Source organism: Mya arenaria, chromosome 6 (genome assembly GCF_026914265.1).
Source record: "Mya arenaria isolate MELC-2E11 chromosome 6, ASM2691426v1".
Classification (NCBI taxonomy): Eukaryota; Metazoa; Mollusca; class Bivalvia; order Myida; family Myidae; genus Mya; species Mya arenaria.
The window spans coordinates 10,374,374-10,427,185 of record NC_069127.1 but is presented as its reverse complement, the minus strand read 5'-3'; the positions used below and the strand labels follow the sequence as shown (position 1 = coordinate 10,427,185).

The window sequence follows — 52,812 nt, the reverse complement described above, 5'->3', positions numbered from 1 at the left end:
AGAGTAACATTTTGATAAACTGGTTTACTTCCAATCAAATGAAGGCTAACCATGACAAATTTAAGACAATTTCAGTTGGCTCAAGGTCTATTAAAGAAATAAAACAATTCAGTTTACTTAATCACATCATTGTTTGTGAAGAGCAAGTGAAACTTTTAGGTGTTGAGGTAGATAGTTTATTAAATTTTGATGCCCAGATTTCTTAAATGTGCAAAAAAGCTGATAAGCAATTGAATATTTTTCAAAGACTAAGCAAATTTTTGACAACCAATACTAAGCTTATTATCTTTAAATCTTTTATCAGATCCAATTTCAACTACTGTCCTGTCGTTTGGCATTTTTGTAGCAAGACCAACACAGAAAAATTGGAAAAGATTCAATACAGAGCTTTAAAAAATGTTTTTAATGATTACACCTCAACTTACGAAAATCTTCTTCATAGAGTTCAATTGCCAACATAACATTTGAGCAGGGTAAGATACATTGCTGTTGAAACTTACAAATGTCTATATGGTATCTCACCAGAATATGTTCAAAACCTTGTAGCTTTTAAGACATGGAATTTTAATCTGAGATACGAAAACTCTGTAGACGTTCCATCAGTAAGAACAACTAAATATGAAAAAAAAAATTCGGCTTGGAGGCCAGTCATGTATGGAACACCCTCCCAAAGGAAATAAGGGTCTCCCAAAACTACCTTGAATTTAGAAGGCTGATCCGCACCTGGACAGGTCCTTCTTGTAAATGTTCAATTTGTAAATAATACATTTTTGCTTTAAAAAATAGAATAAATTGAGAACTATAAGATGTTTCACTAAATATCTTTTATCCTTTGTCTTAACGGAAAATTACTTTTGTTTTCAGTGGGATGGCTTACACCCACTGAACAAGACATGGGATTCAAATACCAGATTTTTTTCAGCGGACTTCTTTGACTAAAATAACAACTTATTAAATTAAATTACATGGGCTAATATCTAATAATGACTGTTCAAATTTATATAACATCTGTCGAACACATACAACTACTTGTGTTTTTCTTTAGGCAAGTATTTTGTTTTAGGTGTTAGGACTTTACCTTTTAATTAACATTATTTTACAGTGATAGGTGTAAAATCAAATAACACGATTCATATCATACCTCCTCTAAGCAATACTTTCAAAGTATTTTTCCTATCATGCTAGATTCATTATAAGTGTTTTTTTCTTCTTTTGTTTACAAACCACACATCGATATACAAAGCTGCTATTCCCTTGTATATTTTGCTACTTACAATTTTCTACTCCAATGTATATGATTACCCTTTAATGCTCGATACTTTAAGTCTATTTTCCTATTTGTATTTGTATGCATGCTCCAATATGTGTTCATTTTAACATATATACTTTTATTTCCTGGTCACAAGCTCATTGTTATTTTTATTTGATGTGTTATGTTTGTCTGTCAATTAAATAAATTGAAATTGAAATTGAAATTGAAATTGTTATTCATGTCTGAAAATAGCTCATTGAGCTAATGTTTCTTGTTATCACATACCCGACTTTAAATAAAGATTCTTGTATCTTGTATCTAAGGATATATAACAAAAAGAACAAACTTATTAATTATGCACTAGAAATATTTTAAGGGAACTCGCTCATGTTTTGGACCAAATATTTTTTTTTGCAAAGTCAACCTCTTTCTAAAGTTTCCATTTATTAATTGCATCACCGATGTTGATCGATCGGGCTCTGTGTCTATTTTTTCTGCTTCCTTGCAATGTCCATTTTTTCGGGAAACCATGAAGTGTATATTAGCATGTGAACTTCACGTTATGAGTTCAGATAAATTCACCGAGGCAATTTTAAAACTAACTGATATTTAAGCATATATCAACATTTATTAAAGAGTTCCAGCCGTCAGTATCTTAGTTTTAACAATCCTAACGGTTTGTTTCACTTGATTTCATCATAAAAAGTGCTCGTTCGGGGAGATCACTGTGTATGAGATAAATAACTAAAACATTGAAACGAGATCAACCTATTTCTTTTCTATATTTTTTCTTTGGGTTTAATTCGTTACTTAGTCGGACATATTGTTGTTGAAATTGACAACCAGATGCACTTTTTGCAAAACCAAGTATGCTGAGCGATAGAGAAGCCAAGGGACACGTTTTTGAGTCTGATTTATCAGGTATCATAAGGGGGTGAAATTATTGTTAATGGAATAAGTATGTCAACTTGTCAATGAATATAAAAAATAAAGTGATTACGACTACGGGAAAAAAGTTGAATATTAGAATAATCATAATGTTGCAAACTGAAACTTGACTGTTATTTACCTGTGTTTAAGGTGATTTTGTTTGGAAAACATTTGAAATAGAGTTCTGTTTTGACTGTGGAGAAATGTTTTTGCTGTTGTAAATGTGATAGGTAAAATATGACTTTGCAGAATAATTGTACAGCCTTTCATTTTTTTTTAAGTCCAAATAATTGTACGTTGACAGATTGTTTACGATTTTTGATATGGCAGATCCTTTACAAACAAATTGTTTTGTACCAAATGTGGGTAGTTATTCCGATCGGGTTTCCAAATTAAAGCATATGGCGTTTATAAAATATCATAAAAACAAGAAATATAACCAGATAATGTTATTTTATATTAGTTCTGTACACCCAAAATAAATATCCAACGAATAATTATGAGTTTGATGTGTCCTTTTCATTTCATTCTGTCAAAACATAATGCACGATATATACTGCAATTCTGCGGTTTACAGTTTAACAACAATCGGAACAACTTGGAGATTGCATGTTTAGAATGCATGTTATTTTTCCAGTATTTTTAAAATGTCTTGTTGGTGATATGCTGAACAGTAAAATTATCAGTGAGACAACTTACCAGATTTCAGACTTAAATGTGTTGGGTTTCAAAGATTATCAGTCTTAGACTTGAATGGACCCTTTTGGGCAAAGAAGTGTCCAAGAAGCTTGGACAACTCAGGCTGAGATTCATTGGCATGACCACATTAATTACCACTCCCTCTTCCTACATTTTTACAAGAAAAATCGTGTTAAAAATATCAAAAATCAATGGAAAAGGTCATTAAAGGATTTTTTTTTCAAAATAGGCATTCGCTCAAAGATACCTAATTATCAAATGAAATTAGTTAATAATAAAGGCTTTATGAATGAAAAGAAAAACCAGAGTGAGACAAGTCATAAAAATGCATGCATGAAATATTAGTTATAAAAGTTTAATGATAAATCTAAAAGTCAAATCAAAAGTGTTTGTACAAATTAATTTAAATATGAAAAAATGACCAAACTGGGCAATAATGTTCACAGGTTTGATGTGCACCGTATCCAGAAAATTCTCTTTACTACATGTACATGTAGGTCTTGGTTCTTTAATTCAGTTTGTATGTTTGCTGTAGGGAACTTGACCAAATTTTACTAACACCTTTTGGATTATCAGAGATTGAGAACAGATTTTTTCAGGATATGGCGCACATCCACCCTGTGAACTATATGGCCCAGTTTTAGGACCACTTGGCCCCTTTAGAAAGACAGCATGGTCGAGGTTGAACCATTTGCTCTTATTGGTTTTTCATTCAATTTAACAGTCCTGTTTGGTGCATAAAATACAAGCAAGATAGATGAACACTGCAGATCAACATTTAAAGTTTGTTTATGCTGACATAAATGACGTGTGAGATGTAAAGTCTATTAATCTGGGTTGTATTGGCCGCCAACTTAATATCAGGACCATATTGTCTTTCAATCGGGTCTGTATTGTCTTTCAGTCTGGGCTTTTTATTCCAATTGGTGATACACGATATCTCTGTTAACCCACACTAGAACCAATGACTGTCTTAAACTAAAAGAACTGAACAAACTGGTTCTTTAACTCACACTCAACTTGTATGTATGTTCAATCTATTTATTTTTAATGGGTCCATTCATTGTTCCTAAATAGACAGCAGAGCTAAAAAGATAGTGTGAGATACAAGGGACAGGTGAATTATCCTGGCTCTTTTTAATTAGACCCCTTGGTCACTGATACTTCAGAGACAAATTTCCTTTGAAATTGTCTCTGGTATGATGCATTTTGGGATGTAATTGAACAGAGGACCTTCCGCTCCAGAAGTTTAACTTCCCCTTGTACTAAGCTCATATCTACATCAGCTCTTAGCCATGCACACCATAAGAGTAAGAGTTTGCATCCCAACGGAGGTTTTAGCCAAACTCCATTTATAATAGTTCTGAAACTCAACTCATCAAACTATGCCACTTAAAACATTAAGTCCAACAGGAAGTATATTGCGAGTGCCTACATGGCTGACATGTATTTTAAAACATTTTATTCTTTTGTTCACTTTCTTGTGAAACTTTTTCAAAGCTGTAGAATAATGCAAACTTTGTACCTTTACAGAAAGTCAAAATGCTTTAAGCAGTAAATTAGCAGTTGCTTCTAAAGAATTGCGCCAGGTAAGCGAGTTACATAAATGTATAACTAATATAAATGAACATTTCAGTCTTCGTCGTAACTGGGTTGCCTGAAGCCTGGGACAAGTAAATACTGTTTCGGACAAGATAAAATTCTCAGGTGGTTGCCCGCATGGGCAAGTACCTTTTTCCGAAATTCTGATTCCTCTGTTTTCAAAATTTCTTCAGCAACAATTCACACATCCTGATTGAACATTATTATTATATTGAAATATTGGCTTTATTAAATTTATGCATGAATTGATTATTTTGGGCAAGTAAAACTGTTTTTGGACAAGTGGTTTTCCTCAATTACTTGCCCAAAAGGACAAGTGCTGAATAAAATTAAGGTAAAGACTGCATTTTCAGTTTTAATACTACTGCATGGTATGTGCTGAAAATAACATATACAGAAAAATGTCATTACATGTATTTGAAATCTTATTTCACATACAATAGTTCTATGGGTATTCAGAAAATTGCATAAAAAGTTCTGAATTAGACAATGACATTTGATATTTCTTAGTAAATGTTATTTCCCACAATGGACTTTTTGTATTATACTTGCTCTGTAGACATTGATACAAGACAACAAAGAAAGCAATGAGGCCCAGACATCAGCTGCTATTGAAATTCAAAGAACATGGAGGGGATACAGATCAAGGTACTCAAGTGTGAATCATATTAAACAGTCCTATTTGGTGGATACCTTCAATAAATTCACTTTTTGTTTATTTTGTGGATTAGCATATCCTTTATTTGGTCATTGCCGTAAAAATGACACTTCTGGTCACCCCATGAAGCAACATCAGAATTCCTGATTATATAAATGCCAGTTTAATACATTTCCATTGAAGTAGAATATTTTTCGATTGAAACATCAAAACTTGATCATAGTCTTTGAATCAACTAACAATTTGAATCATATAATTATTAGGAATAAAAATGAAGATGTGTAATAAATATACTGTTTACATCTTGTTCATTGTACTTCCAAAACATATTTGAAATGTGCTTTAATACTTCACCAGAGCCCAAATGTACGATGTTGTGGAGCCACACACCAGTAAAACAGCCGTCTACAGCGGCAGTAAACACAACATCATGCGCCAAGATGACTTCAAAGATACAGATGTAGGCATCAGCTTTGGGAGAATTAAGCATTTCACTTGTTATATTACTTTATTTAAATATTTTAAAAGTATGCATTACAAACTCGCAACAGATATTGTGAGCTTACTCCAGAGTTTCCTTATTTGGTTAGGGTGTAGTCATCTTCCATTTCCATCTTGTGCAGCTTAATATACCAATAATACAGATGTTTAATGGCTGTATCCATGGATGAGTGTTAATGCTTATGAATAGTGATAATGTTTCCCTGTTACAGAGTGGTAAACCCAAGAGGCCAGCAAGATTAAGACTAGAGGCCTACTACAATGACTTCAAACAGCAACTCATTATGTCCCCAGATAGACCCAGTATTATACCCAAGTAAGCATCAACTCATCATGTCTCCAGATAGACCCAGTGTTATTCCCAGATCAGCACATATTCATCATGTCCCACGATAGTCCCAGTGTTATACCTAGGTAAGCACCAACTCATTATGTCTCCAGATAGACCCAGTGTATACAGGTAAGCACCAACTGATAATGTCTACAGATAGACCCAGTGTTGTACCCAGGTAAGCACCGACTTGTTATGTCTCAGGACAGCCTCAATGCCACCCTGTATAATAGTATGATCACTGCCATTGGTCTACATTAACATAAAAATACCCAAACTGATTATGTATACTTATAAATGAATAATGATATGAAATGATTTCTTGAGGATGTCCATGATTTGTAAAGAAAGGGTGGCTGGCTGCCATAATGTCTTTATACTGGAACATGGTAGGGTTTGCATACATATAGAAAATATGCTTGTACTTCAGTTTCATTGTAATGATATGAACATAAGTTTTGCCAATATTTTGCCAGTTATATTGCAGTTCAATTGTATTATGTGTTTTTAAATTATTTGCATGTAAAGCTGTCATCTGACTATATTTCCAGTTTTTATGACTTCTGTGCCACATACATCCAAGACTGGTGGCGAGACATCATGGCCAGGCAGGGGCAGCCTTCACAGGAACGCTACATCAGACAGCAACAGCAGCTGCAGCAACAAAAACAATACAAACAACAGCAGCAGTCCCAGACTACCCTTGGCCAGTCCAACACTCGGTCGACAGAGTTTGTGGTACCCAAGAGGCCACCACGGCAGCTAAGTCTTCAGGAGGCTGCCTCCATGATCCAGAAGGCTTGGCGAAGGCACATTGTATGGCTAGCTTGACATATATTCTTAGGATGAAACACATTAAACTGATTTTGTGTTCAGAAATTCTTAAATACTTCAACCTAATGTTTTGCTTTACAAATCTTTCCTCTGTATGTTTAAAAAAAATCTTTATATTTATTTCAAGACAGGAAAACGTCAACTTTTATCATAGCAAACTGTAATTCATGTAGTACATGTGTAAAATTATAATGTCTATTTCACACATCTATCTTGTATTTGGTATGAAGAGAGAATGCATGACATTCAACCTCACTTTACCACATTTCAGGATATTCAGGTGTATCGCTATTACCGTGACTTGATCAACTTCAAGACTCGAGGCAACCCTGCTCTCATGTTACGTTGTATCAACCCCCAGGAGGCCAAGATGTTAGATGCTGCATCAGGCATTCATATCAAGTTCAGACTCGCAGGGGTACGGGATACATACATGTTTATAGATACTGTAGTAAATGCATACTGTTGTTTAAATATACTTAAGTATATGTATACTGTAGCAGAAGCAGTCATTCTAATGCATTTATTTCGAATGTATAACTTATTGTTGCTAAAACCCTTAAACAAATTTCATGTGATTATGGGTTTCTATGTCACATCCAATATGTCATGGGTATGTCATGTGATCATTTGTGTCCACATCACATCTAAAATATCATGGGTATGTCATGTGATTATTGTTTTCCATATCACATCCAATATGTCATGTGATTATTGGTTTCCATGTCACATCCAAGATATCATGGGTATATCATGTGATCATTTGTGTCCACATCACATCCAAGATATCATGGGTATGTCATGTGATTATTGGTATCAATGTCAAATCTAAGATATCATCTGTTCGAGCCACACTTTTGTGCATTTTATCATAGTTTTAAAGTTGTCTTTTAAACACTGTGTCATCATGTAAATAATAACAAATTAAAACCTCATATTGGGATCTCTTACAATGAATATATTGCTTGACTCATGATGCGTGTACAACAAAGTCGTTATCTTTTATTCTGTTTGTGATATGCCCATTATTGTGTCTATGTCAGGAGCGTTTTCCCCCAAATATCTACTACAAGATTTTTACACACCGGCCCATCCAGGACATGTGTGCCAACAGCCCAAAGGATTACACAATGGCCACGGTGAAGCTTAAGATGGCCAAGGACATGCACAACAGGGGACGCCTAGAAGTCAACAAAAAAGGTAAGACAGGTGGATGCTACATCTAGTGGAGGAGTGGGGTAATTTTATAGAAAATTATTACACAGTCTCAGATACTATTGGTTAAATACCGTACATGATTTACACTTTCTCCTTTGAGCTCAATACATTAACTTTTACCTGTTTTATTTCCATATCTTGGGTTGTAACCAATACCAGAGTGTCTAATGTAGATGCTTACCCAAAAGTACCAAAATAAGCTGACAGCCTTTGGGCTCACCAGAAAATGCAGACACACAAGTCACTTAAATTATGTTGTTAAAAAGGTGTTGCTGCAGTACAGTATAGAATATAGTACTTTGTTTATCTTGAAGTCTGTATGTGTATAAATAGGTGTAATAACACTATCTATAAATAAACCTTACATGATTGGACTAAAAGCAATTACTATTATTCATAGTCAAAATAAAACGCAATATTGACCTGTCTTTTAATAGACTTCAAACAGGTAAGCATATAAAGTCATGTAGTATCTTACTTATTAGCTGTAAAATATGTAGTTCATATTGACCATTATAGCCTGGGTCAATAGGGATTATTTGGTCAATGTGACAGCGTATTACACAGTCAATAATTGTATGAAAGTGAATTTTAACTGTGAATGTGTGAAAGGAAAGTAAATCGATTAAATTACTCCCTAAAAATGGGCTGAGACCATCAAAATTGAGTCCTTCCATAAATATTTTATGATTTTGGGAAAAAATCTCCAAGGGTGAATGCTTAGAAGTTAAAAATGCAAAACCTGGTGTCAGTGTTACTTTTATGGCCACATTTTAATCAGTTTTGAAGAAAATTAGAATAATTAGAATATTAATTTGAGAATTTGGCAAGTTACAGCTTCAAAATATTTACATTTTACGCTAAAAGTTTTAAAGTTGTGGAAAAGATCTTAGTGTTTTACAAATTTAACTTTCACATTTCAGAGAAAAACTCTCAGAACTGATGGCAATAAAGTTCATATATCCAGTTTCAAAGCCATAATGCAAGCTCTGAGTTATAATAAACATGAACAATTTATTTAATGGTGTGTGTATGATGTTGCCTTATTATTTCGTGTACAATATTTCCAGACCAGACCGGGTGGTACCAGCGTATGGACAACAATGGTTGGCGTCTCGTGTCTGACCGACTGATCCACCACATCATGGCAGACCCTGTCACATGGGAAACTTCCAACAAGAAATATGTTTTCCACCATGATAAGGTATAGGCTACAAACATGTGGTAGTTGTTCAGTTTATAGCTTAATTCATCTTGTTTGCTTCCATCATAAGGTATAGACTACATATATGTGGTAGTTGTTCAGTTTATAGCTTATTTCATTTTGTTTTTCTCAATGATTAGGTATAGACTACAAACATGTGGGAGTTTCTCAGTTTATAGCTTATTTCATTTTGTTTACCACAAAGATAAAATTTAGGCTACAGACATCTGGTAGTTGTTCAGTTTACAGCTTATTTCATTTCGTTTGCTGCCATGATGAGGTATAGCCTACAAACATGTGGTAGTTGTTTAGTTTACAGCTTATTTCATTTGGTTTGCTGCCATGATGAGGTATAGCCTATTTTATCTTGTTTGCCTCCATGATGAGGTACAATGTATAGGCTACGAACATGTGGTAGTGTTTGCAACCATGATAAGGTATAGGCTACAAACATGTGGTAGTGTTCAGTTTACTGCGTATTTCATCTTGTTTACAACCATGATAAGGTATAGGCTACGAACATGTGGTAGTGTTCAGTTTACAGCGTATTTCATCTTGTTTGCAACCATGATAAGGTATAGGCTACAAACATGTGGTAGTGTTCAGTTTACAGCGTATTTCATCTTGTTTACAACCATGATAAGGTATAGGCTACGAACATGTGGTAGTGTTCAGTTTACAGCGTATTTCATCTTGTTTACAACCATGATAAGGTATAGGCTACAAACATGTGGTAGTGTTCAGTTTACAGCGTATTTCATCTTGTTTGCAACCATGATAAGGTATAGGCTACAAACATGTGGTAGTGTTCAGTTTACAGCGTATTTTATCTTGTTTGCAACCATGATAAGGTATAGGCTACGAACATGTGGTAGTGTTCAGTTTACAGCGTATTTCATCTTGTTTGCAACCATGATAAGGTATAGGCTACAAACATGTGGTAGTGTTCAGTTTACTGCGTATTTCATCTTGTTTACAACCATGATAAGGTATAGGCTACGAACATGTGGTAGTGTTCAGTTTACTGCGTATTTCATCTTGTTTACAACCATGATAAGGTATAGGCTACAAACATGTGGTAGTGTTCAGTTTACAGCGTATTTTATCTTGTTTGCCTCCATGATGAGGTACTATGTATAGGCTACGAACATGTGGTAGTGTTCAGTTTACAGCGTATTTCATCTTGTTAGCCTACATGATGAGGTTTATTCTACAGACATGTGGAAGTTGTTCATTTTATAACTTATTTCCTCTTGTTTGCCTCCATACCTATGCAATCATAATTGTTAAGTTTACTATAAAACCAGGTGTGGATCACTCATACAACCACTTCCTGATGAAACCAGCACTACCGTATTGGGAATTGAATACATACATACACCTATATAACTCGAAGGCATCACATTGTGAATATTAACTTGAGTCTGACAGTGGTATTGATATGTTATAAAATTCCTATAAAGGGTTAAGGTAAGATTTTTTACATCGCAGTGACATAAGCTCAGTAGCTTTTAAGTATCCAGTTTAAAGTCTGCTATATACATATGATTAAGAACCATTTACTTGTCCAGGGGGTATTACCAGTACTGTATGAAGGTATCAAACCCTGTAATCCAGAATCGGATACGCTAACTATACAGCCATTCTAACTATACAGCCATCGACACTGATGCTGGTTACAATCCCTATGATTCTCGACTTGCAGGGATTCTACACTACAATACAATAGTCAGTAGACAGGTGATGAGTATATATGTAGTCGCAATGTTGTGTATGATACATGTTAATAACTGACTCAAACATTTATCATTGTAGCATGCGTTTCATATCTCTTGATAAAGTTATTCGGTATATTTAGAAAGATAATTGCAACCACTTTTCATCACACTGGACCAATATATTGTATGTCTTCACATGTTTGTCATATTGTATACGACACATGGTTTTGCATACATACACTTAATGTTGTCCAAGTTCAGAAGTTATTTTTAAGTCGGTATTTCAAAATAGTGCATAGCTATTAACCAAATGATTCTGGTATGGAAACAATGATATCAGTTGAACATTATTTAATTTTTGTTATGATTGTCTAGTACCATTCTTCATAGATGATTTAGATGTACATTACCATAGCTAAAGCAATAGTTTTTAAGGTTTAATAAATGTAATAGTTGAAAAGCTTAATCATGGTACTACATGCATTCCATACTAACCATGGTACTCCATGCATTCCATACTAACCATGGTACTCCATGCATTCCATACTGAGAGAAAGTAGCACAGCATGATGTTAAAAATGGCTTCGTATTGACACTACATACATCCTATTACAACAGATAGTCAGACGGCAAGATGTTGAAAGTCCTGATACTACATGCATTCCTTTACAACAGATAGCCAGATGGCAAAGATGGAAAGAACTTTGTCTTTATACTGAATGCATTCAATTCAACACATAGTTAGACTGCAAGATATTAAAGAAAATTCCTCTTTATTCTATATACATTCTATTAAAACAGATAATCAGAAGGCAAGATGTTGAAAAGAGAAAGAAGCAGAAAAAGATAGACTGGATGAAAAAGATGTGAGTTCGAAATTGTTACATGACAGATTTGTTTCATGATTTTGAATTGGGTTTTTTTCTTGTGGTTATCTGTTTGACTAAGTTTGTTTTCTAGGGAAAATCCCTTAATGGTTTTAGAAATTGGATGAAATATATTCAAAATTGCATGGACATATTTTAATTTTCAATTACAGATACTGAATTTGTTTAATATAAATCAGTATGCATATTCTGTATGGATATTGTTATGTTATAATTGACAAGAGGTCGCTTTTCTGTCTTAGGTTAGTAAATTATTTATTGAAAATAAACAAGTTATAAGCAAAATGGAGATAAATTGAACCAGTACATGTGTGTTCTAGGTACAAGGATGGTATGTTGAAGGCGAAGTCCGATGACCAGGAGACTATCCAGCTGATAGAGGGCGCTGCTGCGGGGATGGTGGCTACGGTGGAAAACTACGGACCTGACGCTCTGGAGGACTGGGAAGTGGATGAGCTCCTAGACTGGACAACCAGCCTCAATTTTGAAGAGTATGGCTAAAGAAATATCAATCAAATTTACCTCTCTCAAGTATTTCATATACATTTTTTAATATCATTTATGAGTTTTTACCATTTTTAATTTTTAATTCCTAGTTCTGATTTTGAAGAATTAAAAATTGATCTAAATCAAAGTATTTGCTGGGGAAAGTTAATGATTTTTATTACTTCTGTTCTCTTTATTAAGCTAATACTCTTTTAGTATTCATTTATATATTTGAAGACATTTTTTGTCCATTCTTTTTATGTAATATTTGTGTCATCACATCTGGTTTTGATAATAGTATGATTTTGTGTAACATAAAATTAACTCATCCAAGGCCAATAATTCCATTTTGTTGTATTTCCAGTTATCAGAGTGGTTGGAAGGAACTCGCCACGAGCGCCAACTCCGAGAAACAAGTCGGTAAGTGCCAGCCGCATTCCTATGTCTATATTGTCATCAAGGCCTATCAATCATGGTGCTAATTGGATGCCTTCATGTTTGTTAAATGAAATATGATTGTAATCGTAACCACTTAAAATTAAATTTATTCACTTTTTAATTTTAATGAAGACCTCCATTAAAGCTGATTTGCGTTGCTATATCTCAATTATGACTGAAACCTCGGTAATAAATTGTCTGTTTTTGTGTCATTTTTTGCATTTACTGTTTAAGGAAATTGAGCCTGATAAAAAATGAATAAAGAGAATGGGACAATTAATGCATTTGAAGTTTGAAATTTATATCTCAATTACTTAGGTTGATATATCTGATATTTATAGTTTTTGGTTCCAGATTTATATTCTGTTGGTTGAATTAAGGTAAATTTTAGAATCAATCACTGAAACGTTTTGTAAGAAACTTGTTGTATTTATCAAAATAGAAGTTTTATTTTCAACCTGAGCTTCATGTTTGTTTACAGCTGTAGGAAATTTCACTCTTACTAGACATTGCACATTACTTTTTAATACTTAGCTATTATATTTCTTATTATTAGTAATTGTTTCCTAGCCAGTCTGAGTAGCCCATTTTCTTAAACACGTTTTTACGAAGGAAGGCAAAACTATAGAGTCCAATGCCTAACAGACAGTTGAGGACGAACACACAACCACACAATGCAACAAACACAGAAGTCATATATTTTCAAATATCTTTTTTAATGAATGTTTGGGTTTCTGCCTTTGAATGCTCAGTGAAACAGACACTTATTTACATGAACAAAGTAAATAATATGGAGACCCATCTTTCTAGTATTAGTTGCCTATTATGCCCCCCAAAACCAATATGGATACATTTGTATGTGTGTACAGTGAAGGTTCCAAGTCGTGCGTGGGCGGGACTCAACACCGCTAGTGACACCACCACCCCCTTCCCAGGTTTGCCATACCTGCTCGCTGATGATCCTGTGTTTTACTGTACTGCCTTGTCACTGGTCTGGATGGCTACATTGTCCCCATAAAAACAACATTCCTCACGACAAAAGCGTCTATGAACTTAAAAAATGCAATATTCTAAAATATCTGAAATTATTGATAGATCATTATTTATCAAAAAATCTTATCTGATATTTGCAAAACTTAGCTATTGAACTTGTTTCTGTAGTTTTTCATTTAAACATTGTAAAATGTTATGTTCATGCCATGTTTTTTAAGTACTTGGAAGAGTCTTCAAAGTTCTTGAGTCTAAATACAAAGTGTGGCCATCCATCCTTGTCTGCAGATTTCAGCATTATATTGTTTGAGTGTGGCCATTTACAGAATGTACAGTCTGGAGAGCTCTATGTACTTGTGTGCTACAAGCTTGCCGTCCATAGCAGTTTGGCGTTTGATGCTATATGTGCCGCTGGTGTACCTGTTTTGATTGTTCAGAATTGGTCGACCCCTTATTCTATGAAGCATCAGTTATCAGTGTATGTCGGAGAATATTCACGATGACTGAAAGTAGAATAAAGCTTATACTAGTATTATACAAGACTGTATGCCTTGAGAGATGATTGTTCATTGCTATGTTACATACAGGCTACTATCAGAGGTCCTACACTGCCGCAACAGGTTTGTTATTGTGCACTCTGGTATTGGGCCTGGTATAATTCAGGGATTATCTCTTATGTCTTGAGGTGGAAAAGGGCGACAAAATGACATGGCATCGGTTTGGTGTGTGCTTCTGTATATATAAGCAGACGTTAAGGGTTTTATGAAACCGTGTACCGTGAATTTGTTATGTTGCTTTTGGTATTTCTTGCTAAAGATTTGATTGCTATTGCATTTATGTAAGTGTCATTTGATGTGGCTATTATATGAACACAGATTTGCTTTTGACGTTTGAGCTTTGTTTTCTATGTTAAGGGGAAATGATTCACCTTAAGTCACTTCTGGAGAAGTTTTTAAAATGTTTAAGTCATTTCAGGGGACACTGGTAACATATATAAGTCATTTTAGGTCGACTTGTTAACATATTTAAGTCACTTCAGGTCGACATGTTAACATACATTTTAAAACAGTGTCTACGTCTGCCTAACACATTAACCTGAAATACTAACATGCAATGCAATCTCGTGCACTCAGCTTCAACCATTTTGGGTTATTTTCAGACAGACATCTTATGTTTGGTCTACTGTTTTCCTTTGTAACTACTAACATCTATACAGATTAATACTATGTTATTGATTTGTATTAAAGTTTTGTATAACAGCATGCACCAATGACTTAATTATCAGTTTTTAATGAAACCCTAGTCTAAAACAGTAAATTGCCTGCAATAATTGATTGTGTATACTTGCTAACAGGATATGATTTACATACGTCCCACCCTTTATAAAACATAATTATGATTGGAGCAAGAATATAAATTCTTTAATTTTTTCATTCTTATTTCAGAGGACAAGATGCGTCTGTTAACAAGCACTGCCGACCCTTTCGAGTTCTCCCTGTCTGGGGCGTCTCGATACCAGTCCACCCAGCAGTCTCGGAACACCCCCGTCTCAAGTGTAAGCAGTGTAGGGCCACACCCCCAGGCCGTAAGCTGAGGGCACTGGGGTCCGAGGCGGAATCTCCAGTATATTACCATGGTTACGATTGTCATCATGTGCTCACACCATGTATGAATTACAATGACTTTTGTAATAAGCATTTAAGAGGCATGTGTTTTTCAAATTATATGAAAACATTTCCATGAAATATTTAAAAGAAACTCATGATGTTTATTTCTGTATAATGAAACTTATATCATCAAATTAAAAATGACAAATGGTAATGTAATGTTCTTAATGCGGTTTAAAAGTTGCAAAGGAGAAGTTGTATATAAACAGTGCCTTAACTGCAGAGTCATTAGTTTGCCATTATTCTGTATGTTCAATGATCTAGGGTCTTTAATGTTCATGTCAAATCTTGCTTTGACATTTTAATTATTGAACTGTCATTGTAATATGTATATTAATTTATTGATATTTTATTTTGCTTTTATTAAATAATACATTTAAAAACAAATGAATTATACAGCAGACTGCTTAATCATTAAATAAGGGCATTCACTCTGTCATATCGTTAGCTGTAGACACAATATCCATCATAGTTTATTTAATATGTTGTTGCAAGTCCCACTTTTGTTTGAAGTAAATCACCTTTGAACTCCTGTATGATTTATTCTGCTTTGGAACACACTTCTGCTCATTTTTGTTTCGACGTTTATAGTTTACTTAATACCGTTATGTCTCTGTTATTAATTTATGGGTTTTAATGGCAGAACTTTTTGTTATAATACAGCCTTTATATATGGCAGGTTGTTAGGTTTATAAATATTATATTTTGTGCCTTTTTGTGATATGAAGTCTTAGGTATGTTTTGTTAGGAATAAACACAGCATAAAACCTTACCAGGCTTCCTTTTGAAAACAATGTTACTTCGCTACTCATAAAAATAAGCGTTTGTTCAATGCCGAGCCTGTCAGTTTCACAATCATGGAACAGTTCTGAGAAAGATCTTTGACCGTGAATGCTTGAAAGTTTATGGTTATGCATGATGTCAAACAAGTCGGTAGAACAACATTCTGACAAATGTCCATCGTGGTGACTTTGATCATCGACCCACCTATATGGATCCAGGATGCAAAATGCCTTCTTCTCACTGTGTACATGTGTACCAAGTTTAAAATCCCCAATGGCCAAGTTTGCGGACAGACCGGAACAATCAGTTTACATGGAATTGTTTTACCAATGAATCATGAGCGTGACCTAGACCCTTGATCTACATGCATGGGTCTTGCACGTGACATTCTTATTATGGTGAACATGATGAGTTATTTTAAAGTCCACGACATGACGAAAGAACAGCTCAGACGACGAAACACAATACAAGAACTTTAGACCAATGACCTTTGAATATGACCTTAACCTAAAGACATGTATCTGGACACTTTATCTTCTAATGGTGAATATGTGTGCCAAGTAATTTTAAAATCCTCGGATGCTTCCGGACAAGTCACATACACATAACATCAAACCGCCGTTGTCACAACTATGTTGAGCAAGTGGAATCCACAAAATCCTTTCTATAGTTTTCGTTTATATGTGTATATAATGCATTTCGAAAATTAAAAGTGCTTATATGTTGAGCTATGGAAGTACATCAAGTGATATGGAGTCATTAATGCCTCCACATTTACTGTCATCAATTGCCAGAAATTACCAGTATGATTAAACACACTTTTACTTTATGAGACTAGTATACAATACATATATACTTATGTTTGAATTCATATAGATCTGTTTTTACTTTTTATATTTGACTTTTAATTGTAATTGACAGGCACATTTTAAATAACTAATGCATTTATTTCTAAGACAAAGTGGCGTATAGTCGAGCGAGCTGTCCTACAACAGCTCTTGTTTAGCAATCCGTTGACACTGCCCCGGCGACAACCGTGACGGCACAACTGGCACTTCCGCACCGTGCTGTCGTAATACCAGCGCTCAAAGTTGCCGCGGCACGGGCCGTCGTTCTTCGGTAGCGAGCAGATCGCTGGAATGGAAAAGGTTCGACTACAACTCGCTGATAAATTACTTATGCAATAAACATAAATTTACACATAATCATATTTCAACATTTATTTTTCTAGGCATATCATTCCATTTCCGTAAAATTAGTAAATGAAAATTAAAACTTGATGGCCCTGATATTAGCCAATTAAGACGATATAAATACTTAATGGTCCGAATAGTTTCAATCAAATACATCATATATTATGCACATTATTGCATCTTATTTCCTGAAAGTGATAATGAAACGGTAATTAACAACGGTGATTTTCCGGGAAATGGTAACTTTTTGTAATTATTCAAATTTATACCTGTAATCAAAGATAACACTCATTTACATTTGTTTTTGAGTTGATATGCAAAGAAAGAAAAATTGATGCCAACCTGTAGAGTTTTTCATCATAAAATCCTTCCTGCAGTCCGGTTTAGCAGACATTCTACTCCATAATCTCGATGCCACAGTTCATCATTTGAGCCGACTTCCAGAGGAACATCCGCCACGAACGCAGCGACCGCACATTTTGGCGCTGCACGGGGACCAGTCGAACCAGGGAGTTATGGCCCAAGGGTCGTCCAGGTCCAACTGGAACTTGTGCCCGACCTCAAAGTTGCTGCGGAGTCTTCCGGGGCTTATTATCCACGCACGTTTCCTCCTCCTCTAGCTCCACGGTGCACATGGACGGCAGGATGTTCTCGATGATGCGTTGGCGGCTCCTGGGCCGCATTCCCTGACCGCAGTTGTTGCTGCACGCGGACCACTCCGCCCAGTCCGTGGTCGTGCACTTCATCATTTCTGAGGGGCAGACGCATGATTAAACAATAAGTAAAACATTAAAAAAACACATTTTACTTCGAAGGACACAGTCGCTGGCTTCACAACGACGATAATCATAGTTATTTCATTCATCTTAAAAGAATAACCAGTACATGAAAGATCTGTATCATAAAAATACACATACGGTTCAAAATTGTACTGACCGAGTTTTTTGGTCATCAACATCTTCTGTTCCATCATGTGCTTTTTGTTGACATTTCAGAGAGCGCGAGACAAAAATCTCGACTCCGTCAAAGACTCCGAATATATAAATATTACAGCAGCAAGTACTGCGCATTTTGACAGCTGTGCATAAAACAGACATATACTAGGAATTATTATTAAAAAAACAATGTTATGGCTTATGTCATCTTCTTTGCCTTCATGATAAGGTATAGGCTACAAACATGTAAAAGTTGTTACGTCAATAGCTTATATCATCTTGTTTGACTTCTTGATAAGGTACGTATAGGTGGCAGTTGTTCAGTTTATATCTTATTTCATCTTGTTTGACTCAATGAAAATTTATTTTCTACAAACATGTGCAAGTTGTTCAGTTTATAGCTTATTTCATATTGTTTGTCTCCATGACGACGTATAGGCTACAGACATATGGCAGTTGTTACGTTTATTGCTTAATTCATCTTGTTTGCCTCCATCATCATGTATAGGTTCCAACCATGTGGTTATTGTTCAGTTAATAGCTTATTTTATCTTGTTAGCCTCTATGATGGCGTGTAGGCTACAAACATATGGTAGTTGTTTAGTTTATAGCTTATTTCATCTTGTTTGAATCCATGATGAGGTATGGGCTACAAATATGTGGTAGTTGTTTAGTTTATAGCTTATTTCATCTATTTAAATCGATGCTGAGGTATAGACTACAAACATGTGGTAGCTAGTCAGTGTATAGCTTATTTAATCTTATTTGACTCCATGATGGGGTAAAGGCTACACACATGTGGGAGTTCTTGAATATCCAGTTTAAATCTGCTATATACATATTATTAAGAACCACTTTCTATTCATAGCCATTGCCTATTATCGACAATACTGCATGACGTGGTCGAGCGCGGTGCTCCAGAGTCAGATACGCTTACTACACAGCCATCGCCACTGATGCTGGTAACATTTTCTATGATCTCCACTTGCAGGGGTTCTTCAAAACAAAACAGTAGTCAATTGGCAGGTGAATAGTATGAATGTTGTCACAACGTTGTGAATGATAAATGTAAGTTACGGACACAAACATTTTCATTGAAACTTGTGTTTTATATCTGTTGATATATAGATATTCAGTATTCTTAGAAAGTTAGATAATTGCAATCATTTGTCTTTACACTGGACCAAAATATTGTCTGTCTTCACGTTTTGTCGTATTGTATACCACACATGGTTTTGCCTACTTACACTTAATGTTGTCCGAGTACAGAATTTATGTTTTAATAGTCAGTATGTAAAGAACAAAGAGAACATTTGCTGAGCATAGCTTTGACCGACTTATTGTTGTATGGAAACAATGGTGAAAGTTCAACATTATTTAATCTTCGTTATTTGTGTCTTGTACCCTTCTTCAAACATAAATTTAGATTAATTTTACAATACTATAGCTAGAATTGTTTGTGTTGTCTAGTACCATTCTTCGTTCATGATTTAAATGTGCATTAATATAGCTCAACACATACTTTTAAGGTCTTATACACGTAACAGTTGAAAAGCTAAATCATAGTACTACATGCATTCCATTATAACAGATAGTCAGACAGCATGCTGTTGAAAATGGCTTAGTCTTGACACTACATGCATTCTATTACAACAGATAGTCAGACGGCAAGATGTTGAAAGAAGCATAGTCCTGATACTACATGTATCCTATTACAACAGATAGTCAGACGGCAAGATGTTGAAAAGAGGGAGAATAAGAAAATGATAGACTGGATGAAAAAAGATATGAGTTAGAACTTGTTATTTGACAGATTTGTTACATGATTTTACTTTGGATTTTTTATAGTTTCAATCTTGACTAAGTTTGTTTTTTAGGAATAATCCCTTAATTGTTTCAGAGGTTGGATGAAATATATCAATATGGCATGAAAATATTCTTATTTTCAATTATAGATACTTACAGAATTTGTTTAATAAAAATCAGTATGCATGTTCTGTATGGATATTGTTATGTTATAATTGAACGAGTACACGTATGTTCTATGTACAAGGATGGTATGTTGAAGGCAAAGTCAAATGACCAGGAGACTATTCAGCTGATAGAGGGCGCTGCTGCGGGGATGGTGGCTACGGTGGAAAACTGCGGACCTGACGCTCTGGAGGACTGGGAGGTGGATGAAGTTCTAGACTGGACAACCAGCCTCAACTTTGAAGAGTATGGCTAAAGAAATATCAATCTAATTTACCTCTCTCAAGTATTTCATATACATGTTTTAATATCATTTATGAGTTTTAACCATTTTTTATTTTCTAATTCTGATTTTATAGAATTAAAAAATGATATAAATCATTAAATCAGTATTTGCTGGGAAAAGTTAATGAGTTTTATTACTTCTGTTCTCTTTATTAAGCTGATACTAGTATTCATTTATTAATTTGAAGACATTTTTTGTCTCCATTTTTTATTTGTAATATTTGTGTTATCACATCTGGTTTTGATAATAGTATGATTTTGTATTGCATCAAAGTAACTCATCCAAGGCCAATAATTTCATTCCAGTTATCAGAGTGGTTGGAAGGAACTCGCCACAAGCGCCAACTCCGAGAAACAAGTCGGTAAGTGCCAGCCGCATTCCTATGTCTATATTGTCATCAAGGCCTATTAATCATGGTGCTAATTGGATGCCTATATGTTTGTTAAATGAAATATGATTGTAATCGTAACCACTTAAAATTAAATTTATTTACTTTTTAATTTTAATGAAGACCTCCATTAAAGTTGATTTGCGTTGCTATATCTCAATTATGACTGAAACCTCGGTAATAAATTGTCTGTTATGTGTCATTTTTTGCATTTTCTGTTTAAGGAAATTGAGCCTGATAAAAAATAAAATAAAGAAAGAGAATGGGACAATTAAAGGATTTGAAGTTTGAAATTTACATCTCAATTACTTGGGTTGATATATGTGATATTTATAGTTTTTGGTTCCAGATTTATATTCTGTTGGTTGAATTAAGGTAAATTTTAGAATCAATCACTGAAACGTTTTGTAAGAAACTTGTTGTGTTTATCAAAATAGAAGTTTTATTTTCAACCTGAGCTTCATGTTTGTTTACAGCTGTAGGAATTATCACTCTTACTATACATTGCACATGACCTTTTAATAATTAAGCTATTATATTTCTTATTATTAGCAAATGTTTCCTAGTCAGTCTGAGTAGCCCATTTTCTTAAACACGTTTTTACGAATAACAGCAAAACTATAGAGTCCAATGACTAACAGACAGTTGAGGACGAACACACAACCACACTATGCAACAAACACAGAAGTCATATATTTTCAAAAATCTTTTTTAATGAACGTTTGGGTTTTGCCTTTGAATGTTCAGTGAAACAGACACTTATTTACATGAAAAAAGTAAATAATATGGAGACCCATCTTTCTAGTATTAGTTGCCTATTATGCCCCCCAAAACCAATATGGATACATTTGTATGTGTGTACAGTGAAGGTTCCAAGTCGTGCGTGGGCGGGACTCAACACCGCTAGTGACACCACCACCCCCTTCCCAGGTTTGCCTTACCTGCTCGCTGATGATCCTGTGTTTTACTGTACTGCCTTGTCACTGGTCTGGATGGCTACATTGTCCCTATAAAACAACATTTCTCACGACAAAAGCGTCTTTGAACTTAAAAAATGCAATATTCTAAAATATCTGAAATTATTGATAGATCATATTTTATAAAAAAAAATCTTATCTGATATTTGCAAAACTTAGCTATTGAACTTGTTTCTGTAGTTTTTCATATAAACATTGTAAAATGTGATGTTCATGCCATGTTTTTTAAGTACTTGTAAGAGTCTTCAAAGTTCTTGAGTCTAAATACAAAGTATGGCCATCCATCCTTATCTGCAGATTTCAGCATTATATTGTTTGAGTGTGGCCATTTACAGAATGTACAGTCTGGAGAGCTCTATGTACTTGTGTGCTACAAGCTTGCCGTCCATAGCAGTTTGACGTTTGATGCTATATGTGCCGCTGGTGTACCTGTTTTGATTGTTCAGGATTGGTGATTAGCTCATCGACCCCTTATTCTATGAAGCATCAGTTATCAGTCTATGTCGGAGACTATTCACGATGACTGAAAGTAGAATAAAGCTTATAGTACTATAGTACAAGACTATATGCCTTGAGAGATGATTGTTCATATCTATGTTACATACAGGCTACTATCAGAGGTCCTACACTGCCGCAACAGGTTTGTAATTATAAACTCTGGTATTGGGCCTTGTATAATTCAGGGATTATCTCTTATGTCTTGAGGTGGCAAAGGGCGACAAAAGTACATGGAATTGGTTTGGTGTGTGCTTCTGTATATATTAGCAGACGTTAAGGGTTTTATGAATCCGCGTACCGTGAATTTGTAATGTTGCTTTTGGTATTTCTTGCTGAAGATTTGATTGCTATTGCATTTATGTATGTGTCATTTGATGTGGCTATTATATGTACACATATTTGCTTTTGACGTTTGAGCTGTGTTTTCTATGTCAAGGGGAAAAGCTTCACCTTAAGTCACTTCAGAAGGAGTTGTTAAAATGTTAAGTTATGTCAGGTGACACTGGTAACATATATAAGTTATTTTAGGTCGACTTGTTAACATATTTAAGTCACTTCAGGTCGACTTGTTAACATAAATTTTAAAACAGTGTCTTCGTCTGCCTAACACATTAACCTGAAATACTAACATGCAATGCAATCTCGTGCACTCAGCTTCAACCATTTTGGGTTATTTTCAGACAGACATCTTAATGTTTGGTCTACTGTTTTCCTTTGTAACTACTAACATCTATACAGATTAATAATATGTTATTGATTTGTATTAAAGTTTTGTATAACAGCATGCACCAATGACTTAATTATCAGTTTTTAATGAAACCCTAGTCTAAAACAGTAAATTGCCTGCAATTATTGATTGTGTATACTTGCTAACAGGATATGATTTACATACGTCCCACCCTTTATAAAACATAATTATGATTGGAGCAAGAATATAAATACTTCAAGTTTTTTATACTTATTTCAGAGGACAAGATGCGTCTGTTAATAAGCACTGCCGACCCTTTCGAGTTCTCCCTGTCTGTGGCGTCTCGATACCAGTCCACCCAGCAGTCTCGGAACACCCCCGTCTCAAGTGTAAGCAGTGTAGGGCCACATCCCCAGGCCATAAGGTGAGGGCACTGGGGTCCGAGGCAGAATCTCTAGTATATTACCATGGTTACCATTGTCACCATGTGCTCACACCATGTATGAATGACAATAACTTTTGTAATAAGCATTTAAGAGGCATGTGTTTTTCAAATTGTTTGAAAACATTTCCATGAAATGTTTAAAAGAAACTCATGATGTTTATTTCTGTATAATGAAACTTATATCATCAAATTAAAAATGACAAATGGTAATGTAATGTGCTTAATGCGGTTTAAAAGTATATGAATAGTGCCTTAACTGCAGAGTCATTAGTTTGCCATTATTCTGTATGTTCAATGATATAGGGTCTTTAATATTCATGTCAAATCTTGCTTTGACATTTTAATTATTGAACTGTCATTGTAATATGTATATTAATTTACTGATATTTTATTTTGCATTTATTATTAAATAATACATGTAAAATCAAATGAATTATAAAGCAGACTGCTTAATCATTGAATAAGGGCATTCACTCTGTCATATCGTTAGCTGTAGACACAACATACATCATAATTTATTTAATATGTTGTTGCAAGTCTCACTTTTGTTTAAAGTCAATCGCCTTTGAACTCCTGTATGATTTATTCATTATTTGAACACGCTACTGCTCCTTTTTGTTTCGGCGTTTATAGTTTACTTAAAACCGTTATGTCTCTGTTATTAATTTATAGGTTTTAATTACATAACTTTTTGTTATAATTTATATATGGTAGGTTTTTATTGTTAGGTTTATAAATATTATAAACTTTGTGCCCTTTTGTGATATGAAGTCTTAGGTATGTTTTGTTTCCAATAAACACAGCTAGAAACCTTAACAGGTTTTTTCTTTATCCAGGATTATTGGGATAAGACTTTTCATTTTGAACACAATGTTTCTTCGCTACTCATAAAAAAAGACGTTTATTCAATGTCGAGCCTGTCACTGTCACAATCATGGTACAGTTCTGAGAAAGATTGATCTTTGACCTTGAATGCTTGAAAGGTGATGGTTATGCATGGCAGTTATGTCAAACAAGGCAGGAGATCAACATTCTGACAAATGTCCATATTGTGTGTCCTTGATCATCGACCCACCTATATGGATTTTGCATGCACAATACCCTTTCCTCACTGTGTACATATGTGCCAAGTTATTCCCTCAATGGCGAAGTTTGCGGACAAGCCGGAACAACCAATTTACATTGATTTGTTTTAGCAATGAATCATGAGCATGACCTTGACCGTTGACTTACATGCATGGGTCGTGCACGTGACACTATCTTATAATGGAGAAAATCTTTGCCGAGATATTTTGTTCACGACATGGTCATATTATATACAACCCGGACGAGACACAAAACAAGAACTTTAGACCTTTTAGTATGGCCTTAACATAGAGACTTGCGTCTGGAAATCGACACAACGTATTCCGATGGTGAACATTTGTGTCAAGTTATTTCAAAATCCCCACATGCATTCGGACAAGCCACAAAGACATAACACCATACCGCCATTGTGACAACTATGTTGAGTTCCCAGCAAGCGGGCTCGACAGAAATACTTCCAGAGATTCGGCTGGTTTCCGTATATATGTGTATTTTGCATTTAGAAAATTGAAAGTGATTGTATGTTGTAATATTTAGCTATGCAAAACACAAGTGATCACACTTTCGAAAGTAGGTTCACTTTTGATGTGTTTTATGTCTCTGGGAAGAGCATTTTGCCATTCATAAATTGAATGTCATCAGAAAATCTTAGTGTGTATTTTCCCTGAACTCGGCTTAACAAAGACTTCAAATAAGATGGAGTTGTTTCCTGCACAATGCGAAACACAATGAAGAGCATTTTAAACATAATTCTTGCCCTCACAGGTAGACAGTGAAGGGATTTGAGGACTTCTGTAGTTGGATGACCGTATGGTGTGTTGGCCACAACTCTTGCTGCTTGGTTCTGTACTTTCTGTAGTCTTTTAATCTGATATGCAGGTATTTCCGTAACTAATCCATTGCTAAAGTCAATATGAGAATGAATAAGCCCGTTTACCATAACCTCTGTTGATTTTTCTGAAAGGTGTTTACAAATTTCGTTCTAAGCTGAGCAAACGCAATCTGACATTTCTATCTGCATATCATGCATGTCAAAATTAAGAGTACTTTTCATATGTTCACCCAAATCTCTGACATTGTAAACACGTTTTACCGATGATCCGCCATAACTCACACTTGAAATGTAGTTTTGCGAGCTGATTTTTAGAGCCATAAATGATAATTTCAGTTTTTTAGTAATTCATTTTCAACTTGTCATCCACAAGATTATATCATTGAGACAATCATTTAGCTGTCGAAGAACATTCGCCTCATTTTGTGCATTTATGAAGTAATTTTATCATCAGCATACCCATAAAGTCCAGATGGGTATTTTTGTACAACTTTGTCCAGAGCAATATACATAGTAAAATAACTGGGCCTGCGCCGGATCCCTGTGGTACACCGTACTGCAGTTGTTCTGTGTTGGAAGATGCGTTTTCAACAATAACTTTCATTGTATTTCAGTTACATAGGAATATATCCAGTTCAAAAGAATACCTTGAAAACCAAAATCTTCCTGAAGAATTCGAAGAACAATTGGAATATCCACTGTATCAAAAGATGCACTGAGGTCATTCATAGCAACGATAGTAACTTTATTATTGTCAAAAGCATCCAATAAATCCCTATACATTTTCTTCATTGCAGATTTTACACCATGACCCTTTCTGTAAGCGCGTTGATATGAAGGAAGAAAACTGTTTACTTTGATGTGATGAGTAATTTGTTGTAAGACAGATTTCCAAGGATCTTTGATAAAAACGACAAGTTTGACAAAGGCCGATCGTTTTTGAGTTCTAAAGGGAGACATTCTCCCTTCTGTAGAGGCTTTATCACAGCATGTTTCCACTCTGTTGGAAATACCCCATGATGATAATGATCTATTTACAATTTCTGTCACAACTGGTACAAAAATATGAAGATTGTCTTTCAACTTTGGTGTTGAAATAACATCTAGCTAGTTATTTGTTGATTTTGATCCTTGGATAAATTCCATTACATCATTTTCTTGGAGTGGTGTTAACTCGGTCAAAATTGTGCCACCTAGAGGCTCGTTTAATGATACAGACCCAATATGTGCCGATTCAATAGTTATATTATTTAAGTCATTTCTAAACCTAGCAATTTTGTCAACAAAGAATTGCAATATTCGTTGGCAAGAGATACATCATCAGTATGCGGTGGAATTGGATTGTTCTTCGTGCGACCGAGCAGAAAGGCAGCCACCCCATATAACTTTATAACTCAAATACTTTTCACTCAATTCACTCAATACCCAACAACGTTTTTTGGACCATCCCACAATTAGGTTACATAACTCCAAATGATACAAAATACCAATTATGGCCCTTAATCGACTTAGGAACATAGGTTAAGTTTTTATGGCACATTGTGTTCGGTTAAAGATTTATTGCAAGATGGTATTATTTTCACTTATAACTTCTATACCCGTCACACCATTTTTAACCGCCATCATACAATTATTTATTATATGCCTATTAATTTCCTTTTCCATACCCAACAGTGAAAATACAGCACGCCATATTGAAAAATCCGTATCACCATACTGTCGTTTTCTGATTCCGTTACATGCGAGTACCGTGTGTAGTCTCAGAACTACTTTCGCGTTGCGAAAATAGCGTGACAAAAAAAACTGGTGAAACCTGTCAACTTTTGTATAAAAATTATCTAGCTTTACTCACCCCCAAAAGCATGTAAATATTCAGGAACATGGTTCTTGAAAGAAACATGAGGATAAGTACGATGCAGAGAACACTTCCAATCTATCTAGACAACTAGATGTTTACCATTTAAAATTCATAAATTAGAATTATCATAGATATGAGCAGCTCGCCAATACAATGAAGAAGGCGAATTCGCGTCATCGGTAGAAATAGCGATTGACTTACGAACTTCCCGCAATTCTGCATTCTACCCAAGAATACTCACTTCGTTAAAAATGGCCGCGTTACGTCTACAGTAAATGACGATTAGTGTATACTCGTTAAATCTGTTCGTTAAATCGTACCGTTTTGTTGTTGTTGTATTTTTGTGCTGTGACATTTAATAATTGTTTTCGTATTAGCAATGTAAACACGGATACACTCGACGTGATACAGGCCACCAGAAAGGCGTCTTATCATAATAATCCCTATGTATCATTACTCAATGTAATCCTTAATACAAAAAAGGCCGTCGATGGCATTTAAAGTTTTGTTAAATATTTAGGTCAACTTGTAGTTTTAAATCAGATATAGAATACCGTTCATTCAAGGGAATGAATATACTTCACTGCTGTTCACCGCCATCACAGAATTACTGTTACATAACTCCATTACACCTCAATGCAACTTAAAACTCTTGATCGTTCAGAAAGTTCGAACAAGGTATATTATTTAGGGCAACTTGGGAATTTAACTCAGTTCTCATAAACCGTTTATCCAATGAGCTTCATACTTCACACGTGTGTTCACGGTCATCACACAAAAACGTTACGAAACTCAATATTAACTTAATGACAAATTGTGGCCCTTCAATATCTTAATGTTTACTTTTTATTGAATTTTATTTGCACTTCAGTTTGTGGGTTAGTTTCTTAGGGCACTTTTTGCCACCGTTCTCGGGCTGTCGTTTGATCATGCACGAGCGGTGGACGTACTGCTTGCCACACGTGACCATGCACTAATCTTATTCGAACCATTCCGTCAACATGCTGTTCACGCGCTCCCCGCCGCCTGCACCACTCGCCACCATCGCCTTCTTCTGCTTCTCCATCGCATGTCTCAGTCGCTTCTTCTCCTTCATCAGCCACCTCCGATCCTGTCGTTTCTCTTTCTCCATCATGCGTTCCGTCTTCGTCACTTTTCGCTTTTTCCCATTGTAACTTCGGCGTCCAGCTGCGGTGCTCCGTTCATCATCTTCCTTTTCTGCATAATGATACGCTTTAAGTCCTGAATGGAGGCTTCTGTGAGTGATTAATTGCGGTCAAAGTTGCATCATGGTTGTCTGAAAGTATGCAGGAGAAAATATACCGACAACGAAAGGGAATTAGAATGGGTTATTTTTACAGAACCAGCTGTTAAATATTATCATCTGTGTTTTTAATATATGTATATGCGTTTCAATAAACGAAAAGGCTCTTCTTTCTGGATATTGACAAAATACTTTATTTTACAAAATCTCCACCATCAACTGCTGATATTGTCCATGTGTCTGCCCACAGGGAATAACAGAACCCGCCATGAACCACCCACGCTAACCAATATACATGTATCTGGTATCCCGGCAACCACCGTAGCGGAACAATTGGCACAACGGCATCGTGGTGTCGCAATACCAGCGCTCGAAGTTGCAGTGGCACGGACCGACGTTATTATTATTGTTGTTATACCTCATTTATATAGCACTCTTTTCAAATAGCACATACGTCCAAAAGTGCTTTAGATTTCTATACATTTTATACATACAGGCAAACAGCTTAAAAACAGCATCAAATGTACTACATAAGCTGAGCATAAAACACGTACTCATTTAAACGAATAAAAAATAGATATTCATATAAGACATACAATCAAACATATTCAAAAAAAAAATCAGAAACCAAGTAAAAAAATATATATTTATAAAAACAACAACAATGACAAGCTTGATCGAAGATATGTCAGATAAACGAAGTCATCAGTTACCATATATTTTCAAAAAGAAATGTGTTTTCAGAGATCTTTTAAAAGAGTTCAAAGTGTTTGAGTTCCATATTCCCAGTGGAAGCGCATTCCACAACTTTGGAGCAGCATTTGCATAGCAACGATCACCATATGTAACAGTACGTGATCTTGGTATCACGGTAGCGAGAAGATCGCTGGAATGGATAAGTTTGGACTACAACTCGCTGATAAATTATTTATGTAATAAACATAAATTTAGACATAATCATATTTAAACATTTATTTCTAGGCATATCATTCCATTTCCGTACAATTTATAAATGAGAATTACATTTTGATGGCCCTGAAATTAGCCAATTAAGACGATATAAATACTTAATGGTCCGAATAGTTTTAATCAAATACATCATGAAAGTGATAACGAAACGGTAATAAACAACGGTGATTTTGGTAATGGTAACTTTTTGTTATTGTTTAAATTTATATCTGTAATCAAACATAACACCCATTAACATTTGTTTTTGTGTTGTTATGTAAAGAAAGACAAATTGATGCCAACCTGTAAAGGTTTTCATCATAAAAGCCTTCCTTCAATCCGGCACGATCCCATAGCAGATGTCCTGCTACATAATCTCGATGCAACAGTTCATCATTTGAGCCGACTATCGCAGGAACATCCGCCAGCGTTCACGGGCGCCGCGGCCGCACATTTTGGCTGCTAAGGGACATGTTGGACCAGTGCGTTATGGCGCATGTGTCGTCTAGGTCCAACTGAAACGTGTGTCGGACCTCAAAGTTGCTGCTGAGTTGTCGCGGCCTGTCTTTCGGGTTTTACTATCCACGCAGTCTCCCTGGCACGTTTCCTCCCCCTCCAGCTCCACGGTGCACATGGAAGGCAGGATGTTCTCGTTGACGAGTTGGCGATTCCGGTGCCTCATTCCCTGGCCGCAGTTGTTGCTGCACTCGGACCACTCCGCCCAGTCCGTGGTCGCGCACTTTATCATCTCTGTGGGGCAGACGCATGACTGAACAATAAGTAAAACATTAATACTCAAAAACAAGTAATTTGAAGAATCAACATTTAACTTCAAACGACACAGTCGCTGGCTTCAAAACGACGATATCCCGAGTTTTCTCATTCAACTTAAAATAATAACCAGTAAAAGACAGATCTGTAACATAAAAAAGACATGAAATACCGATTCAAATGACCAAACTTGTATGACCGAGTTAAATGGTTATCATCATCTTCTGATTCATCATCTCAATGATGTCCTCTGTAGTGGGAATGTCCACACTGCTGTGGCTCCCATCATCTTCGCCACAATTCTTCTTTATCTTCGAGAGCGTCCCGCACGCAATGAGCTTGACAGTCGCCGTTTGGTAGAATGGCGAGTCTGGTGTTTCGGACACATCTTCGTGATGCGATGGATCCGATCTGGCGGCGTGATAGGGACCTTTCGGGAATTCTCTAATGGAAACGAAGTTTACATTAGATTGAGCTGCCATCATCATTGTCAACATCATCATTACCCTCAGCTTAAGGTAAGGTACCCACCGATACACCAGTCGTTGCTTGGTCCGATAATGGTGATGTAAGAAAGCATGTGCGCCTTCTGGTTCGCATTGAACACAGCCTCGCGAGTCTTCTAGACTACACGCCAAAACGGTGACGTCTTGATCACCGTGTTTTTTTTGTCGCTTTCAAAACAAAATAATAAAGATTTCTGAAATTATTGAATACATCGATTTTCGGTATGCATCGCCAGGGCGTCAACATTTTTAATCATGATTATCGTCAAATCAAAAAGATGAATATGATGAAATTATCGTTACACTTTCTCAATGAAATTGAACAGATAAATTGCCATTATTCATCTAAAAATTGGACATTTGCTATGAATGCATTCATTGTTAATCGCATTGATAAAAATAATCCTATTGAACGAAGATTAAATAAGGCACGCCTTCAAAACAATCCCGACTTCGTCATAGACTCCAGATATATATATAACAGCAGTAAGTACAGCCCATTCTGACAGCTATGCAAAAAAAACCAGGCACTCACTTGGGATATTATCTGGCAATAAAAGAAAACAATTGCACATGAAATGCAAGGATATGATAAGTAGTGGAGTGTTTCTTTTAACCAATGCAGTTGGAGCAATATTGTCTTAAAGAGGTCATGTTTTATGAGATTATTACAAGAAAATATGTTGTTCAGTGCATTGCTTAATTTAACTTGTTTACCACCATAATAAGGTATATGCTACAGACATGTTGTAGTTTTGTTTCATTTTACGGCTCATTTCATCTTCTTTGTCTCCATGATCAGGTATAGGCTACAACCATGTTGTAGTTGTTCAGTTTATTTTTTTTTTATCTTGTTTGCCTCCCTGATAAGGTATAGGCTGAAAACGAGTGGAAGTTGTTCAGTTTATAGATGATTTCATTTTGTTTGACTTCAATATAACCATAGGCTATAAACATGTTGTAGTTGTTCGGTTTGTAGTTTATTTCATTTTGTTTGTCTCCATGATCAGGTATAGGCTACAAACATGTGGAAGGTGTTCAGTTTATAGCTTATATCATCGTGTTTGTCTCCATGATGAGGTATAGACTACAGCTATGTGGTAGTTGCTCAGATTGTAGCTTGTTTCATTTTTCTTGTTTCCATACCTATGCCATCATTATTACAAGACATCTATAAAAGTTGATGTGAATCTCTTATAAGACTTCGTCCTGAGGAAACCAGTACAACCGTTGTCGCATAACGAAATTAAATCTGTAATTACGAGTTATCGTGTTGCGAATTGTAAACAGACATACACCTAAATAACTAGAAGGCATCGTATTGTGAATATTAACATGAGTCTGACAGTGGTATTGATAAATGAAGTATAAAATCCATTTAGGATTAACACGTGACAACATAAGCTCAAAGGCTGCTTTTAACTATCCAGTTTAATATACAGTTTTATGTCTAGCATACGAATGTTGAAGAAATATTTACTATTCCTGATGGATATAACCAGTACTTATCATTGACAAGGCTGCATGAAGAGATCGAACCTTGTGATCAAGAGTCAGATACTTTATCTTCTCAGACATCGCCACTGATGCTAGTTAAATTCTCTATGGTTTTCGACTTCTACACAACAATACAATAGCCAGTATACAGGTGAAGAGTATTTATGTAGTCACAATGTTGTGTATGATAACTTTTAGAAACTGACTCAAATATTGTTCATTGTAGCCAATTTGCGCGTGTTCACTGTAGCTTGTGTTTCATTTCGCTTGATAAAGGTTTTCAGTATTTTTAGAAAGATAATTGCAACGTTTTTTCATTACACTTTACCAATATAGTGTATGTCTTCGCATTTTTGTCATATTGTATACCACACATGGTCTTTCCTACGTACAGTTATTGTTGTACAAGTTAAGAATTCTATTTTTAATTTGGTATAACAATACCTGAGCATAGCTATTAACCAAATGATTTTGTATGGAAACAATGTTATCAGTTATATATTATTTAATGTTTGTTATTATTGTCTAGTACCATTCTACATACATGATTTTAGATGTACATTACTATAGCTCAAACAATATTTTGTTAAGGTTTAATTAATGTAACCGTTTAAAAGCCTAAATATGGTACTGCATGCATTCCATTACAACAGATAGTCAGAAGTTGAAGAGAGCTTCGTCTTAACACTTACACATGCATTCTATACAACATATGTAGTCAGACTGCAAGGTATTAAAGGAAATTGGTCACTCTTCTTCAAACATTATATTACAGCAGATAACGACGGCAAGATGTTGAAAAGAAAAAGCACCAGAAAAAGATAGACTGGATGAAAAAAAATGTGAGCTAGAACTTGTTACATGACAGATCTGTATCCATGATTTGAAATGGATTTTATAGTGTCATTCTGTTCGACTAAGTTTGTTTTTATGAAAAATCTCTTGATGGTTTGGAATATTTTCAATATTGCACGGAAATATTATAATTTTCAATTATATACACTGAGAAGAATCTGTTTAATATGATTCTTTGTATGTTCTGTATAGATATTGTAATGTTATATTTGACAAGAGATTGATTTTCTATCTTGGGTCAGTATACCAATAAGTGAAAAAACACGTTATAAACCAAAATGGGGATACATTGAACCAGTACATGTGTTCCATGTACAAGGATGGTATGATAAAGGCGAAGTCAGATTACCATGAGACTATCGAGCTGATAGAGGGCGCTGCGGTGGGTATGGTGGCTACGGTGGGAAATTACTGACCTGACGCTTTCGAGGACTGGGAGGTGGTTGAGCTTATAGACTGGACAACCAGCCTCATTTTTGAAGAGGATGGCTCATCAGTCAAATTACTTCTCCCAAGTATTTTAGATACATGTTATCATTCATGTTTTTTCCATTCCTAGTTCTGGTTTTGAAGAATTAAAGATGATAAAAACAAAGTAGTTGCAGGGAAAAGTTAATGATATTTCACATTCAGGCTGCAATTGAATTGCTCTCTTTATTAAGCTGGTACTCTTTAATTATTTATTATTTATTGGAAGAGAAAGTTTTTGTAAAATGCTGCATATGTTATATTTGTGTCATCACATCTGGTTTGATACTATTTGCGTGTGTGGTGCACAGAATTAACTCAAACAAGGCCAAGAATTGCATTTTTTCTATTTCCAGTCATCAAGTGGTTGGAAGGAACTTGCCACAGGCGGCAACTCCGAGAAACAAGTCGGTTATTGCCAGATGCATTCTAATGTCTATATTGTCAACCAGGCCTATCAATCATGAACTAATTGGATGTCTACATGATTGTTAAATGAAATATGTTTGTATACATAACCACTTGAAATTAAATTTACTCATTTTTTTAACTATAATGTAGACCGCCATTAAAGCTTATTTGCGTTGCTTTAACTCAATTATGACTGAAACATCGGGGTTAAATTGTCTGTTTTTGAGTCATTTCTTGCATTTACTGTTTAAGAAAATTGAGCTGGATAAAAAAATAAATCAAGAAAGAGAATGGGACAATTAATGCATTTGAAGATTGAAATTTACATCTCAATTACTTGGCTTGATTTGCGGTTCCAGATTTATATGTTGTGGATTTTATTAAGGTAAATTTCAGTATCAATCACTGAACTGTTTTGTAAGAAACTTATTGTATTTTTCTAATTAGAAGTTTTATTTCCAACCTGAGCTTCATCTTTGTTTACAGGTGTAGGAAATTTTTCTCTTACTAGATACTGCACATTACCTGTTAATACTTAAGCTAATATATTTCTTATTATTAGCAAATGTTTCCTAGTCTGTGTAACCAATTTTCTTAAACTCGTTGACAAAGAAAGTCAAAACTATAGAATATTGTCATAGATTGATAATAAGTGGAAACTATCAAGACGGGTTCAAGGCCTAACAAACGGTTAAGGACGAACACACAACCGCACAATTCAACACACACACACACACAAAGCCCTTACAAATATCTTTATTATTGAATGTTCTGCCTTTCAATTTTCAGTAAAACAGTTCACGGGGGGGATGTTAACCCAGTTAATAAGTACATAAACTTGCTCTTGTCACAATATGTGACATAATGTTTTACATGTGTAAGCCTAATAATATTACCTAGGACTTACAAGTGTTTTTTGTTGGTAGTTATTAATATACCTCATTCGAAATCAGCAATAATTATTAACTGACCACAAGCAAATATTTATAAATGATAAAATGTGCACACTGCAACACAGTAATGAATATCGAAACCCAACTTGTTATTATCAGTTGCCTTATATGATCCCATACAAATATGGATACATTTATATGTGTGTACAGTGAAGGTTCCCAGTCGTGCGTGGGCGGGGCTCAATACCGCTAGTAACACCACCACCCCCTTCCCAGGTTTGCCATACCTGCTCGCTGATGACACTGTGTTCGACCGTACTGCCTCGTCACTGTTCTGGATGGCTACATTGTCCCCATGAAAATAAAATTTCTCACAGCAAAAGTGTCTTTGAAAGTAAAAAATGCAATATTCTAAAATATTTGATGTTATTGATGGATGTAATTTTATCACAATTTTTATATTGTTATTTGATATTTGCAAAACTCGTAAAATATGATGTTCATACTATGTTTTATGTATTTGGAAATGTCTTTAATTGTCTTCAATGTTCTTAAGTCTAAATACAAGTGTGGCCATCCATCCTTGTCTGCAGATTTCAGCATTATATTGTTTGAGTGTAGTCATTTACAGCATGTACAGTTTTGGAGAGCTCTATGTACTTGTGTGCTATAAGCTTGCCGTCCCTTGCAGTTTGGCGTTGATGCTATATGTGCCGCTGGTGTACATGTTTTAATTGTTCAGGATTGGTGATTAGCTCATACGACCCCTTATTCTATGAAGCATCAGTCTATGTCGGATAATATTCACAATGACTGAAAGTAGAATAAAGCTTATACTACTATAGTACAAGACTATATACATTGGGAGATGATTGTTCATTTCTATGTTACATACAGGCTACTATCAGAGGTCTTACACTGCCGCAACAGGTTTGTAATTGCGCACTCTGGTATTGGGACTGGTATAATTCAGGGATTATCTCTTTATGTCTTGAGGTGGAAAAGGGCGACAAAAGGACATGGCATTGGTTTGGTGTGTGCTTCTGTATATATTAGCAGAGGTTTAGGGTTATATGAATCTGCGTACCATGAATCTGTTATGTTGCTTGTGGTATTTATTGCTGAAGTTTTGTTTGCTATTGCATTTATGTAAGTGTCATTTGATGTGGGTATTATATGTACACAGATTTGCTTTTGACGTTTGAGCTTTGTTTTCTATGTAATGGGCAACGGCTTGACTTTAGGACACTCCATGAGGACTTTCTAAAATGTTTATGTCATTTCAAGTGGACCTGGTAACATATTTATGTCATTTCAGGTGGACCTGGTAACATATTTATGTCATTTCAAGTGGACCTGGTAACATATTTATGTCATTTCAAGTGGACCTGGTAACATATTTATGTCATTTCAAGTGGACCTGGTAACATATTTATGTCATTTCAGGTGGACCTGGTAACATATTTATGTCATTTCAGGTGGACCTTGTAACATATTTATGTAATTTCAGATGGACCTGGTAACATATTTATGTCATTTCAGGTGGACCTGGTAACATATTTATGTCATTTCAGGTGGACCTGGTAACATATTTATGTCATTTCAAGTGGACCTGGTAACATATTTATGTCATTTCAGGTGGACCTGGTAACATATTTATGCCATTTCAGGTGGACCTGGTAACATATTTATGTCACTTAAGGTCGACTTTCTAACATTTTAAGTAACTTCAGGTCGACTTGATAACATAAATTTTAAATCAGTTTCTTCATCTGCCTAACATATTAACCTGAAATACTAACATGCAATGCATTCTCGTGCACTCAGCTACAATTATTTTCAGACAGACATTTTAATGTAACATTTTATCTACTGTTTCCTTTGTAACTAATAGCATCTATACAGAATAACTATTTTGTTGTTGTTTTGTATAGAAGTTTTGTATAACAGCATGCACCAATGACTTATTACTCAGTGTTTAATGAAGCCCTAGTTTAAAACAGTTTATTGCCTGCAATAATTGATGGCGTATACTTGCTAACAGGATATGATTTACATACTTCCCACCCTTTATAAAACAAAATTATGATTGAAGTTTTTCATACCTATTGCATAGGACAAGATGCGTCTGTTAACAAGTACTGCCGACCCTTTCAAGTTCTGCCGGTCGAGGGCGTTTTGATACCCTTCCACCCAGCAGTCTCAGAACACCCCTGTCTCAAGTGTAAGCAGTGTAGGGAACACCCCTGTCTCAAGTGTAAGCAGTGTAGGGCCCCAACCAGGCCGTTAGCTGAGGGCACTGGGTCCGAGGGTGAAATTCCAGTATATTACCATAGTTACCATTGTCACCATGTGCTCACATTGTGTAATTAGCATTTAAGAGGCATGTCTTTTACATAGTATCTGTAAACATTACCATGGAATGTTTAAAAGAAGCTCATGATGTTTATTTCTGTGTAATGCAAATTTAAATAATAAAATTAAAAATGACAAATGGTTATGTATTGTGCTCAATGTGGTTAAAAAGCTGCAAAGGAGAAGTTGTATATGAATAGTGCCTTAACTGTACAGTCATTAGTTTGCCATTATCCTAATTGTGCAATGATGTAGGGTCTTTAATATTCATGTCAAATCGTGCTTTGACATTTTAATTATTGAACTGTCATCGTTATATGTATATTAATTTAATGGTATTTCTGTTTCATGTGCATTTATTATATAATGCATGTCAAATCAGATAAATTATACAGCAGCCTGCTTAATCATTGAATAAAGGCATTCACTCGATCATATCTTCAGCTGTAGACACATCCTCTTTCATAATTTATTTAATATGTTGTTGCAAGTCTCACTTTTGTTTGAAGTAAATCACCTTTGAACTCCTGTTCTTCATTGGAACACGCTACTGCTCATTTTTGTTGCGACGTTTATAGTTTACTTGAAACCGTTATATCTCTGTTATTAATTTATGGGGTTTAATGGCAGAACTTTTTGTTATGATAAAGCCTTTATATTTGTCAGGTTTGTGCCCTTTTGTGATATGAAGTCTTCAGTATGTTTTGTTATGAATAAATACAGCAACAATATAATCCAGTTTCATTTTGAACACAAAGCTACTTCCTAACCATATTTATAAAATTAGACGTTGGTTCAATGTCATATCCGTCACCGACACTTTATGGAACAGTTCTGAGAAAGATTGATCTTTGACCTTGATGTAATTAACGGCCTGCCACTGACCAATCAGCGTCAAGACAAAGCGGGGTCTATCAGTTGCCCTTTGGTGTCCGCCATGACCTCCGACAATTTGCCCTTATCAAAAGTAGTATGATACCCTGTTTGCTTTATATTTATTCTGATTAACTATGTAAAACAACCGCATATAATTACAAATTGTGTTCCTTATGACTGAGAGAAAGTTTCGACGAATAAGGAGGTTACATAGCCTCATTACAAATTATGTCTTTTGATTGATTGATTTTTATGTAGTTTTTACAATTTATTGTAATTGACAGACAGATTTTACATTACTAATGCATTCATTTAAAAGACAAAAGCGACCTAGCCTACGTCAGCTCTTGTTTAGCAATCCGTTGACACTGTTTTTGTCTAATATTTAGTCTATAATAATCTGAGCATGGCTTTGGATCACACGAACAATGAGCTGCAGGTTATTATGCGTTTATTTTTTAAAATAAAATGGAAGTATCACATGAACTGTAATAATAACTTTACAAGAATGTACAAATATTGACTTCAGGCTTTTTGCATACATGTACAGTGACAGGTAAACTGCACTAATGGCAAATAAACATTTCTAAAATTAGTGAAACTGTCGCTCACATTACCTTAATTTGATATTAAAGTAGACACGCATTTAAGGCGCATGTTGAATAATTATTATTTATAAAAATTGGACCAGCCAAAATAAGGTTTGTTAATGTATTGCTTTAAATAGGAAAGCTCCCTTTATTATAAAGTTTTTTGTTTGCAAGAAGAACAACATTCAAGACACCATGGTTTAGACAAAATGGTGCAAAATGTTTTTGTTGAAATGTGTAGTCGAGAATTGAGATGGAATAATCTATTTTGCAATAAACAAAGATAAAGGCAATTAATGTTAAATTGTTTAAGATATGTCAAAGGAATTTTAAACGAATGATTGATAAATCTATAAACTTTGGCATTAGTGGCTATATAAAAGCTATAAATATATTACGAAAAGACAAATAAGTTAGAAAAGAAATAGGCGTAATAACACATGACATATACGGCAGCTTCAGCTAGACAATGTTCTTCTGGTACACAACTGCAGATCTAAAGATTGATTTAGACAGATCTGTAGAAATAAAAGACGCAATACAATGCATAGTACATGTATGTATAAGGGCCATACATTTGCACCAGACTTCACAAGCGGGTATACAACTAATGATATGTACGAAATATTGAATTTGAAAAGTATCCAATCTCTTATCATGAAATGGTCGCTGAATGTCGTCACCATGGCAGCTAATCTTGTTTTCTTGTCAAATAAGTAGAATCGATATTAAATTTGACTTTTTATTCAATTATAAACAGACTTTTTTTACTTTGAGTCTCTAACCCGGTCTCAAGACGTTAGTTAATATGGGGCCAGTATTCGATAGCAGCGTACAGTAGATTTAATGGGAAATGGTCATGTCTACAATGAACATGCAGGGTGTGAGGGCAAATTATATCACTGGCACTATCACAACATACAACTAGACTACCAACCAAGAATAAATATCATAATTATATTCGAATAAAAGTAACCTGAAAATATTTCATGTTCTATCGTCATACAAAGTCCTCCATTTTGTAGAATGTTATCACCATTTATGTGCTACACAGCATCTTTTTGAAATGGTAGCACAAGCGAAACTTTTGTCACGTGACTGGTGACGTAGTCATGTTATGAAGATTTAGCAGCGTCTGCACCAAAAAAAGCAAAATATCGTTCTCGTCTCGACAGAGTATATACATGTTTCGCTCTTCCTAACTGTTCGACTAGGCACCAAGAAACACCGACATTTCGCTCCCTTTTATAACAAGGCCGATACAAGTGGCAAGTAATGTTGAGAGTCTCTCATTGCTTTAAATTAGATATAAGGCACTTCATAAATGCATAGCACACATTTGAGCAACATACATGTCATCCCAAAAGTCATTGAACACAGTATTTTTTTTCACAATTGTTAAATAACTCTTAGCCCCTGGTGCATTTCTTTCCTACGTGGAAGGAGGATGTCGCTGCATAGAGTGTATGACTGTATGTAATCTTTCAACATCTGAAATATGAAGGAAGTCAATTGAGGACGACTATTTAATGCAATATTTATTTATCTTATGTTGATAAATGCAACACAGTTAAAAAGAAGGTTATGATTATCATTATTAAAGTACGTATAACTAAATTATAGTATATAATTATAACATACAATATACATAATATTTTTATACATGTTGTTAAAATGATATGCTTCTACATGTATTGTACAAGGAAACGTGTCATAACTGACCTTTTCACCAGTACAAGATGCAAGGTGGCATGGTTGTCGCTCCTCGAGGCTGGGACAGTCCATGCCGCCATGTTTGGGTTTCTGCATTACTCTCCGGGGGTGCTCCCGCACCGCGTCTTGCCCGCACGTGGCGGAACAGGCACCCCATTCATTCCACTCTGTTATCTTGCAATCAACCGCTAAAATATAAATTTGTTAATCTATATTTACAACTTTATTTATAATCAGAACTAAAAAGTCAATAATCTCTGTTGTAGACAATTCAAATCCATGATGTACATGCATGAGGTTGTTCTCTGTGATCTAGAAATAAGTGCAATATTCATGAAAAGAAAAAAAAATAAGCTCCAAAATACTTACGACATTTAGGAAGTCCCCTGCACTTCTGTGGGTAAGTTTCTTAGGGCACTTTTTGCCGCCGTTCTCTGGTTGCCGTTTGATCATGCGCGAACGACGGACGTACTCTTTCCCACACGTGTCCCGTGCACTCCTCCCATTCGGACCATTCCGTCAACATGCAATTCACGCGCTCCCCGCCGCCTGTACCACCCGCCATCATTGCTTTCTTCTGCTTCTGCATCAGCCGCTTCTTCTTCTTCATCTGAGTTTCCGATCCCTTCGTGTCTCTTTCTCCCTCATGCGTTCCTTCTTCGTCACTTTTTCACTTTTCCCATCGTAAACTCGGCGTCCAGCTGCGGTGCTCCGTTCATCATCTTCTTCTTCTGCAGCATGAGACGCTTCAAGTCCTGACTGGAGGCTTCTGTGAGCGATTAATGGCGGTCGCGGTTGCATCAAGGTTGTCTGAAAGTATGCAGGATAAAATATACCGACACAGAAGGAAATTAGAATGGGTTATTTTTACAGAACCAGCTGTTAAATATTAGCATGTGTGTTTTTAATAAATGTATATGAGTTTCAAATAACTTCAATGCTTCTTTTACTGGACGAAAGACTTTAAATTACAGAATCTCAAACATCAGTATAATTTTTGTTAGATATTTCACTTTTGCTGATATTGCTCATTTGTCTGCCCACTAGCAATAACAGAGCCCGCCATGATGCACTAACCACCCGCGCTTACCCATATATCTGGCACACTGTTCTTGGCACTCCACCTCCGTCTCAAACCTATTGTTGTTACCCCGGCAACCACCGTAGCGGAAAAACTGGCTTTCGCATCGTAAAGCGATGGCACGTAAAGCCATCGCTCGAAGTTGCCGCGGCAGGGCCCGTCGTTCTTCAGCAGCGAGTGGATGGCTAGAGTGGAAAAGGTTTGTCATTAAGTTTGTAATAAACATAAATTTAAACGTAATCATATCAAAATTTATTTTTATGCATATCATTCCATTTCCGTCAACTTTGTAAATGAAAATTAGCATTTAATGGCACTGAAATTAGCCAATTAAGACGATATAAATACTTAATTGTCCGAATAGTTTCAATCAAATGAATCAAACATTATGCAAGTAATTGCATCTTATGTCATGAAAGTGATAACGAAACGGTAATAAACAACGGTGATTTTCCTGGAAATGGTAACCTTTTTTAATTGTTCAAATTTATATCAGTAATCAAATATAACAATCATAAACATTTGTTTTTGAGTTGTTATGCAACGAAATACAAACTGATGCCAACCTGTAAAGTTTTTCATCATAAAAACCTTCCTGAAGTCCGGCACGATCCCATAGCAGACGTACTGCTCCACAATCTCGAAGCCAAAATTCATCATTTGAACCGACTTTCGTAGGAACATCCGCCAGCGTTCACGGACGCCGCGGTCGCACATTTTGGCGCATTAAAGAGACTGAAACGTGTGCCGGACCTCAAAGTTGCTGCTGAGTTTGTCGCGGCCTGTCTTCCGGGGTTTATTATCCACGCAGTCTCCCTGGCATGTTTCCTCCGCCTCCAGCTCCACGGTGCACATGGACGGCAGGATGTTCTCGTTAACGAGTTGGCGGTTCCGGCGCCTCATTCCCGCAATTGTTGCTGCACTCATACCACTTCCCCAGTCGCGCACTTCATCATCTCTGTGGGGCAGACGCATGATTGATCAATAAGTAAAACATTAAAACTCTTTTAAACAAGTAATTTCAAGAAACAACATTTTACTTAGAACGACACAGTTGCTGGCTTCAAAACGAGGATAACCCGACTTTTCTCATTCAACTTAAAAGAATAACCAGTAAATGACAGAATTGTGACATAAAGAAGACATGAAATACCGATTCTAATGACCAAACTTGTGTGTACTGACCGAGTTTCTCGGTTATCATCTTCTGATTCATCATCTCATGGAGGTCCTCTATAGTGGGAATGTCCACACTGCTGTGGCTCCCATCATCTTCGCCACAATTCTTCTTTATCTTCGAGAGCGTCACGCGCGCAATTGGCTTTACCGTCGCCGTTTGGTAGAATAGCGAGTCTGGTGTGACGGCCACATGTTCGTGATACTGTGGATCCGCTCTGGTTGCTTGAAAAAGGACCTTGCGGGGGTTCCATAATGGTAACGAAGTAAACATTAGATTGGGCTGCCATCATCATTATCAACATAATCATTACCATCAGCTTAAAGTAAGGTACCCACCGATACACCAGTCGTTGCTTGGTTCGACCATGGTGATGAAAGAAAGCATGTGCGCCTTCTGGTTCCCTCTTGAGCACAGCCTCGCGAGCCTTCGTGACGTCACGCCACAACGGTGACGTCTTGATCACCGTGTATATTTTGTCGCTTTCAAAACAGAGTGATCAAGATTTCTAAAATTGTGAATACAGCGATTTTCGGTATGCATCGCCAGGGCGTCAACAACTTTAATCATGACTATCGTGAAATCAAAAAAATGAATATGATGAAAATATCACTCTCTCAATGAAATTGAACAGATAAATTGCCATCATTCATCTAAAAAATGGACATTTGCTATGAATACATCGATTGTTAATCGCATTAATATGATAAAAAAAAATCATATAAAACGGAGATTAGATAAGGCACGCCTTCAAAACAATCCCGACTTCGTCATGGACTCCAGATATATATAACAGCAGCAAGTACAGCCCATTCTGACAGCTATGCAAAAAAAACCAGGCACTCACTTGGGATATTATCTGGCAATAAAAGAAAACGATTGCACATGAAATGCAAGGATATGATAAGTAGTGGAGTGTTTCTTTTAACCAATGCAGTTGGAGCAATATTGTCTTAAAGAGGTCATGTTTTATGAGATTATTACAAGAAAATATGTTGTTCAGTTTATTGCTTAATTTAACTTGTTTACCACCATGATAAGTTATATGCTACAGACATGTGGTAGTTGTTTAGTTTACGGCTCATTTCATCAAGGTTGTCTCCATGATCAGGAATAGGCTACAAACATGTGGTAGTTGTTCCGCATAAACCTTATTTCATCTTGTTTGCCACCAAGATGATGTATAGGCTACAAACATCTGGTAGTTGTTCCGTATATAGCTAATTTCATTTTGTTTGCCACCAAGATAATGTATAGGCTACAAACATCTGGTAGTTGTTCCGTATATAGCTTATTTCATCTTGTTTGCCACCAAGATAATGTTTAGACTACAAACATCTGGTAGTTGTTCCGTATATAGCTTATTTCATCTTGTTTACCACCAAGATAATGTATAGGCTACAAACATCTGGTAATTTGTTCCGTATATGGCTTATTTCATCTTGTTTTCCACTAAGATAATGTATAGGCTACAAACCTGTTGTAATTGTTCAGTTTATACCGTATTCTATCTTGTTTGTCTCCATGATAAGGTATACGCTGAAAACGAGTGGAAGTTCAGTTTATAGATGATTTTATTTTGTCTGCCTTCATTATAAGTATAGGCTACAAACATATTGTAGTTCTACGTACACTAATTGTTGTCCAAGTTCAAAATTTATTTTTATTTTGGTATTATTTTAATTACGGAGAACAATACATAAGCATAGCTATTAACCAAATGATTTTGTATGGAAACAATGTTATCAGTTATATATTATTTAATGTTTGTTATTATTGTCTAGTACCTTTCTTCATAGATGATTTTAAATGTACATTACCATAGCTCAAACAATATTGTTTAAAGGTTTTATGAATGTAACAGTTTAAAAGCTTAATCATGGTACTATATACATGCATTCTATAACAACAGAGAATCAAACAGCATAATGTTGACAAGAGATTCGTCTTAACACTACATGCATTCTATACAACATATAGTCAGACTGCAAGATATTAAAGGAAATTAGTCACTCTTTTTCATACATTATATTACAACAGATAGCAGTCGAAAATATGTTGAAAAGAGAAAGAACCAGAAAAAGATAGACTGGATGAAAAAGATATGAGTTAGAACTTATTGCATGACAGATCTGTTACATGATTTGACATGGATTTTTTGTAGTGCCAATCTGTTCGACTAAGTTTGTTTTTATGAAAAATTTCTTGATGGTTTGGATGAAATGTATTCTATATTGCATGGAAATATTATAATTTTCAATTATATACACTGAGAAAAATTTGTTAAATATGAATCATTGTATGTTCTGTATGAATAATGTAATGTTAATTTGACAAGAGGTTGCTTTTCTATCTTAGGTCAGTAAACAAATAAGGGAAAAATACGTTATAAACCAAAATGGGGATACATTGAACCAGTACATGTGTTCCATGAACAAGGATGGTATGTTGAAGGCGAAGTCAGATGACCATTAGACTTTCGAGCTGATAGAGGGCGCTGCGGTGGGTATGGTGGCTGCGGTGGTAAGTTACGGACCTGACGGGACCTGGGAAGTGGATGAACTTCTAGACTGGACAACCAGTCTCATTTGTGAAGAGTTGGCTCCTCAGTCAAATTGACCGCACCCAAGTATTTTAGATACATGTTATCATTCATGTTTTTTCCGTTCCTAGTTCTGGTTTTGAAGAATTAAAAAGATGATAAAAACAAAGAAGTTGGAGGGAAAAGTTAATGATATTTCACATTCAGGCTGCAATCGAATTGCTCTCTTTATTAAGCTGGTTCTCTTTCAGTATTCGTTATTTATTTGAAGACAAAGTTTTGTCCCATGCTGTATATGTAATATTTGTGTCATCACATCTGGTTTAGATATAGTATGCGTTTGTGGTGCACAAAGTGAACTCAACTAAGGCCAAGAATTTCGTTGTTTTTTTCTATTTCCAGTTATCAAAGTGGTTAGAAGGAACTCGCCACAAGTCCGAGAAACAAGTCGGTAAGTGCTAGATGCATTCCTATGTCTATATTGTCAACCAGGCCTATCAATCATGGTGCTAATTGGATGCCTACATGTTTGTTTAATGAAAAATGATTGTATACGTAACCACTTGCAATTATATTAATTCTTTTAATTCTTAATTTTTGAATTATAATGAAGACCGCCATTTAAGCACAGGCATCTGGATCATTGTTTGTCACTTAAATGTTGTTTAAAACCATTTAGGGTACATACAATGAGATAAACAACACATCTGAAGATATTTAGTGTCTTTCATATACAAAAAAGAAACAAGGTATGTAACTCAAACTTACCCGATTTCACGGTAGAGTCCAGTTTAATGCAAATTTCTCAACCAACATAAATGGTGTGCGATGTGTTGGTATATCTATAATGTCTTTAGACAAACAAGCATAATTCAATGTCCAATTCTCGTGTTTTTCTTTAGTCGGAAAGAGTACAGCAAATTCAAATCTTCAATTTTCCCCGTGTAAACAGTACTAATGACAGTCCATTTGAAGTTATTTTATGTTTCAGTGTACAGATAAATTAATTCCATTTCTTAATATCACCATAAGACTAACACCACGGTTTAAGAAACAACCGTATCAGTCAATAAGTTGAAAGTATCGGGACGTGTTCAATGCCTAACAGATCGTTAAGGACGAACACATAATCGAACAATACAACACACACAAAAACATGCCTTTACGAATATCCTTATTATTGAATGTTAGGGGTTCTGCCTTTGAATGTTTAGTGAAACAGGAGTTCATGTTACCTAGGAATTACAAGTGTGTTTTATGGTAATTATTAATATACCTCATCCGAAATCAGCAATAATTATTAACTTACCGCAAGCAAATATTTATAAATGATAACATGTGCACACTTATTAACTTCAACGCAGTAATGAATATGGAAACCCAACTTGTTATTATTAGTTGCCTTATATGATCCCATTCAAATATGGATACATTTATATTTGTGTACAGTGAAGGTTCCCAGTCGTGCGTGGGCGGGGCTCAATACCGCTAGTGACACCACCACTCCCTTCCCAGGTTTGCCATACCTGCTCGCTGATGATCCTGTGTTTTACTGTACTGCCTTGTCACTGGTCTGTATGGCTACATTGTCCCCATAAAAACAACATTTTTCACGACAAAAGCGTCTTTGAACGTAAAAAATGCAATATTCTAAAATATCTGAAGTTATTGATAGATCCTATTTTATAAAAAAAATCTTATTTGATATTTGCTATTGAACTTGCTAATGATTTACATACTTCCCACCCTTATAAAACAATTATGATTGAAGCAAGAATATAAATAGTTATAAATAGTTTGTCATACTGATTTCAGAGGACAAGATGCGTCTGTTAACAAGCACTGCCGACCCTTTCGAGTTCTCCCTGTCTGGGGCGTCTCGATACCAGTCCACCCAGCAGTCTCGGAACACTCCCGTCTCAAGTGTAAGCAGTGTACGGCCCCAACCCTGGCCGTAAGCTGAGGGCACTGGGTCCGAGGGTGAATCTCCAGTATATTACCATGGTTACCATTGCCATCATGTGCTCACACCATGTATGAATTAAGGTAATTTGTTTTAAGAGGCATGCTACATATTATCTGAAAACATTACCATGGACTGTTTAAAAGAAGCTCATGATGTTTATTTCTGTGTAATGCAAACTTATAAAATCAAATTAAAAATGACAAATGGTTATGTATTGTGCTCAATATGGTTAAAAAGCTGCAAAGGAGAAGTTGTATATGAATAGTGCCTTAACTGCACAGTCATTAGTTTTCCATTATCCTGTTTGTGCAATGATGTAGGGTCTTTAATATTCATGTCATTTCTGGTAACATATTTAAGTCACTTAAGGTCGACTTTCAAACATTTTTAAGTCACTTCAGGTCGACTTGGTAACATAAATATTAAAACAGTATCTTCGTCTGCCTAACACATTAACCTAAAATAATAACATGCAATGCAGTCTCGTGCACTCAGCTTCAACCATTTTGGGTTATTTTCAGACAGATATCTTAATGTTTGGTCTACTGTTTTCCTTTGTAACTACTAACATCTATACAGATTGTTCATATGTTATTGATTTGTATTAAAGTTTTGTATAACAGCATGCACCAATGACTTAATTATTAGTTTTTTAATGAAATCCTAGTCTGAAACAGTTTATTGCCTGCAATAATTGATTGTGTAAACTTGCTAATGATTTACATACTTCCCACCCTTATAAAACAATTATGATTGAAGCAAGAATATAAATAGTTATAAATAGTTTGTCATACTGATTTCAGAGGACAAGATGCGACTGTTAACAAGCACTGCCGACCCTTTCGAGTTCTCCCTGTCTGGGGCGTCTCGATACCAGTCCACCCAGCAGTCTCGGAACACTCCCGTCTCAAGTGTAAGCAGTGTACGGCCCCAACCCTGGCCGTAAGCTGAGGGCACTGGGTCCGAGGGTGAATCTCCAGTATATTACCATGGTTACCATTGCCATCATGTGCTCACACCATGTATGAATTAAGGTAATTTGTTTTAAGAGGCATGTTACATATTATCTGAAAACATTACCATGGACTGTTTAAAAGAAGCTCATGATGTTTATTTCTGTGTAATGCAAACTTATAAAATCAAATTAAAAATGACAAATGGTTATGTATTGTGCTCAATATGGTTAAAAAGCTGCAAAGGAGAAGTTGTATATGAATAGTGCCTTAACTGCACAGTCATTAGTTTTCCATTATCCTGTTTGTGCAATGATGTAGGGTCTTTAATATTCATGTCATTTCTGGTAACATATTTAAGTCACTTAAGGTCGACTTTCAAACATTTTTAAGTCACTTCAGGTCGACTTGGTAACATAAATATTAAAACAGTATCTTCGTCTGCCTAACACATTAACCTAAAATAATAACATGCAATGCAGTCTCGTGCACTCAGCTTCAACCATTTTGGGTTATTTTCAGACAGATATCTTAATGTTTGATCTACTGTTTTCCTTTGTAACTACTAACATCTATACAGATTGTTCATATGTTATTGATTTGTATTAAAGTTTTGTATAACAGCATGCACCAATGACTTAATTATTAGTTTTTTAATGAAATCCTAGTCTGAAACAGTTTATTGCCTGCAATAATTGATTGTGTAAACTTGCTAATGATTTACATACTTCCCACCCTTTATAAAACAATTATGATTGAAGCAAGAATATAAATAGTTATAAATAGTTTGTCATACTTATTTCAGAGGACAAGATGCGACTGTTAACAAGCACTGCCGACCCTTTCGAGTTCTCCCTGTCTGGGGCGTCTCGATACCAGTCCACCCAGCAGTCTCGGAACACTCCCGTCTCAAGTGTAAGCAGTGTACGGCCCCAACCCTGGCCGTAAGCTGAGGGCACTGGGTCCGAGGGTGAATCTCCAGTATATTACCATGGTTACCATTGCCATCATGTGCTCACACCATGTATGAATTAAGGTAATTTGTTTTAAGAGGCATGTTACATATTATCTGAAAACATTACCATGGACTGTTTAAAAGAAGCTCATGATGTTTATTTCTGTGTAATGCAAACTTATAAAATCAAATTAAAAATGACAAATGGTTATGTATTGTGCTCAATATGGTTAAAAAGCTGCAAAGGAGAAGTTGTATATGAATAGTGCCTTAACTGCACAGTCATTAGTTTTCCATTATCCTGTTTGTGCAATGATGTAGGGTCTTTAATATTCATGTCATTTCTGGTAACATATTTAAGTCACTTAAGGTCGACTTTCAAACAATTTTAAGTCACTTCAGGTCGACTTGGTAACATAAATATTAAAACAGTATCTTCGTCTGCCTAACACATTAACCTAAAATACTAACATGCAATGCAGTCTCGTGCACTCAGCTTCAACCATTTTGGGTTATTTTCAGACAGATATCTTAATGTTTGGTCTACTGTTTTCCTTTGTAACTACTAACATCTATACAGATTGTTCATATGTTATTGATTTGTATTAAAGTTTTGTATAACAGCATGCACCAATGACTTAATTATTAGTTTTTTAATGAAATCCTAGTCTGAAACAGTTTATTGCCTGCAATAATTGATTGTGTAAACTTGCTAATGATTTACATACTTCCCACCCTTTATAAAACAATTATGATTGAAGCAAGAATATAAATAGTTATAAATAGTTTGTCATACTTATTTCAGAGGACAAGATGCGTCTGTTAACAAGCACTGCCGACCCTTTCGAGTTCTCCCTGTCTGGGGCGTCTCGATACCAGTCCACCCAGCAGTCTCGGAACACTCCCGTCTCAAGTGTAAGCAGTGTACGGCCCCAACCCTGGCCGTAAGCTGAGGGCACTGGGTCCGAGGGTGAATCTCCAGTATATTACCATGGTTACCATTGCCATCATGTGCTCACACCATGTATGAATTAAGGTAATTTGTTTTAAGAGGAATGTTACATATTATCTGAAAACATTACCATGGACTGTTTAAAAGAAGCTCATGATGTTTATTTCTGTGTAATGCAAACTTATAAAATCAAATTAAAAATGACAAATGGTTATGTATTGTGCTCAATATGGTTAAAAAGCTGCAAAGGAGAAGTCGTATATGAATAGTGCCTTAACTGCACAGTCATTAGTTTTCCATTATCCTGTTTGTGCAATGATGTAGTGTCTTTAATATTCATGTCATTTCTTGCTATGACATTTTAATTATTGAAATGTCATCGCTATATGTATATTAATTTATTGGTATTTCTGTTTCATGTGCAATTATTAAATAATGCATGTAAAATCAGATAAATTATAACGCAGCCTGCTTAATCATTGAATAAAGGCATTCACTCGATCATATCTTCAGCTGAAGACCCAACATCCATCATTATTTATTTATTTTGTTGTTGCAAGTCTCACCTTTGATTGAAGTAAATCACCTTTGAACTGTTTGATTTATCCTTCATTGGAACACATTACTGCTCATTTTTGTTTCGACGTTTATAGTTTACTTGAAACCGTTATGTCTCTGTTATTAATTTATGGGTTTTAATGACAGAACTTTTTGTTATGATCAGGCCTTTATATTTGGCAGGTTTGTGCCCTTTTGTGAAATGAAGTCTTCAGTATGTTTTGTTATGAATAAATACAGCAAAAACATAATCCAGTTTCATTTTGAACACAAAGCTACTATTTCCTACCATATTCATAAAATTAGACGTTTGTTCAATGTCCTGCCCGTCACCGACACTTTATGGAACAGTTCCGAGAAAGATTTATCTTTGACCTTGATGTAATTAATGACCTGCCACTGACCAATCAGCGCCAAGACAAAGCGGGGACTATCAGTTGCCCTTTGGTGTCCGCCATGACCTCCGACAATTTGCCCTTATCAAAAGTAGTATGATACCCTGTTTGCTTTATATTTATTCTGATTAACTATGTAAAACAACCGCATATAATTACAAATTGTGTTCCTTATGACTGAGAGAAAGTTTCGACGAATAAAAAATACCGAAATTCTGACATTTACTGGTGTTGCTCTTTTTATGCATTTGTTATTATTGTTTGAAAAAAGTGACCTTTGGTAGAATAAATTTACCCTCGAAATGTACTAATCGTTTGTTCCTAAGTTTTATAATCGGAAATATCATTACTAGTACAAGGAATCAATTTGAGTGTATAATATACACTTATGTTTTGTAAATGTATTCATATTTCGACATTTGCCTCACTCTTATTGTTGCTTGTTTGAACAGTTTTGCATTTCATTTAATTTGGTTAATAATGCATTGCAAAGAAACAATAAGGTTATTATAATGATAATAATAATTCATTAAAATTGTAGTAAACAAGTCATTAAAGAACGACAACGAAACCCATTGAGCTTTGACTTTTTATGAAGCAAACACTGTTGCCTTTTTGTTAAATTTCGAAAGGAAAATACACGTATTTACCTGAATAAAAGGTTTAAAATAGAGACGGTCTTTCTATTGTAACAAATCATATGTTTCATTTAACTAAAATAATGAACTAATTTAATGTTATGCTTACTTTTTATTGTTACATGTCACCTCGTTTCATGCTTATTTGTTTTATCTTATTGCCAAGTACATCTTCCGTATTTTCTTATTAGTAGTCTGCTTCTGCCTACTTGTCGGAAGGCCCTTACCAAGGAGTCACGTGTCACATTAGGCGTAGTATTCTCATGATATGCTACGTGCCAATTGTTTTAAAGTTGATGCTTATGCATGACAGTGATGTCAAGCAAGTCAAGACAACAAATAGCTCACGTGACACACCCGCTTATTATGCTGCTGAAAATATGCGCCGAGTTATTTTAAAGTCCACGACATAAAAGTACAGCTCAGAAGAGACACAATACAAAAACTTTAGACCAATGACTTTTGAGTATGACCTTAACCTAGACAGCTATGCATAGGTCAACCCTCACGCACCATTCTGTCTTCATTCAATTGACTTTATACTTCACACCACTGTTGACGGCCATCATACAATTATGTAACATAACTCCATGTCATGCTTAATGAAAATAATGGCCCTCGATCGCACTAAAATGTTTTCTTTAAGTTTGAGGGCAACTTGCAGTTTTAAATCAGATCTTGAATGCCGTTCATTTAATGGACTTCATACTGCACACTGGTTTACCGCCATCACACAATTATTGTTACATAACTCCATATTACCTAAATACATAGTATTGCCCTTGATCGACTTAAAAACTTTGGTTCGAGTTTTAGGGCAACTGTGGAATTTAACTCAATTCTCAAATACTGTTCATTCAATGAATTTCATACTTCAATCAGTTGTTCACGATCATCACACAATTAGGTTACATAACATCAATACAAATTATTTCCTTTGATTGATTTATTTTTATGCAGTTTTTACAATTTATTGTAATTGACAGACAGTAATTTTACATCACTAATGCATTCATTTCAAAGACAAAAGAGACATAGCCTACGTCAGCTCTTGTTTAGCAATCCGTTGACACTGTTTCTTGTCAATTGTTTA

The 52,812-nt window shown here is 35.4% G+C and overlaps 1 protein-coding gene and 2 pseudogenes across 4 annotated transcripts; 1 reads left to right on the top strand and 2 right to left on the bottom strand.

The window, feature by feature from the left end:
* The first annotated feature begins 2,061 nt into the window (after positions 1-2,061).
* On the top strand, positions 2,062-16,187 carry LOC128236422 (protein MFI-like). 4 transcript variants are annotated; one of them, XM_052951282.1, is made up of 14 exons: positions 2,062-2,173; positions 4,415-4,470; positions 5,043-5,131; positions 5,499-5,601; positions 5,855-5,958; positions 6,525-6,789; positions 7,079-7,225; positions 7,851-8,007; positions 9,096-9,229; positions 11,749-11,813; positions 12,155-12,325; positions 12,685-12,740; positions 14,336-14,368; positions 15,194-16,187. In XM_052951282.1, exons 1-14 carry the CDS (start codon positions 2,122-2,124, stop codon positions 15,340-15,342), a joined length of 1,581 nt encoding a protein of 526 aa, XP_052807242.1. In that variant the 5' UTR covers positions 2,062-2,121; the 3' UTR covers positions 15,343-16,187. The 4 variants fall into 4 exon arrangements, with proteins under 4 accessions (XP_052807242.1, XP_052807241.1, XP_052807244.1 ...); XM_052951281.1 differs by lacking the exon at positions 14,336-14,368 and adding an exon at positions 13,628-13,693; XM_052951284.1 differs by lacking the exon at positions 14,336-14,368 and adding an exon at positions 13,113-13,138 and having other exon boundaries at positions 15,194-15,330.
* A 12,147-nt stretch (positions 16,188-28,334) lies between these two features.
* On the bottom strand, positions 28,335-32,793 carry LOC128237147 (spondin-1-like; annotated as a pseudogene).
* Positions 32,794-40,187: 7,394 nt separating this feature from the next.
* Positions 40,188-43,534, bottom strand: LOC128237146 (spondin-1-like; annotated as a pseudogene).
* Positions 43,535-52,812: the final 9,278 nt, after the last annotated feature.

Bases quoted from the DNA above. Each gene is read 5' to 3' on its own strand.
- LOC128236422 (XM_052951281.1), top strand. From the start codon at position 2,122: ATGCTGAGCGATAGAGAAGCCAAGGGACACGTTTTTGAGTCTGATTTA. The intron at 2,174-4,414 runs GTATCATAAGGG...GTACCTTTACAG, and splicing joins TTTTGAGTCTGATTTATCAG to AAAGTCAAAATGCTTTAAGC. The intron at 13,694-15,193 runs GTTTGCCATACC...TTCTTATTTCAG, and splicing joins CACCACCACCCCCTTCCCAG to AGGACAAGATGCGTCTGTTA.